Genomic DNA, 54,313 nt, shown 5'->3' on the forward strand with positions numbered 1-54,313 from the left:
TTCTAAATATTTAAAATTATCAAAATTGGGGTCATGACTTTCTTCATAATTTGAGTTACCATTGTAACCAACATCCATGACAGTTGTTCGATACAACTTGATGGTGTGCACTTCCGTTATAGGCTCTGGTGGTGGTTGTGATTTTCTGGCTTCAAGGATCATTTTCTTGTGTGACTTGTAAAACCGTTTGCTCTGTGGACTCACTTGATGATTGTGTTGAAGCTCAACTTGCACTATTCTCCATCTCTTCGACTCAACCATTCTAATCACTATCATTGCAGGACAACCAGTTCTTGTTTCTGGTCTTGGATTATTGGCCTCACTTCTTTTCTTAAAGCCAGCACTACTGCAGCTAAGTTTTGCTCTATAGCGCTCTTTTTTCTTTGATCTGAACCATGAATTGCTCACTCTGATACCAAAGCCTTGTTCCTTTGCATAAATGTTGTAGAAGTTGTAAACTTCATCAAAGGAATCAAATTCCAGACCCACAGTTGGAGGTGAAGCGTATTTTGGTTGTGAGTTAAAAGATTCAAGATCATGATCTGCTACAGAAGAGTTCCCCTCAACCTCAATATCAACCTCATCACTTTCATCAAAAAGTGGCTGACTATTCAGACAAACTTCTTCCATCTAAATGAAAAATCAAAAGAATTTGTTAAGGAAATTCTGTTAACAGAGAAAGTGGCTACCATTATACCGAATACAGCCTTTGGAAATAAATGCACAACAAATATTTTGTATTGATAAGGAAAATTTGTTAACAGAGAAAGGGGGTAAAGTACAAATAGTGAGCGACTAAGATATCCAAGAAACTCAACTAAAATAAGATTGCCCGATCTGTCTGCATGTCATATATAATGTTAAGAAACTTAGGCCTAACTCACTCCCAAAAGCTAACTCATAGGAGGAGGACTATGCTAGCCCTTAAAAGAAGTATTCTTACTCTATTCCTAACTAATGTAAGACATCTTAACATATAACAACTCCTTTGAAATGGCAGTGAGCAAAACTCCAGAAGCAAAAACACAATTATATCCCCAAACAAGTTAAAGGGATGCATGAACTAGATCCACAAACATGCATTATCTGCAGAGAACTAAGTGTTAAACCTATAAATATGCAACAAGTCATTTATATTAATCTTGTTAAGTACCACTGTCCAAATAAAATACATGATCTTACGCATTGTTTGGCTCAAATTTTAATAGAGCGGATGGGAGAGATTTTAATGAAGGGGAGAGATACATTGTTTAGTTCACAAGGGGAAGAAAGGGAGAGGAAGAGAAAAAAACAAATTTAATATTATATACATAGGATATCAATTAGTTATTAAATTAAGGATAACTTTGTCTAATTAGTCTAAAAGATTCTCAGATCACTCCTAGTTCCCCTGATTTTGGGGTGGAGATAAAATCGAGTGAAGAGGGATTTTAGCTTTTTTCCCTCCATTTCCCTCCAACCAAGCACTATGTTAGAGAGAACATTGGGACTTCGTAATGGGTTTGTCAAAAAGAGCAAGTGAGATATTTGAATTGACTTATTGCACATATATGCAATAGTAGTCAATCTTAGATAGTGGAGCAGAGCTGCCAACCCAAAAAAACACCTTGAAGGACTGTCCTAACCCTTATAAGGAGTATTCTGACTCTATTTCTAACCAATGTGAGACATCTTAACACACTCTCCTCACGCTCAGGACTAGACATCCAATGCATTAAATTTGCAAGACTGGACATCTACATGGGTGGACCTTATAAGACTGGACATTTGTGGGCTGCCCAACATTCAAATTGAATAGACTCTGATTTCATGTTAAAAAACTTGGGCCTAACTCATTCTCAAAAGCTAGCTCATTAGAGGAGGACTGTCCTATCCCTTTTAAGGAATATTCTAACTCTATCTCTAACCAATGTGAGACATCTTAACAATACCAAATATAAATTATGCTACACACACATACACACACATACACACACACACACACACACACACACACATATATATATATATATATATATATATATGCTGAAAAAGATGTCAGCCACAATAAAGCTTGCTAGACAAAGCAGAAGTTGTCAGATATGGTGAATGGGAGCACCTAGAGTTTGAGAATGCTGAGTTTGAATGATACAATGGTGTGGAGCAAACAGTCCCAATGTAAAAGGGGGAAAAAATCCCAAGATTGCTTGCCTTAAATGCAGAAATGGATCCTCTTTGGAAATGGATGCAATCTTGGCCATTGAATATTTTGAGAATATTAATAATTTTAAAATAAAATTTGTATTAAAATAATTTTGATGGTTTGATGAGAAATTGGACAAGGAAATGGAGGAGTTCTGAACCCTTTAAAATCCTTCTAAGGTTCAGAAAGTGAGGCTAAATTTGACATTTTTGTCTTGCATCAAATAGCAGTCACAACAGCTGCCATTGTGGCAGTGATTTGCACTGTTCCAATTGCTATACAAAACTGCAATGCTATGCACACCGTAGTGATTTGCACTGTTCCAACTGCTATACAAAACTGCAATATGCACACAGTGCTGTGGCAAGGAGCTGCTTTGCTCTGCACTATCATGATAGCACTGTGTATTTCCCAATCAATAGTATTCCCTTATATGCATGTTTTTTGCTACTTTAGGCTTTTTGAGTACAAAGATTTAAGAGCATATGAAGTGTATATCATAACTCCGATTAATAAAAAATAAAATTGTGTCCATTGTCAAGTTGACTCAAATATTGCCTCAAAATTCAAAGACATGGTATCTACAATTTAATCATTTAACGACATAGAATCAGGTAAGCCCATTCCAGTGTATGCATAAAACATGCATAAGGATCGGCAAGATCTCCAAACATGTTTCCAAAAGCAGAAGGGCTAAACGCCTTGCTGGTTTTGGTTCAGTGCAAAGTCTGAACAGTACTCTCATCGATGACATATATGGCCAGTAAAATTTCAATTAGAAGATACATATAGTTAGAAAATAAGGAAAAAGATTCATAGTTCACAATATCATAAATTTAAGGTTCAAGATTTGCAATATCTTGATATATGTCATACACACCAAAATGAAATGAAGTTGGGGAAAGCAAAAAATGTCTTATTCTCTTCAATTATTAAAAATTACTTAAAACTTAAAAGTTTAAAACAGACCCAACTTTTTTTCAAATTTTAAATGATTGTGTCCCACCATGTCTTAGCCATGTACGAGCTTAATTTTTTTTAAGAAAGAATGGATATTTTACTTGCATTACAGACATGTGTCGTCAATGTATTGTGTTCAATATTTCGCCACGGTATCAAAATGGCGTGTCTATGCTTAATAGAATGGAATGAAAAGCCAATAATATTGCTAAGGAGGAAATAAATAATAATAGAGAGATGAAGCCAATGTCATATTGCACGGCTAGGCAACAGGCCAAACATACACGGAGGAAAAGAATAGCTTTGCCTCCGGCAAAAGAAATAAAGAGAATAATACCTCCAGTAAATAAAAAAGAGACTCATTAACTATACAAATGTTTGAGTACATGATGGCAAATAAGGTGAGGTTTAAAAAGCTTACAGCTATAGACATCTAACACTCTCGAGACCACATAATAGTAGCAAACTCATGCACTGCAATGCCTTTTTGACAAATGTAAAAACCAAACATATTTTATTTACAATTCTACACTAGAGAGTCAAATCTGGTTATTTGGTTGCTAATTTGTTATGAACTAGGAAGCACAAACACACCTAAAAGGCCGTTGTACCAGTGGTCAACACGGACACACTAGCAATACACTTCAATACATGTCGTAGGGGGTCCACCAATATTTCCATCATGACATCATTGGATACATTGCGGACACAAAAGGACACATGGATATGTTGTTCATCATGGTACTTTGTGTAATCTGTTCATACAGTTTTTGCTACCTAATTCACTAAAGAGAAAGAAATAAAACCTTAGAGGCAAACACAAAATGACAAGATACTGCTCTCACTTTTTTACGTCAGCAACTTCTGGTTTTAAAAACACAACATCATGTTCAGTATACTTTGGACCTTCATTGTTCAACTTTTGGATTCCAGACTCTTTAAAACAAATTTTGGAAATAAAATAAATCCAAAATTAATTCAAAGCTAGATAAGTTATAATCAAATTTTGATTGTAGGTAAAAAATTTGAGCTTTTATGTTTAACTTTATCACGTCCTTTTTCTTAAAATTTGCCATGTCACAGTGTCCATGCTTATGAACACTAATCGCCTGTCTATTTAATGAGGGGAAAAAAACTTGATGGACAAAATAGACTGTAATTTAGGATATTAGGCGGAGAAACCTTGGGATTTAGACCTTCTAAGGTCAAAAGTTCAAGTGGTTAGTTTATTATGCCTATGCTTGTATTTTATCAAATCCAAACTGTTTGTAACCTTGCATTTTGCTAAAAAAGTGCACCTCCATCCTAATTTTCCCTGTGTTCAGTACAGCTACAGCCATCAGAAATTCAAAAAAGGGAAAAAAAAGAAATCTACTGGTGAATGAGAAACAACCTTGTAAGACAAGAACAACAGCTTCCCCTATAAAAGCAAGGGCAGGTACAACACACCATAGTAGGGGAAATGCTAAATGTTTTTGCAGTAAAGGTCCGAAACGCACATACACGCATTACATAATGAAGATTAATTGATTCTATATGAACAATTTACAAGGTTGAAGCTAAAATCACGAGCATTAACTTTAAATTAAAGTTGAAAAACATGAAGAAAATTACCGAAAGTTATGAGTGAGTCAGCAGCAAACTTTGAAAGCAGTTGAAATGGTTTCTGGGTTCACAGATACCTGTTTTGCTGAATATTGGTTCCACGCGCATCACACTGTTGTGGGTTTAGTAGTACTTACCTCTTACTCCCCTCGACGGTGGCAAAATAAATACATATCACTTCCAGTTCACTTCAATTTATTAATTCAATATATTCTTAAATCAGAATTTTCAGACATGTTTCAAGTAAACAATGGTATTTAGTTGTTTGTGCAATGTATTTTTGTCGTAAATAGTTATAGATTGATTTTTTTTTACAAGAAATTACATATTTATATATAAAAAATTAATGTAAATATTATTTTTATTACAACTTTTAAGAATTTATAATCTACTCATGATATAGCATTTTAGACTTTATATTAATGAATTTTTGGTGCACTATACATGTACCATTAAATTAAAATAATTTTTTAAATAGAAAATAAAATTACATGACTTTGATAAATTTTAAAATAGTAAATACTTTTATTTAATAACTAACATTTTATTGTATCAAATAAAATTAAATTAAAGAGATAATTTTTTTAAAATAAAGAATGAAAATTATAAAAAATAAAAATTTAATCAAGATTGAATAAATAATTTTAAAATAAGAGAAATCATTTTTTAAATAAGTGATTTTATAATATTTTAAATTTATTATTTCATATCAATCATTTGACATGACAAGACAGAAAACCATTTTCTAAAACTATTTTTGTATGAGAAAGATTTTAAAATTATTTTTTTAAAAAGTTGAATTCAAAAATTATATATAGAGGTTGATAAGTACTCTATTATATTAAATAAAAAGATAAATTATAAAACTAAAAATTTTAATTAATATTAAATTAAAAAATGATTAATGAAAAGAAGAAAAAAAACTTGTCATGACGAAGCTACAAAATGCAACAGATGAAGAGCATGTTCAATGGATTCTTAACCACTTCTTTAAAATAACCGTTGCTCATTAAGGATTGTGCATAGGAGATTAGCTGACGTAGATAGCATAATAGGTACACTTGCTTAATTAAACAATGTTGCTTAATAAAAAATTGTGAAACTCAGCATTAAAATTAAAAATTAAAATAAATGCTAATAGTGTATAAAAACATGAAATAAATTACGGAACCCATTTAACACAGTTTTTAAGAGTTGTGTGGTTAGAGTTAAGAATTGTTTAAATAGTGAAAAATAAAAAGTGACGTGATATTGTTAAATCACATAAAAATTAATAAAATAAACTTTAAACATCTTGAAAGAGTTTGTACTATTACAAAATAAAGAATTACATGTAAAAATAGTTCTTGGCATTATAATCAACATGTACGCACAAACTAATCATCCAGGGGTGATAATTTCCAATGTACTGTATATTTTAAGGTAATAGATTTTATTCTATTCTTGGAGATTTTCAAGAATTTTTTTAGGAAGATGATCTAAAATTGTAAAAAGCTAATGAAATGTGTGATATACTTATTGTATGTATATGTTTGGTTGACACTTTCTGAAAACATGTTATGGAATATTAGAACTCTATATAATTTTACCCGAAAGAAATTAAATTTCTGACCAGCAAGGAAAAACATGTTTGGTGTACAAGATCAAACCATCCGAAATGTTTTTGACCGAAGAAGGTAGCTTTGATATATAAACATGAATTCTTCTTTGATTCGTTATATTAAATTTTAAAAAAGTATTTAATAACTAAAAAGGATGACAATATAAAAGAAACCAAGTAACATATACACGATAATTGAAAAGTTAAAATAAATAAAGTAATAGATTTTAATTAATAAAACTTAAAAAAACTTATTTGATCATTTTGATAAGACTTTTTTATTATTTATGATACATAGATAAATATAAATATTTTACAATTACAAAAATATAATTCCTACTTTATGTCACAAAATATATATACTAATTCAAAATAAACAAAAAATATTTCTAATAATCTAAAAAAATATTAATAACACACTTTTAATTATTAGCTAAAATTTATTAAAAATTACAAAAATATAAAAAGAGAAATATTAATTTAAAATTTTTAATAAATTTTAATTAATAATTAAAAATGTGTTAAAAAGAGTATATTACTAACATTCATGTTAACTCTCCAGAGAAAAGGCCATGCAAACAAAATATGCAAATTCTGCGTATCATCGGTATGGTAGAAGAGTAATGAAGACTGTTGAAACCATTTCTCCATCTAAAATTCAATAACAACGTGCACTTATTCTAACAAAAATTTTGGCTTAAGAAGTTCTGACTATCTAGTATTTTGCAGAGTATAAAGATCCACCCTTGGGGAATGGAATGAACAATTTCAAGGAGAGCCACGGGGACCATGTAATTGTGTGTTCAATAAAAGAAAGAAGTGCAAGGGGATTAGTCATATTAGAATGTTGCCTCTCCAGGCAGCCAGAATAAGGATTACCAACCCCAAGTCAAACCCGCTCCTAGCCCCTCCCTAACCCCAACTAATATAAATTTGGGTAAGCACTTTGCATACAAAACTTAAGGCCCCAGTTCTTCAGTTTGCTCGATGATCATCATACTACCTGTTCAAAATAAAATTTGATCAACTCAAGACTGAAGTCTCAAAAGAAAAGGAATCACATAGCCTAGTAAACTTACATGGTTCACAACTCATCATGTTTTTCTGGTTGTTGCGAATTCAATAATTCTAGTTTGTGTTGTAACTCCTGTTAGGTTCCACAATTACCATTAATACCATATTGAGGTAAGGACGGCATTGTTATCATGGAAATAAAAAGTACCTTCAGCTTTTCCTCTTGACAAAGTGCTGGGGTAGATAATAAGGCCACATATCTGCCATGATGCCAATGAAAGAACAATGAGAAAAAGGGAAAGCATCACACAGAAAAATTTGACACAAATGAAGAGAAGTGGGGTAGGAGCAGAGAAAAAGAAAACAAAAATCCTTACTCGCAACGGCTTGGTTCGTCTACGTCAGTAATCTCGTTTTTCAGCCCACATTTTAGTTTGACCTGTTAAAAACACAAAGCCATTAAAATAGAGGGTCCCACATATTGAAATCTTTTAAGTTCCTATTTCCCTGTGCAACTATAATGACTAGTTATTATTATTATGGGAATGTATGGAACCATGGAACCTGAAATTGAAAATTTGCCCACCCATCGTTGCAAAATGTTCACCATCCAGAACTCCCTAAAGGGATCCCAATCCTTTGCAGAGGATCTCCAACAATGGATTAATCACCTTGGTTTTATTCTTTTTTTTAAAATTTTGTATAGTTAATTTGAAAATTTTGCAGCCATTAGGTTTGGACTGCTTTCATTTTCTCATGTGTGTCCCAAACCCAGAATATTTTATCTATTAACATACTCTTACAGAAAAACTTAAATTTTATATATACTTCTACATCCAACCTAAGTGGATTTAATTATTATATAATGAATACAAAATAATCTTGTCATAACTGTGAGCAACAACTGCACAACATTTTCAAAATTTAAAAACATATAACCTTCAAACTCCTATCAGGACCATTCCAGCATTTATCACCATTAGAAAATACCATTACTTTGTAAGAATCCTCAAATTTGTCCCAGCGCCTGTAAATAGAAGGAAACTGAATTATTTGGCTTTGTTTTTTGGGAAGGGGGTGAGATTTTTTTTACCCACCAATACTAGTTACCAAATTCTTACCCCAAACGGGTGGTGGAATAGCCCTCCTCCTGAGAAGCCTGTTTATAGGGGCAGACTTTGTAAGTGTACCTGAACCAAAGTTTCCATCACCAGAAAGTGAGACAAACAAGACTATCTAACTTGGAGATTCAAAAACATGCCAAATAGAACAGAAAGTAAACTGGTAGAGGAGAAATAATGTAACTTGTTCTGCTTGCTCTCAAAGCAATGATCATAGAATGAATAAAACTCCTTCGCTGGACCTGTAATATTTGAATTCTACTTCAGTTTATATTCAAGCCAATTCCATAACTCAAACCTCTATTACTCATGCCATGATAGTGACAAATGTTACCAACATCATACTAACCAAAATCATGTTTTAGCTTTTGTTTCAGACTTGATATTCTAGACTGTATTTTAGACAACTTGGTACTTGATTCATCATATTCCTTGCGTACGCGAGCAGCATCTAAAGAATCCAAAGAGAAAGACTTAAATTATATCTACATGGATATAAAATACCGGTAATAAAGTATTAAATGTTTACCTGATTGGTTCACTGGAGCCTGGAATAAATTAACAGCTTGAAAAATATTCCGTACAGTTTTCTGTATTTTCTCTAACCAAGAAGGATTTTCTGTTGTGGTACCATTCAAGCTCAGTTAAGTTATCTCATCACAACTCCCGTCTATATACCAAACTTAGATACAGATTATGTAATATCAATAACAAACCTGACAAGTCTGGTTCAGTATCCAAATCAGATTTGTACGAGGAACTAAGGTCTTCATGCTCATCCTCTCGATATTCTTCATCAATTTCATCTTCATCATCATATTTATCATCGTATTTATGGCTGTCATCATCATATTTGTGACTTTCATCATCAGTTTCAGAAGCATAGCCTTCATATTCCTCATTATCTGTACCCTTAGGAAGATCTTCATGATCTTCATTGTCTAATGTAGTATCAGCTTCAGCACTTTGCTTATCAACATTTTCTCCTGTCCAACGAGAAGCAACAAGCCGGCCCAACTCTTCCCTTGATAATCCCTCAGTATTTTCAGATACGTCATTCCCCTACAGATATACCAAGAACGAGAATAAGAAGCAGAAAAGACAAGCGGAAGAAAATTGCACAGCTTTAAGATATTTCTGAATTAAAATTTCACCCATAACTAAGCAATATACCAGAGCAGGAAATACAGTAAAAACTGAAGACTATAGGGCAAAAAATATGCAGAAGATTGTTGGGAAATAGCGATTGTATTTGATGCTAATGACTACAAATAAGTGCAATGACACTAAAAGCTAGGATTGTTAAATGCAAGAGAAGCCATGAACTCTAGCCATCACAGTTGTCTTGATGCAAAATCACTTGTAGAACATGGTTCATAAGCTCAAATAGTGAATGAGGTGGTTTAAGATGTTCAAAGACAACAAAAATGGGATTCAGTTATTAAGTTTGATTTTGAGACAGCCCATGATTGGATGAGTCATGGTAGCTCAGATAAAGTTATCAATATAAAACTAGAGAGGTCTTTACGTGCAACATAGAGGTGGCTTGCTGACTATCTCTAACCTTCAAGTTTTTATGTGATGGTATATGAAAAGCTAAACTAGTTACCTAAGAAGTGGGAAGTTAGGCAAAAGTACCCTTTATTCCCATTATTGCTTTACTTTAGTGGTTGATGTTATATGCCAAACAATTTCACGTGCCATTGATAGGGATCTCAACAAAGGTAGTAAGTTCCAAATATACTACCAAATGACATTATGACTTCCACCTCTAATTTATTGATACTGTTAAAACTTAAAACAATAGGATTTGACTAAAGAGAAGGAAGAAAGAGAGAGAATGTTAACAATCAATGTTGTCAAAATATCATTTGATAGCTGAAGCATTCTATGCACCCTTCTGAACTCCAATTGGCAAGATTGGGTGGGATCATGCTAACTTGTGGCATTGAAAGGAGGAGACAACATAGCAGAGTAAGAGAATAGAAACCAGAGATGTCACAGCAGAGGAGACAAATAAATAAATAAACAATTGAATAAAAAAAAACACTAACAAAGAAAAAACTTGGGAGAGAGAGAATGGCCAGACTTTGTGTTTCAGAATGCTGGAAAACAGGGTGAGGAAACAGCAGTAGAGAGAACTTAAAGAATTAACCAGCCACTTCTCCAGTAAAGTGTGTACTGTGTAGTACATAGGTTTTGCATATCATCCACATCAAGTCTTTTAATAGACTTTATGAAGAGTCTGAAGACTATTTCCTAGGCTAATCTTAATTTAGTGCAACTTCTAGTCACTACCACCCCCATGAATACTAAATGAATTTTATCATGTGATAAAATGAATATATTATTTCAGAAGTGCATTATACCTAAAATCCTATAATTTCAACAATATCCATGTGTGAAATCAGGATTAGAATCATCTCAAGAGGAGTGTTGTTTCAAATCTCAAATTTTCATTTTCATCTTTAATTTACAATATGTTTAGATCTGAAACAAAATTCCTAGTGTTCCCTTGCATTCGAATCTATGAACTGAAAACAAAGGCAGTGTGTAAGGAAACCCCCATTAAAAGGGTCTATCCTAGGCATAGAGGGGCGATAAGGGATCAGACCCCCGAGGTCTTGTAACTGTACAACAGAAATATTCTGTTATAACAAGTTGGCATAATAAATGTATAAAGAGAAAAGAGTTGGGGGAAGAGGAGGAAAATTAGTCAGATCATTGTGTGCGGAGAGACCAGGACTCTCAAATTCCCTGGGCAAATATCAATTCATATTTTCTTTTCTTCAATAAAGCTCCTTTCTATTTTTTTTCTTCTGGTCCAGTTTGTATCACAGTGAAAGAACTTGCCACCAGAAATATTCTGCAATCTTGATATTTTAATTATCAGTAAAAAATTACGACCCAAATAAGTAAGTGCAACTGTTTTGGCAGTAAAATAACTTTGTTCTAGACAATTCACTGTGTCTCACTTTAATTCTTTTTCATGAGATGTAGCAGTTGCTATAAACTGTCATAGAACAATGACTTTTTAGGCAAAGTTACAAGACAATAACCAACAAGAATGGAAGAATCTAGCAATACATGTTTATGAGCTAATCATATCAAGAAAGTGAATGATGCAGTACGCATCCATTGAAATATTAAATATGAGAGGAATAAAAAATAAGAGTTAACTCCATCATCTATGAGAGATTGAGAGTATGGACTGCAGAAATACTGTATTGATGATTTCATCATTAGACTCTTTGTTTCCAACCTTAGAATCAGTTTCAGAATTAACATTGGGTTCTCCCTCAGCTTCTTTTGCATTCTACATTGGGGAGTAGTGGGGGTGGGGGTGGGGGTGGGGGGCATCAGCAAGTTTTAAATCTAATTTGTATGGCAGGAATTGCCATTTCAATAAATAAAAACTCAGAAGAAAAACAAATTTGCAAAATTTTTATTCACCTCTTCCACTTTTTTAATCAAAGATCCTTCACTGTCAGAACTGTCTCTGGCTCCATCATCTTTATCAAGTACATCTGCTAATTTGTCCCCTGCTTCATCCTGTGAAAAAGCTTTAAATGTTTAAGTTGAAGAATTAAACCATTTAGTTGTTGCCAGTTTAGGCAGGAATTTCCATTTCAACAAATAAAAATTCAGAAGAAAAACAAAATTGCAAATTTTTTATTCACCTCTTCCACTTTATTAAGCAAAGACCCTTCACTTTCAGAACTGTCACTGGCTCCATCATCATTATCAAGTACATCTGCTAATTTGTCCCCTGCTTCATCCTGTAAAAAAGCTTTGAATGTTTAAGTGGAAGAATTAAACCACTTAGGTGTTGCATGTAGAGGTAAACAGATAAATAGTAACAAAATTACATGTTCTACTAATAACAAAATATTTGCAAGCTATTTAAAGGGTACCATAGGTACTGTTGGTGTTGTTCTCCAATTAGAATTGGAGTTTCACCTTGATAATCTACATAAAAGAGGTCAGCATTAAAAGTTAGCACAGAAACATTAAAATTTGAGACACATTACCGAGGTGAAACTCCAAATTCTGATTGGAGAACAACACCAATAGTACCTATGATACTGCACCTTAGTTTTATCCTTTAGAGATAGGGCAATTCATTGCATCAAGAAACATGAAAAAGTATTACCTTTTTTGGTCATAGCATAACTAACCTAAGGATGTTTTAGGGTTAATGAATGATCAGGAAAATCATATATACTTAGTGTCACCTCACATTGACAATTAAATACCAGATTAATGCATTCAAAAGTTTGAATAAGATTATTCAGTATGGCACACTCTGATTGTACAGTCAAGTTCTGCAACCTAAATGGAAAATACAATCAAACCTGATCTGCAGGAGAACCCTCTACATTTTCTATTTTATCATAGTTACTTGCCATAGGATCGTCTTCAACAGCTGAATGCTGTCCAGCTTCATTTATATGTCCTATTTCTTCTTCATTGTCTTTATTTTTTTCTTCATTAGCCTTCTCAGATTCCTTTTTCTGCTTCTCTTCTTTTTCTTTCTGTAAACGTTCCTTCTCCTCAACCTTCTCTATTTGTTCTTTATGTTCTGCAATGGAGGCAAAAGGAATGTGTCAAAGCAAGTATTCCATTAATAGGAAAGAAATTTGCTATATAAATGAAAATTTTTCAAAATTAAAAAGTGCACACTCATTTTTTCCCTGATCAAAATTCCATATCCTATACAATCTAGCACGAAATCTGTAAACTTAACAGTAAAACATGTTTCATCACATTTACTTCCTCAAAACATTTAAAATGCTGTCCCCTCCTCAATTATACAGCTTGGAAATTGCCAAAACCAGAATCTTCAACTTCCTACAAGTCGCTTGTCAATCGAAAGCAGCTGGATGTGGTCATATGCATAATTAAACTAACAGTTGGCTCAGAATTTCTAACACACTTGCTCAGTCATACTCAATTTATACATTAAAAAGGTTTTTCTGCTAAACCAATAGGCCTCTAACACTTCAAACTGAATATAACAATAAATGCATTCCTGTATCCCTAACCAGATTTCTCCATACATTCATTTGATCCTCCTACAAATGGAAAATAAACTAGTACAGTATATATAGTATGTTTACATTAGTAGCAAGTACATTTGGTGCATTATCTTTCCATTTTGTCTTTGCATAGAAGATCTTTATTTTTATGGTTGACATCCTTTAACCAAAGGTGCATGTAGTTTACATATATTGAATAAAGTGTTCACAAGAATGGGAAATAAACAAAAGGTGATACCCTTTAGCTGTTTCACAATCCCTTTAAGTACACTTTCTTCCCTTGCTAATTTTGAAAGTTCTGCTTCATCCTTCTCCAAAGCTAATTTAGCTAGTTCAATTTCTTGCTTTCGCAATTTGACGCCCTCTTGATAAGTGGCAATCTTATTTTTCAGCTTATCTCGAGCTACTTTCCCAGCCTCCCAGCAGGTATTTGAACACTTTACTTGACCATCATATTCATCAGTTCCATCACAGCAATCTACAAATTATGACAGGAAAGTAAAACAAATTACTTCAGAGCTAATGAATCAAGAATGTACAGATAAACTAAACAACAGACTAGTAATGTATTAGAAAACAATACTTTTAACTTTATAAAAGAAAAAGGACAACACTTTTAGAAGTGATGTGTAAATGCACAATGTTAGTGATGGATCAAAACATAAGATGCATTCTCCATACTCATCAAACTTGTTACACAGTAACAGAACCCGAAAGTTATGGAAATTCTAAATGTGGTTAAAATTATATTGAGTATATAAATATATATAACAACAACTGTAATGATAATATCCAAATAATTTGCTTCTAGATCAAGCGCCAGCTTTACTCCCCCAGCATCTCCAATCATCATGCCATATATCTATATTATAAAAGAATCGAATAATACCAGCAAGAATAACAAGATAAAATGAAAGTATTCCCAAGTTCAAAACACATGCACCAGATCCAAAAGTATTAAGTGTAAATATCAAAAGGAACCTGTGTAGTAATCAACAAATGAATAATCAGTGTCGGAGTTAGGACATCCTTCTAAATCTGTACAAATAGGATCACATTCATACATATGTATCTCAATTTCTTATCCTCCTTCCTCATTTCAATTATTCGGCCTAAGCACCAAGTCTAAACATATAATAGGAACTACACCATACAATTACTAAAATTAAAATATATATATATATATATACACACATCCGCTCACCACAAATTCCATCATTCACTCTAGATGAAAACAGGTGAACAGCAACATGTCCTGCGTTCCTGCAAAAAAATTTTCCACCCGGACATGCCGATGTACCTGCACCCAAAAATAAAGGAAGAAAAAAGAATAAACCAACGAGTTTTAGGAATAGCAAATTATACAATATGAAACAAATAAAATAAATCAATTAAAATAAAAACAAATAAATAAAAACCAGGCTCATCGGTGCCATCAGAGCAATCGCAAAAATCATCATTGAGCTGGGCCTTGTTGAATTTTCCTGATCCATCTTTACATTTTATTACATCGGAAGACTTGTAATACTTCTCATCTGATAGAACGCGTAACACACATTTCTTTAATCGAAAAATAAAGAACCATAAGAATGTCAAAATATAAATAAAAAAATTAAAAATTACAATGATAAAAGTGTTGTGTGAAGCAAAGTGAACGAACCTTGGGGAGCGATTCCGAGGAACGGGTCTTTGGGTTTTGAAGAAGAGGAAAATGGAGCGAATAACAGCAGTAGCAGAGCAATGAGGGTCATTGGTACTCCAGGCTTCATGTTCTGACAATTGAAAATTGAAAATAATAATTAGATCAAGGTGAGTTTGTTTCAAGTGTTACATGGCAGTGCTATGTAATTGAAAGTTGCACATGTGTAATCGGAATGAGTGCACCAAAGGAGAGAGCGACCTTGCCGTTCCGACTAGCGGCTGCTACTGTCTCGTGACAAGTGAAATGAGATTCCAGAACCACTGTTTTCTCAAGACGCTCCTACGAATCCGAACTACTTTTTCAGGAAAATTTTAATGTCATAAAATTGACTCTGGCAAATCAGTGTGTTAATATTCATGTTAAATAATTAATAATAATTTAAAGTAATGATTAAAATGTGTGAAAATTGAAATAAATACGTTTCTTACTCTCTTTTTTTTATAAGTTGTTTAATCAGTATTTCAGGAATAATTATTAATATTTTTTAAAACTTGTTATCAGGTAAGAACACTTGTGAAATTGTAAGAACCTGTTATAACATACATTTTTTATTTTTTTTGGTGTATAAAAAATATAATATATGCCTTTTAATATATTTTTCTTATAAAATAATTTTTAAAATCATAAAATTATATAAATTTTACTCTTTATTTAATAAGTTTTATTCATAATTTTTTATTTTAAAAAAATTCAATAACAATTAAAAATATGTTAACAAAGTATTCTTTTAGAGTTGCTTTAAAAAAAATCATAACAATGAAAGTTAATAGATTAGAAAAATTATAAAAAAATTTATTTTAATTAATCTAGTGTATTGATAAGCAATTAATACAATATTTTTTATTTATAAACTATATTTTATTTTATTTTATTGTTTGAGAATTAATTAGATCAAATTAAAATGTTTAATAGACTAAAAAAATAATTTATAAAATAATTAATAAATTAATTTTAAATAGCATAAAATATCTTATTTTTAAAATATAAAAATAAAATTTATATTATTTCATAATATCATAAACTATTCATTATTATAAAATTTAAAAAAAATTATAACAATAAATTATTAAATATAACAATTTTTTAATATAAATTATAATATCTGAATAAAAGACTTTATAGTTTTTTACTTATGCATTTATTTATATTTGTTGAACTAAATATATATGATAAATTATTTATTTATAATTATAATTTAAAATTATTAATAAAATTTTACTATATAATTATTAAAGGATGATATTATATTTTTTAAAAATAACTCATCAAACTAATATATACAAAAATAAAATTATATTTATTAACTAATATATGAAGTTTTAAAAATCTGATTTCAAAATTAATATATATAAAACTATATGTTAATATCTAAAAATAAAAATATATTAAATTATTTATATATAAATAAAATTATTAAACAAAATTTTTGTAAATAAAACTTAATAATAATGTAATATATATTCTGAATTTAGAAGTCTACTTGTTGATAAAAATTAAAAAAATTAAAAATATATAAAATTGAGTTTTTTAAAATATTAAATTATTTTATATTGCTTGATAACTTAATAAAATTAATATTGATTAACATTATTAATTAATTGATTTTATTTAATAAAAAATTAAGTATAAGAAAATTATACTTAATTAATAGGAAAAACTCTAAATGACAACAAAAAAAAAAGAAGTAAGATTTCATAATTGACAAGCTTTATTATATCTCTTCAAGAATAAAAGAGTTGTACTAATTGTATTTATTGTTAACAATGCAACATAATTGTTCTGATTAGAAGAGAATAAGAACTATTATATGAAGTTACATTTAACAATTTTGAAGAAGCATGCTACTCATTGAAACTTATATATAATGATAAAGAATTTGTTAATAGAATAAAGGAAGCAAATAAAATTTGTTCAAGACATCAACTATGAGAACTATTTGTGATATTACACATGTTTAATAGTATGAGCAAACTATATTATATGTGAAAGCAAACATATGATGACATTCATTTTCAGTGTAGGAAGAAAAATAAGAATCTAAGTAAATAGATTTAGTTGGATATTTAAGTCATATGCAATTTGTTAATATACACAAATTTTTCTTTAAATGACTAAGATTTGAAGAATCTTTATTTGATAGAGCTTAAAAAATTAATTTAAATCAATAAAATATCTCTCAAAAAATATACTTGTACGTCAATTCCATAAGATTTGATTTTTAGTTTCTTTAAAAATAAATTTATAGTAATTAAGTTTAATTATAATACAACTGAAGAGGATGAAAAACATAGCAAATTTATAGCTTCTTTAACATTTAAGTAGTAAATTGTTTACCATAAAATTTTGACCTTAGTATTAAATCAATTTGGTAGTTTATATATATATATATATATGGATAACAAGAAAAAAAAAATACATTTAGAATATTTTATTAGTAACTCTTCAATATAAAAGAAAGATTATTTTAAATATGACTTTAAGTGATATTTCTTCTTTACTCTTTCTTAGAGAAAGAACAACTTATGCAAGATTTTAAATTTCATTTGTAAATGATGATACTTCCACATATAACATCAAGCAATGTAGTTTAAAAGTTGATATACTAATCAACATAAGTTTAATCATACGCTTAATAATTTTTGTTTTCGAAATTCTAGATCATATATTAAGAGATTTAATAAGAGTAAAAAATTTAAATAGTAAAAATGAACCTTTTGGTGGAAGAGTTGTCGTATTGGGAAGAAATTTCAAACAAATTCTTCTGGTCATTTCAAAAGGTAGTCTTAAATATGTCTTTTTAGCAATTGTGAACTCTTCTTACCTATAGTTTGATTGCAAAATACTAAAGTTGACAAAAACACATCTAATATAAATGAGACTGATGGATTCTTTAAATTAGAAATGGAAAAATTAGAGTTAATGACGATGATATTTGTATACTTAAAATTCTAGATGAATTTCTCATTCTTGAAACAAATAATAGTAGTATGCATTTAGTTGATTTTGTATATCCAAATTCAGGGATGACAATGGGTAAAGTACCCGATAGGCACCCGTAAATTTTACCTATAATGAGTAAGGTATTTACCCGTTATATGGGTACAGGTATGAGTGTGTGTAAAAACTCGCAAAATTTAATGGGATGAGTGTGTATTTACCTATATATATATGCTTGAACTTTATTCTACACTTATGCATTGAATTTTTGTATTATTATATTACTTATGTGAAGTTATATAAGATTAATATAAAAATATATTTAATAATAAAGTAAACCAAAAAAATTATTTTAGTTTATATTTTTAATAGAAAAATTTATTTACTATTTTATATCATTTAATTAGGCTAATATAATTTAATTATTACATAGTTAATATGAAATTGACTTTTTTTAAAATATTATTTATATATGACACACATAAAATATTTTTCACACAAATATTTTTGTTAATAAAATCATATTGATGTTTAAATCACAAAGTGAACGATAAATAATAAATATATTGTAAATATTATATAAATTTTATAATCACCTACTATTACCGTAAACTTATTATTTATTAATAATATTTAAATTTTATTTTTTATATTTTAATTTAAAATAATATTTTTATATGTAACATATGTATTACAAGTACAACTATAATCTATTGAATCTAAATAATATTATTTTTACTATTTATTCATGTTTAAAGAATTTTTTGAAAAGATATAAATATAAAATTATTGTTAATTTTTATTTGTTAATTTTTTCAGATAAAATAGTATTTTTTTTTAATATACACGTATATTTCTTTATTATAAAATTTTATTGTAATCATTTATCTTTTATTCAAATTCTTTCTTTTAAAATTTATATACATTATAAATATTTAATTCATTAAAATAATTTTTCAAAAATTTGTATTTTGGATAAAATACTTTCGTATAATATATGAGTTAAAAATATTAGTATTAATATATATATATATATATATATTAATTATATTATATTATTTTAATTAAATATATTATTTTTCTTACAATTTCAAATTCAAAAGTTAAAAAATATATTTTATATATCTACTTTCTGTTGTTAGTATTGAACTTTTCTACTTTAACTTTATTCTCATTCTCAATGTTTATCTCATTAAAATCTAACAACTATAAAACGTTATTCATTAGAATTAGTTATCAATGTCGTAACAAGATGTCACTAAGTGATCCCACACAAAGAGACAACCATTGTGCAAATCTATTTCGTTGTCGCTCTGACATTGTCAATCGATCAAATCTCACACAAGATAAGGTTATTACTGACAAATAACTTGTGTGTTTAGTTTCACTTATTCTTTCTAAAAATTTTAGTTTAGAAAATTATTATATTAAGATACATTTAACATTTATGATATTTGAATATTTATTTTTTATCTATGTTTGTACCTTGTTTGACAACTACATATTGAATTTTTGTATTATTATGCTACTTATGTGAAGTTATATAAATATATTTTTCTTTATAAATATTTTTTCCTCAAACAAGCGTGAGTAATTGGTACAAGATGGATATGCGGGTACCCAGAGAATACAGGTACGAGAATTAATGTTCATACCCACGTGAGTATGAGATTGAGTATGAGTATTTTTTTAAAACGCGGGTATGAGGATGGGTATTATAGTACCCTACTCATACCCTACCCATTACCATCCCTACCAAATTTAGTAGAAAATTGTGTTGATTTTAATTTCTTTGATCAAAGGGTAATATTTAATGCCTACTTTAATGTTAAAAAAGTAAATAAATTCATTCTATATTTGATGTTTAGAGAAGAAAGACAACACGTAAGCTATAATTCAACTTGCTATTCTAATGAAAATGTTGAAGAAAATGTTGAATTGTAAGGTGATTGGTTTACAACTAAATTTTTTTAATAAAATTGTATTTAGAAATTTTAAACTATAGATTAATTTAGAAGATATGTGTTCTATTCATGCTTTTGAGAAATATATATTATGTAATGGAACTAGACCAATTATTAATCAATTGAAAAAAAATGTAATTGCATCTACAATTGTTATAAGAAAAAGATTGGTGAAAACATATTTATTCCAAAAATAAATATAGTTCTTTCATATTCAAGATTATCTTTTAAATTTTTAAAGAAGATAATTTTTTTTAACTCTTTATTTTGCAATGATTATCAATAAGAGTTAAAGAACAGACCCTTTTTAATGTTGGTCTTTACTTATCAAGGCTAATGTTCTCTCATAGTCAATTATATATTGTTCTAAAAAAAAAAAAAAAAGAATTAAAAATATTAATTTTAAATGTAAAAAAAATTTCAATTTACAATCAAATGTAGTTTTAAAAAAAAGTTTTAAGAAGATATAAGAAAGGGTTTAAAAATTACTTCACTTTATTTAAATTTTATTTACTAAGTTTATTATATATTTATTTGACAAAGAATCTTATTTATATAAATATATATTTTATGTAAAATTAATGATATTTCATTGATTATTGGCTTAATTATCAAATGTACAGGATTTGTAATATATATTGAATTCTCCTTATTTAAATATCGTCCTCATTATACTTAATTCAGTGCTAACAATAAGGATTTGCATAAAATAACATTAATAATCATAATAATTTTTATTATTTTTAATTATCATAAGTTTATAATAAAAGTTCATATTAAAAAAATTTATATTTGTGTCCACTGTTATTACATAAATATAATACTTAATAATTGTAAATGCTTACTATAAAAAATTATCAAAATTAATTTAATAAAACAACTTAATTAATTATATATTATTATTTTAAAAGTAAAAAACAACAATTAAAAATCTTGAGTTTAGATTAAAATGATAATTTATCACAATATGCATTGAATGTAATGTTTAAATTTTTTTAAGACATAACAAAATGTTTAAATATTACTTAATCATATTTAAATTTTATTTACTAAATCGGTTATATATTTATTTGATAAATATTTACTATAAGAATATATATTGTATAAATGAATTAACAAGAATTCATTGATTATTGGATCTTATATTAAATTTATCTGATTTATGATATTAAAAAATCATAATTAATTTGAATGTCGTCTAAATTATCGCTATTTGATCAATAAGAAATAATTTATATATTTACTTTATCAACATAATTTCTATTTTAGACAGTAAGAAAATAGTAAGGTTGACATTAATAATCATAATAACTATGCATTAGATAATGGTTACTTCTTTTACAAAATTTTATGTTAAATAATATTTATAATTGTATATACTATTATAAAATAAATGCAACAGATACTTATTGTAAAAACTTATTATAAACAAAAACATTATTGAAATTGATTTAATAAAAAATCCTATCTAATATTTAAAAAGTTAACATGAAATTCTTCTTAATTTTAGTCATATTTAATAAATTTTTCAAAATTTAATATCCATAAACAAATTTATTAATTGAAACTTAAGCAACTCAATTTTTTAATATTTTTCTATAAATAATATATTTTAAAAAATTTATATAAAATATTATTTGGATAATACAGGGGTCACACACACACACACATATATATATATATATTCTTGAAAAATATTGGTAGTGTATTTTTTATATTTTTATTTAATTATAAATTATCACATCATAAAAATATTAATTTTGATAATAAGTTATTTAAATTCATATTTATGATAAATTTTAATTAATTAATAATATAAATTTGTTTGTAGTTGTAATGTATCAAAATTAAACTATTTTTATTACATCTGTCAGTATTTTTAATATTATATTTGTGAAAAATCTATAAAATTTGATGTATTAATAACATTAAATATTATAATGCTAATCAAATTATTATTTATTATAATTTTATTGAGTGAATTTAGTAATGTAAGCTTATAATTTGTAGTTTGTTTTTTTTTAAAAAGCTTATACGATTGTTTGATAAATAAAAATTAACAAGAGTTTCATAGCTCTTAAATTTTAATTTATAAAAAATTACTCAAATAATGTTCAATTTATTGAAATATATTTTTTAATATATTTTTAGACATTTGGTATGTCAATTTTCTAACGTTTTGATATATCATAATAAATTATTAATACTTTGTTTGTTTTGGTAAAAATAAATTATGTGACGACGAAAAAGCGTGAGAAAAGAAAGTCTTTATTATTTGAATGTTTTGTATGAACAAAAAATGGTATTTTTATGGAGGTCACTGTAAATTTTTCTTACATTAAATAGTGAAATTTTGCATGAGAAAGGTTGTGAGATTTTTAATTATTTTATATTTTATTGAAGGTATATTTTTAAAACAATTAAAAAATTACATAATTAAGAAAATATAGTATATTATACTTTTTAAATTTTTATTAAAATAAATTATCATAATAAAAATATTTGTCATATAAACTAATTTTTATTCTCTTTTTCATTCACCTATACAAGTAAAACATTTTTTTTATTTTCTTTATTATTTATACCAATCTAAATAACACATTTTTTTTTATCTCATTATCGATATATTCATTTTGTTTCTTATCATATATTTTTTTTTTTACTTATTTCCTTTTATACATATTATATTTCATTCAAAGGCAGCATAAAAATAATTTTTTAATAAAAAATAACATAAACATTATTAATATACTAATTTTTATAATACAATGTGATACTTCATAAAAAAAAAATATATTTTCTTATTATATACGTACATTAAACGAACGATTAATATATTTCAATTCAATTTTACAAAATAATTTTAATTCAATCAATTAATTTTATACATTTTCAGGCAACTGAAATATAAGTAGAACATTAAAAAAATGGTATTTACACAAGCTAAGAGTGTGGCAGATATTTGCAATGCAATTATTATCTTCTGCTGCAATGGAGGGAGCTAGGCTTCCTCTGTGTTCCCCTTCATCTTGTGCAATTCCTTCTAAACCCAAAATCACAGTTCCCCAACGCTCTTCTTTCCCTTCTTCACTACTAAACATTCGTTCCTTCCCCCAAAACGCAGCGTTCTCCCCTCGTAACTCTCTCCGCAGTTCCACCTTCGCACTCGCCCAACACGAAACTCCCGTTTTAGGAAAAACCGATAACTCTTTACCCTCTTTTCCTAAAATCGATAAAACCGGACGCTTTTGCAGTCCCAGAGCCGCCAGAGAACTTGCACTGTAACCTCTTCATTCCACTCTTTACACATTACGTTACGTAGCTCGAATGTGAAGCTAGTTATTACAATAAACTAAGAATTGTTTTATGCAGGTCCATAATTTATGCCGCGTGTTTAGAAGGGTTGGACCCTGTACGGCTTTTTGAGAAACGGATGAATGAGCGGCGAGGTAGTGGTTCGCCTATGCTTTGAATTGTGGTTACTTAAAGCGTATGTTATGTTGTGTTGAATTGGAATATTGGATGCGGTTGTTTCTGTTTCAGAAGATGGGTATGAATTTGACAAGGAAAAATTGTTGGAGTATAATCATATGAGTTTTGGAGGGCCGCCTGTTACTGTTGAATCGGATGAAGAAGCGAATGAACTTCTAAAGAGCATTGAAAAAGAGTCTGCCATTGGTAACATATAATAATAGATCGAGAGAACCCTTGCTGTTTTTTTTTATAAAATGAATTGTTGAAGATGCTTGAAGTGTGGTAGAAAGTTCACAATGTGTCTTTGCTTTTCTTATATTTAAGCTTTTTCCCCATTTAGAAAAGAGGAAAATATAATCACGATAGTTAAACTGGATTTATTCATGTTTGGTTTAGCTTTTTTTTTTTTTTTTTCTTTTTTTCTATCGCTTATTACAAATGTAAAGAATTAGTTGTCCAAAATTAGCTGAACCAAACGCACACTTAATGTTACTATGATAGGTCAATTTTATTTGCTGGTCAAATTGCAATTTAATCAGTCTTCGAAAATGAAAGCCAATCAGTTATTTATTTGGTGTTTCTCTAGGATTGAAAGTAAACATCAGTGAAAAACATTGTTGGCTTTCCATGATAATTTAAGCTTATATTTTGTAGCATGATGCCATGCTCATATCTGTAAAACATAGGAACACAACATCAAACACTTTACTTTAGTGGTTATGAGAATGTAAATGTATGAGTTTTACCTTGATTGTCTCTGCAGCTAGGTCAAGTATTCTGATACTGTAAGTTGGCCTTACTCCTTTATGTTAGGGATATGTTAGACAAGAGTTTATGTTGTGATTAAATTGTAAAACCCCGTGCAAGTCATAATATGGACACTTAAGCTCTGTGAATTTTTTTTTGGGGTTAGATTGCTTCATATTTATGACATGTATTTTACTAACTTTTAGTTCAGGCAGCAGACATTATTGGTGAGAACTTTTACAGTTACAGTATTACATCTTAGGTATTGTACATTTGGCACAGCCTACTGCAGAAGTCTGTATGTTGTCCATCTATGCCAAGAGAAATCTTTAACTTGGTTGTGAAGTATTTGTTATCTGTTCAGTTTTCAAGTGCCTGTTGTTGCTTCCATCTCTACACTGTTATAATATGTTATCTTCTGCATGCCAGAAGCTGAAGTCCTTACCGCCCCTCCGAAGATGGTATATAACAAACTGATTTTGAGGTAAATATAATAATATAACCTGTATATCTAACTTATGCTGGTAGCTAAAGTTTGTTATTTTGTGCACCTTTCCTCCTCCTCCTTTTCTACTTCCCCGGACACTGCAAGATCGAGTGCTCTTTTGTGTGTGTGTGTGTCACTGTGTGAAAGTTTGTGTGAGAAGATAATGATCTAGTATCATGCTTTATCTGCAGATTCACTAGAAAACTATTGGTTGCAGTCAGAGATAGATGGGATAGTCATGTCCAAGTTATTAACAAAGTTGTCCCACCAAATTGGAAGGTATTGTAATTGATATACATAGTAGCTTTTGTACTCATTTGTTATGTAGATAAAGTCAAAGCTTAATCTTATTTGTCCCATGCTATCTCTGATTATCTTTATCTGTCATTGTCATGTTTGTTGTTAGCATGGATTGCATATAGAAGATATATTCTTCTGTTTAAGACTTTAAGTCATATATAATTCCAAGTTATCTTCTTCTAATATCTATCCATTTTCTGGCTTTTAACTATTTGTTTCTTCTGTAGTATTCCATGCATATATATATATATATACACTAATTTTTAGCCTAAGTTTGCTATTGCTCATAGTAATTTGCATCTTGTCTATTGATACATTTCAGAATGAACCAGCAGGGAAGATTTTAGAGCTTTCTATTCTTCACTTGGCAATGTCTGAAATGGCAGTGTTGGAAACAAGGCACCAAATCGTTATTAATGAGGTACATCTTAATTTTCTGTAATGGTTGCCTTTTTTACCCCTTTTTTAGGGTATGGGGGACCACCATTTTATTTAAATATTAAAAATTTATTTATTACCCTCTATATGTGCCTTGTTCATCATTGAGGTCTATTGGTTTTTAAACAAGATAATTGAGGGAAGTATTGAATCATACTTTTAATGAAAATAGCGAATGCCTATAATCTATAAAACATACTTTTCGAAGTTGTATTTGTTTTAGATTTTCCACCCCAACCCCACGTTCAAACATGTCATGAAAATGTCTATTGCAAGCAAATAGACTTCATTCTATTCAATGATATTGAGAAGAATTCAAACAAACTGTCACAACTCAAACATGAGCCATCATTAACATAAAAGCTAAGTTAACCAAACACTTTTTAATCTAGCTTATCTATCACCAAAATATATTTTAAGAAACCTATTTCAAAATGTACGTTTGGGTTGATCAAATATCAGCAATGTTTTCTCCGTATTTTCAACATCCCCAAAACTAATAATCACTGGCCAAAACATAAACAATCCACCAGCAGCAACCTGACACAACATATGTTGTTACAATATTAAAATATTTAATGCAACCCAAAACAAATTCAACACCAGATTTGTGTAACTAGAGTACTCAACTAGTTATTTAGGGACTGAATAAATGATATTTGCACAAACATTTGCAACCTTCTCACAGTCTCTTGCAAGCCATTGGATGATGTCCCGTTGGTGCTTTAACCTTTTTTTTTTAATGGTTTTGAATGGTTAAATTTGTGCAACAAAGACGTTCTCTGTACCACTCACTAGTTGGGGATAACTTTAGGTGTCTCCTTTGTAAATTGTGATTGGGGTGTATAAAGGTGTCCCCTTTGTAATTGGAGTGTATCTTTTGGAATGTGTATTTATAAAGAAGATAAAAAGTAAGAAAGAGATAAAAATTAATGATATATGATGTCACATATGATATCAATTTTTAGTGGTTTATATAACAAAATTCTTTGTTTAAATATCTTTGTCCTCAAACATGATTACAAATGTACGAACCTACTTGTCTGTCCATTTAAACTGTACCCTCTCTAATTTAGAGGGTTTGATATTCTCTATTACATGTGGAACAATCATTAATTTAATTTTATATTAATAAATTGTAGGGTAAATGGTTTAGTTAAAAAGGATGTTAATACCCTCTAGTTTTTAAGATAGAGAAAAAAGGGCATAAAATACTCTTTTAAGTTTTAGGATATGGTAGCAAGCACTTTTGTTTTTTTTGTTATATTTTAGCGGGGAAAGGGTAAGAAATTATTATTAGTATTAGTATCATGGTTTAGCTAGCATACTGCATTACCCCGTAAATTACTTGTGGGGTATCTTTCACACTCATTCACACAAGAAAAAACTTGCTAACTTATAATGCATATATTTGTTTTGAAGGCTGTAGATCTTGCTAAACGGTTTTGTGATGGTGCGGCCCCTCGAATCATAAACGGCTGTCTCCGCACATTTTTCCGAGAACTGGAGCTCCAGCCATCAAATAATGGGTCCACTTGATCTCTCTGTATATTGTCTGCTCGTTGCCTTCGGATCGTGGAATTCAGGAACATGACCCATGGTAGTTTGATAACTTGTGTTTTTGCTTGTCGAACCATTTTAGTTATAGATTAGAACGGCAGCAAGGTTTGATGTAGGAACCATGTTTGAAACTGTTAGTTACTGAATGACATGGAAATATTGTCATCATGTGTGTTATTTTTGAAATATGTTAACGTAGAATTTGTAAGAAGTTTTATTTAATTATGATAAAATACTTTTGAAATTCCATTGTTCACATTGACTCATTGAGGCTTATATTCATAAATTCAAATAAATTCTTTGTTATGGTATAGGATTCTGAAAATAATTCTCATTGGATATGTAGAAAACTAGGGAAAAGGGAGAGAAGAAAAATCAATAGAAATTTGTTTTTTAAGTTATTTGCATTTAAAGAAATTATATATTAAATAGTGTCGTGCCATTCCATGGTGAAGAAAAGTAAAATTTTTGGATATAAACTAATATTTCTACGTAGTTAAGTACTTTATGCAAAATTTGCTGCTATAAAAAAATTGTATCAACGATTGACTGCTTTATCATATAAAGCTAAATTTAATTAAAAAATAAAATTATATATATATATATATATGTATATGATAAATAATTTTTTTAACATAACTATTTAAAAATTATATTTTTAATTTAACTTTATAATTATGAAATATAAGGTAATACTTTTTTATAAATAAAAAAATTAATATTTATGGTAAATTTTAGAAATTTATACAAAATATATATTTATTAATATATTTTATTTTCAAAAAGTAAAAATTAAACTATTTGCCATAAGAAAAATATAGGTTACATATTACTCTCACTTAATTTTAATTTTAAAGAATAATTATGAAAGAAAGCAACTTTATTAATCTCTCACATTTTAAACAAAGTACTTTTATTTATAATATAAAAATAATCATTTCTAACAGTAATTTTAAATAAAAAATATAGCGTTTCTATGTTTTCTTCTTGATTTTAAAATTTTTAAATAATTTACTATGTAAAAACTAAAGACACACCACTTTTATCTTATTTTTATATTTTTTTCTCACTCTTATTTCACTAAATCAAACAAAACATAAATATAAATTGATTCGTGTTTAAAGAAAACATATTCACAGGGAAAAATATATTTTTTTTAATGGTTGAAAGTTAAATATTTTGAATAATTATAATTTTTTCCCTCTAATTATAACTTATCAAACATATTAATTCTATTTATATTATGTGACTATTTAAAAAATTTTATACGATCACATAATATTTATTATGTCGCAAAATATGTAACATAAAAAAATAATATTATGATTAATTAATTTTTTTGCTTTTTAACATTTTTCATTTTAAAACTATATGGATACCATTTAACTAATTATTTGAATTTTGGCAAAAGCTTAATTCATGTTGAATAAAAGGCATATTTTGTAAATTTTCAAAACACACTACTAAAGCTAACGAACCCTGTACGAGGATCATCAACAAGAAAGGGTGCAATCGGGAATCAACCCATTGAGACAGGACATCCACCTCAGTGGGTGTTAGCTGCAAAGAGCCAAAGCAAAGCAAACCCTAACCCCAAATCGAAGAGCACTGAGTCTCACATATTGAATCCCTTCACTCTCATAGTGGATTGGTTCCAAATTGCCAATGTTGGGTGGACTATACGGTGACCTACCTCCTCCTTCTTCAGCAGAAGAAGAAAAACCAACCCCCAATGTGTGGTCCTCAAGCACAAAGATGGCACCCGCAACCCTCCGAAAACCCGCTTCACTCTTCGCCCCACCCCAAACCCTTCTCAGATCGCAACCCAAACCAAAACCCACAATTAACCCTTCTTCGCTCCCCAAAACCGTTCTCTCTGTCTCATCAACACCCGCACCAGACGACGTCGTTCAACCCGCTCTCGTCGGGGTCCAATCCACGGTCTTAGAAGAGTACGACCCGGCCCGGCCCAATGATTACGAAGAGTACCGGAGAGAGAGGAAGCGCAAGGCCCGTGAGGCCGAGATGATGAGGGAATTGGAGCGGCGGCGACAGGAGGAGGAGGAGGAGGAGCGAGAGAGGGAGAGGGAGAGGGAGAGAGAGAGGGAAAGAGATTACGCTGGCGGTGATTCGAGGTTGAATATTTCCGGCGAGGAGGCGTGGAGGAGGCGTGCTGCGATGAGCGGGGGTGGGGGTGGGGGTGGCGGTGGGGCCGGGGCCGGGGCCGGGGCCGTGCCGAGGTCGCCATCACCGCCGGGGAATTCGGATGGTTTTAGCATTGGGAAGTCGGAGACAGGAGGGTTGGGGGTTGGGGCAGGTGGACAGATGACTGCGGCGCAGAGAATGATGGCGAAGATGGGGTGGAAGGAAGGGCAAGGGCTTGGGAAGCAGGAGCAAGGGATTACTACGCCGCTGATGGCAAAGAAAACGGATAGAAGAGCTGGGGTTATTGTGAATGCTAGTGATAATAATAAGAAAGTGAAGAGTGTTAACTTCAATGGTGTGCCTACTAAGGTTTTGTTGCTTAGGAACATGGTATGTGTGTGTGTGTGTGTGTGTGTGTTTATTGATGTGTTTTTGATTTGTTTGCAGTAAATGGTGGTTTTGTTCAAGTGGTATTGATGGTTGATTAGTAGAGTTGAAATTTCCTGAATCTTATTATGAATGTATATGCAATGTGTGGATAAATTTCTCTCAATGGTTGGATTTGTGTGCATTGCTTTGGAGATGGGCTTAAGGATTTTTTATGAACTTGTCTTGTATTAACTTTAGGTTTGATAAAAGTTTCACGTTTATTGTTGCTTGTCACGTTGTTGGTTTTGTTCTGCGTGTTGTGGAGGTTTGATTTTAAAATAGCGCTGATTAATTTGTTCCTATGTTATGATACAATGAGCTATGAACTGCTTATTTTACTTGAGTGGTCAAAATGAAATGTCAGACTTTTTAGTTTGATTAGGTTAGGTTTTTTGTTTTTTGCCAATCAGTCTGCTTTGTCAGTTAGAAACTGTGTTTTACTTTTAATAGTGAACGAATGCACTTTCAGTTTGATTGTGAAGATTCATATTAAATATTCTACCATTGTTTATTGGTGATGTCTCTGAGATTTGACTTGAAAATGCAACACCAACAACAGTTGGTACACTTGATAGTAAAGATAATATGATAAAATTGTGTATCTTGATTGTTCATCCATCATTCTATGTCGCACTCAGCACAGATTACTATAAATATCATCCAAACATAACAAGGAAAAAATTGCCTCAATTAAAGGGCTAACCGACACTAATAACTCCTAATTGACTCTACAATATTTATGTGATATGCTAAAGATGTCTAGGATATGCTAACATTCTCCCTTAAGTTGTGCATATATATATATATCATCATATCTGCCAAACTTGATATATCTTGTTGATCCAGTGATCTCCATGAGAATTAGTGAATATAAGAGCTGGTTATTAGAATTTACTAATTTTGTAACTATTTGTATACTAGACTATATTCTTTTCCTTATGTATTGTGACAACTGACAATATGTTTCAATATGCTTGATCTGTTTCATGGAGGACGATAGTTGAGGCTACATGTAAATTTGCTAAATTGTCAATGTGAGCTTCATTATCCATGATTCACAGATCTTCTATTCTTTGAGCAACTTTCTTGAGTTCACAAGTTGCAGTTTCCATGGCTCAATATTTTTGGCTTCTGCACTTGATCTACCGATCAAAGTTTGCTTCAATTCTAAGATAGCTTAATTTTCCCGCTAAGAGAGCACCACAAACTCACATAAAACTTCTTTTTGAGCGAGAGCCTGCCCAATCAGCAGTAACGATGTATCCCTGTTGTCCCTTTTCTTTATAGTCTAAGCCTTTTAACTGGTGTTCCTTTACTGTATAGAAGTATTTAAACAACTACATCCTAGTAAGAGTTACATGAAAAATCAGGGAACCACTTACCAGTTACCACACTTACAGCAAAAGATATCCAATTTATCACAAGATAATTAAATATTTTGACCAATCTCTGTCAATGTCTAGACTCTAGATCAGGTATTCCTCCCCCCCCCGGCGGTCCAAAATGAAGATTGACATTAGGATCCATAATGTATTGATGGTCTTGTACTGATACATGCCAATTTCATCAAATGGCTAAAGCATATTTCCTGTGGGACATAAAAATGCCATGTCTAGACTGTGCCACCTCAATACCTATAGATATCAAAGCTTGCCTGGGTGCTTGGTCTGAACATTGAAAAGGCTAGAATTATTGTCATTATAGTTGTTCAATACCAACTTGGTCATCTCTGAAAATATCAAAGCAAAACATTTCTCTAGTTCCTTTCCTTATGTTGGCTGGGCCTTGTGACTTGTATTTACTCTTGTGACTCTGTATACATTTTAATAGGGGATTAGCATATTGACATGTTAGGCACATCCAAGAGCTAGTGCCTCAATGCACTCTTCTTGTGCATGATATATCATATACGTCTAATTGATAAGAATTCTAAACTTGAGTAATGGAGTAAAGCTTAACAGTGTTTGGTTAAGTATGAGAGAGATAGAGTATATGGAGGGAAAGTTCATTAAGCTTAGCAGTGCTTAATATATCAAGAGACAGATTGTTTTTGAGATGGGACCTGGTAGGGGAGGTTCCTGTCATAATATTCTGAAGTAATTGAAGGTTGCCGTTGTATAGTTGCAAAGTTCTGTTTCATTCTTTAGGAAAGTTTATGGTAATAACCTTGATATATACCCGAGTCACTTTTGATTTTGTGCATGCATTGGAATGGTTGACAAAATATTTTCTGACTCACTTTATAGTTTGTGTCTTTTGTAAACAGTTTGGGCACTGGGCGGTGAAACATATTGGTTGCATCATTTGTTTACTCTTTTTCACATTACAAGTGCCAAGGTTTTATCACAAAGCAAAAATTCAGATTGAAGTATTCATTTGAACATGTTTTTGTTTGACATTTTGATCAGAAGAAAAAAATATCTTTGAAAGAAGAGTGGAGAACTACACAGTTCTTCCCACCCAAAAATCAAAACCAAAAACTTGTTATGCAACCATCTGTGCCAAAGAGCTCTCGGATCTCAAAATTTGGAAAGCTGCACATTAATTTTTTTTTCTTTTCTAGCCAATGATGGCAGCTTTTTACATTAATTTCCATTGTACGTCTCAGTATCTAGAACAGACCCTAAAGAGTTGGTGCTTATTTATGTACAGTGTATATGTTCCTCTAAATGAAGCTAATTTTGGGTACACACCGGTTCATATCTGCATAATTTGATGCCTTGTCTGTTCATTTATGCCATGAAGAGCTCAACAGTGATTGCCTTAGTTCATCTTAAAATGCATTTAGTGTCATAGTTTAATTGATTAATTTACACGTGACTCTCACTGTGTGTGCTTTCTTGTTGAAGGTGGGTCCTGGCGAAGTAGATGATGAGCTGGAAGATGAGGTAGGTTCAGAATGTGCTAAGTATGGGACAGTAACTAGAGTTTTGATATTTGAGATAACAGAGCCAAATTTCCCAGTTGATGAAGCAGTAAGAATCTTTGTGCAGTTTGAGAGATCCGAAGAAACAACTAAAGCGCTTATTGACCTTGATGGTCGGTACTTTGGGGGTAGAGTTGTACGTGCCTCATTTTATGATGAGGAGAAATTTAGCAAGAATGAATTGGCTCCAATGCCAGGAGAAATTCCTGGCTACGCTTGAAAGAAGAGAGCGTGTATGATTTTTGTAAGTTGTCCCTAGTGATTACACTGAAGACTAAAAACTGGAGTTCAATTAGTCTTGGTTCAGACGTGTTTGTAAAAGTGACAAAAGATTGTTGCTGAAAGAATTATTATGATCACAAGGACATTGAAAGTTCCTTACTAGCGCTAATGTTATCACTGTACATTGAAAGTCCCTTGATATGATGATCACTTAGACTGAAGTAGCATGTAATGAGTTTTTGCCGCTTTGGTGTATAATCATTTTCTTTTAAAGTGTTTGCAAACCTGATTTTGGATAATCTTTATTTTATAAAATTAATTTTGGTGAAGAGTGAGTTTGAAGTAATTTATATTTTAAAAAATTTTAAGCTTTTAATAAAATGTAGTAGGCAATCCATAGTCTAACATGCAATCTATGGCTTTTCGGCTTCTAGTCTAACTTGTTTTGAGAAACAAGCTATTTTCGTTTGAGACCAGTATAATAATTTATAAGATTTTATCTGACTAATAATTTTTCTATTATTTTTATAAAATATTAAATAAAAAATATATGTACTTATTATCTTCAAAACGTAAAGAAAACATTTTGTAATAGTTTTTTTATTTAGTAGTTAAAAATTTGTAAGCATAAAAAGTAAGATTTAGAATTTTTTTTTTTATTTACAAAAAAAGTTAACTTCAACTTTTTAAATTGAATTTAAACAATTGATAATGGTAAATTTATTAAAAATATTTATATATTTTTGTATCTGTTGTGAAAAATAATTTTGAATAAAAGATTACTATTTTTAAATGTTTAAAATTAACCTCAAAAACTGAGGTTAAAATAACCATTTATTTATTATTATTTTAGTAACTTAGTCCTTAAAATTAAGTTTAAGAAATTTATCTCCTTTAAAATAAAGATATATAAATTTAAAAGTGAAGACCTATTCATATTTAATTTTTAAATTTTATAAATATAATTAAATTTAATTTAACAATGGATAAGTCTATATTTTCTTACTTTCAACATCTTCAAAAAATTCAAAATTTTATTACATTTTATATATTTAATATAATAAAAAAATTTATTACTTTTACTCTATGTTTAAACTTAATTTTAAAGTTTGAGTTAATAAATATGTATAGTGTACATTTAATTTACGAATCTAGATTTTTTTAGTTTACACAGAAACTGAACTCTCAGTTTTTCATATAAACTAGAATAAATCATCTTTTAATTTACTATCACTTAATCATTATAGTGATTTTAGATTTTCTTTTTGATGTAACTTATTGACTACATTGAATGACATTGATAATTATACAACGAGAAATTGATTTTGAATGCTTCACAAAGAAAAAAAAATTAAAACTTTAAAAAAATATCAACTACTATCTTTTTAATTACATCCTTATCTCTACTTAACTAAATACTTTACATACTTATTATAAATCTATGATAGTAAATAAGAGTTAATAAGTTAACATTTTTAATATAAGAAAAAATATCAATAAATTTTATTACATAAGATGAGTTTAAATGTTTAAAAGTAAAATAAAAAATAACAATTTATTACACTTTTATATTTTTACAATAATAAATATTTTTCAATAAAAATTAATATTTTTAAACGCTTAGACTTAGATTTAAAAATTACTATAACATCTCACTTTTCTTTCCTCATGGGTTTTATTTTTATTTTAGACTAATGCTTTAGTGAGAGTAAGAACTTTTCCATTAATTGAAATATGTTTGAAGGCGATTAGTGGTTCAATGAATCACTTAACCACGACGAAAATGTCAACTTAAAATTTGTTTGGTGCCAATCAATACTCCCTTGGCATTTTAACTCCCAAAAATTTCTCCACTCTGGGAAGAGGGCCTAAAGCGCGTGGACCTCAATCCATGCACATGAATGAACTCACGGGACCATCATCAAAAACCATCAATCTCTTATTCTCAAACATCTTCTAGTGTAAGAACAATGAGTTGCTTGGACATCCAGCCAACACAAATCTACACCTCGCCTTCCAAATGTATACCCCAATCTCGATTCAACCCAGTAAAGGTAAAGGACAAGAAAATCCCACTCATTTACACTTCTCCAAAACCACTATATTGTTTCTGGTGTAACCATTATTATCACTTCAAGAACTCCAAGGCTTTTCTCTCAATTGACATGAGTGTTGGTAATATGCCTTCCCCTACATAAGCCAAGACTAAGGTTCATGTGGGGTATGAGATCAGAATTGCAGTCCTTTTCCTCAGGGCAATGCAAGGAGAACAAAGGTTATGAATAGACATCTATGCATGAGAGACAAAAACTTCCCTCCTCTCGGTTCAAGACAAATATGAGTGGGATAGTACTCAAGTACCATGATGATCGAATTGAGAACTAGCTGCAACTTACTCATTATTTTCTCAACAAAAGACAAGGGAGATATTCAGATTTCTGCTCAGACCGAGAACCACCAAAACTGAAGAGGTGAACTTGCTGCCTCACATTTCCAAGTTTCATTTGGCATAAGCTTAAGACCATTCTCTTTCTTGTCTTCGTGCATTTAAAACTTCTTTCCCTCACGACATGACGTCCTGAACCTAAGAATCCTTATGCACACCTTATCTGCAACATCAAGTCAAGACCGAGGACCATGTGGCATCAAACATACTCGCCTTCACTCTCCACTAAACCAAGGGATCTATCCTTTTCTTTCATTTCCTCCCCATCAAGCTAAGAACAACACCTCATTCTCTCTTCTCCCCACGTCACCAAAACCCCCCTCTACATGACATTTCAAACCGGCACCAAAGCTTCCATCCAAACTCCCATCTAGTATCCTTAGCAACCAACAAAACAAAGAGCAAGCAACACTCAATCTCCACCAAGAATCACTACCTTCTCCAAGAACTGCGAGCTTTCTGCACTCTTAAGTATAACAAAAGGATATCACACCAAGTTTTGAACGCTCAGAATTCAAGGATCAAACTCCCGTAGTTCACAATTTTTGCCAAACAATCTGCATCAAGGTAACTCTCTTCAAGAACCTACTAAACCTTTGCGAAGTATGGATTTTTCTCACATACATGCAAACTATTCTGCATGATTCAACCCCAAGCCTCTTATTTGTAACTTGGCCTTATCCCTTCAAGTAGTATACTTCATTAGTTGTCCATAGCTACTTTGGGAGTAAGATTTGGACTGAAAATCACCAATATATCCAATTTTTGGTGCTGCTATTCACAACTAAAGCCCTCTTTTTTTACCACCTCTGTTTGATTTCATTGACATGCACTTCAATTTTTGTATTCCTTGTAGAATCACTTTTTCGTAAAGCTATCTCATGCCTGATTTGGAATTCATTTGATCCTTCAAAAATGTTCATGAAGTAGTCGTGCACCCTGTGACATCAGCAAAATAACTCCTGCAACATTATTTTTCTGCACCTTATGCATGCACGAAATTTGAATTTAAAGACATTTCCATGATCCTTGTAATGTTAGCTTTCAAACCCAATTTGCAAAATTTGATTTGACTTTAAAGACATTTCCATGATCCTTATAATGTTAGCTTTCAAATCCAATTTGCGGAATTTGCTTTAACTTTAAAAACATTTCCATGATCCTTATAATGTTAACTTCAAACCCAATTTCCGGAATTTGATTTGGACATTATTTTCCCTACTTTCAATATAAAACTCGTAAACTAATCAATGTAGAATTCTGCATGAAATATTTTTCAAAAATTGCATGTGACAATGACCTTTCCCTTATGTTTAGCAAAATTTTCAAGTGGAAAATTTTCCCTAACCAAATTTCTGTGTTCTTTATAGTACCATTTTTCTAACAAGTTATCACAAGCTTATTTTGGACCCTAAAGGCACCCCCAAAGAACAGGATCAAGTAAGCATCTCTCTTTCTCTGAATCCTGAGGATAGTTATGCGTAATTGGTTGCAAGGACTAATCCACGCATGGAAAAAATTGTGCAGGCACATTTCTAAAATCCTTATGACACTAGCTTCCAAACAAAACTGACAAGACTCAATTCGAATGTCATTTCACCCACTTACACTTCAATCATTGTAAGTGTTTCAGTTTTGGACTTTGCTGCAAAACAACCTTATTCATGTTTACTGTAAAAATCCATGCCAAATCACTGTAGGGTAACTAGTTAACATTAATCGTTGCAGTAATAGCTTTGCAAAGAGCTATCTTAAACTCAATTTAGACCACAAATCACCTAGTTACACTTATTGGTAATTGTATATAAAATATGTGAATTCTGAATTTTGAAGTTAAGTACTTAGCCATGCATTTTGTCCTTTGGGTAATTGAATGACCTAACCTCATTAAATTACATTCCTAATTATTCACACGTGTTTCCCCTTGAACAGGGAACACTTTGACTCTTTTCGTGCATCGGTTAGGCCTGATACTTGCTTACAACAAAAACCATTTTTAGACAAGAGAAAAAGATGTTTTCAAGTAACCAATAAAGAAGTAGGATTAAATGGGATATGGTGCCTTTAACTCTAAATTATTTGGATAAATTAAATGATACCTTACATGAAATATTTGTGTTGTGTACTATCAAATATATGAGAATGTATATCTGAAATACCCTTTGATTTGTGATAGTGAATTTTTGGAAAATGTTTCAAGATAAATGGTTTGGCGTATGCATACATGTTTACATGTGGATTTTGAAATGTCATGAGTGCATTTGCTAGGCGGATTGAGACTCCCCATTCATAAATGAGAGAATCTTTACAAGGATAAAGGCGTTGGTGAGAATGCTTGGAGGTTTAACACCTAACTGCATATGCCTACATGTTTACATGTGGATTTTGAAATGTTATGAGTGCATTTGATAGGAGGATGGAGACTCTCCATTCATAAAAGAGAATCTTTACAAGAATAAAGGCGTTGGTGAGAATGCTTGGAGTAATAATAAATGAATCTTTTGAGTGATGTGTCAAACCTTTTTGAGAAAAATGTAACTAAAGTCCATAGGAAGTAAACTCACGAGCCTTAAGGAAAGAGATAAGGTCAGTGAACTAAAAATTGTTGATAATTATGTTTGATTGTGAAAAAAAAAAGAGTCAAAAATTGGTATCCAAAAGGGTCAAGATTAGAGTTTAAATGACACTTAACGGGATAACTAAGCCATGAAGGAGTGATGCCTTCTGGTGGCTCATTACAATTAAGATTAACAAAACTAAAATATTAATTTTATTCTTTAACATGTGTATTATCCTCTTAATTGGACAAATAAAAAAAATGAGTATTTAAATAAGGGTGTCCCTTTGCTGCTCAAAGCCAATTGCTCCCCAAACTGAGGACCCAGAAATTTCCTAAATTCCACTCCCTCCCATTCATTAAACTCATTAAACAAACAAACAATAGCATAAAACATGGAATAAATCACATTACTATTCCTAACAAGTTGCAGCAGGGACAAAATCCATCCACCAACCTACTCACCCAAAAAGATATCAAATAACACATAATCATCTCAGAAAGATAAGGAAAACGAAATACACTAGAATATTAGTCGATGACAATTGCCATTTCTGCAGTCTGACCCATGGTGTCATTTTCAAGAAATTTGGATGGGATGTCTCCTCTAAGAATTTGAACATTGAAGATGATTTTCTTGTTTCTGCTTTCCATGAGCTCTAAAATGCATGCATCTCCAATCTTCAAACAATTATCAACCGCAAACTTTTTCCAGCCTTTGGCAGCAAACAATTTCCATCCTTTTCTATGTCCATTATACACCATGTCCCAGCTCTTGCCCTTATATGTGAGAACAGTACGGACCATAGTAGAAGGAAGTTTTAACTTTATGCTGGTGGACGGCCCCTATACAACAATACAGGATTTAAAATGATTCTCCCATGTGCTGGGAAAAAATTAACTATTCCCCAACCTTTCAAACAACTACATCTATTGACAATGTATGAAAGAGTAAAAATTTTGATGTCCTTTAATGTGCCCAAGATTTCTCAAGGAATAGTAAAGAAATGAATTTTCTTTATGATACAGAACAAATGGACCATTTTAAAACAACAAATAAGTTAGCTCCAATAGGTTTCCAACCATAAAACCACATGTGCTAAACATGATATCTAGTAAGAGGTTAGAAGATCACATGGACATGTGTCTGACTACTCTAAAATTATTCTGTTCTCCATTTAGCAACTCCCATCTTAAATATCACTCTCTAATTTCAACATGATCCAAATGAGGAGAAAATCACATTAGAGAGGTGATAAGTTAGACATAATGACGCATAGACAAAAACATTATAACCACATTGGTACCATGAAAGACATTGAATATAGTCAAGCTTATCCTTTCATTTCTTTATTCTGTTTTGCCTTTATAGTTGATGTACACAAACATGGGTGAGCTGGACCCTCATTCATGATCTTAAATTTAACCCCTCTTCTAAAATTTGGAAGAGAGCTAATAGACCAAATTGTGGTCATTTTTGGCTACTTTCTCTTATTCTTCTTCTTTTTTTTTTGTTGCTTTTATGATAAAAGAAAATGAAATAGCATGAGAGTTTGTAAAACCAATTATGAAATTACCATTGCATAACGGGGACTGAGATTTGTTTTTGAAAGAATCATAAGACAGTATGGTTTTCCAGAAAGTGGTTTAACTTCATCCCCTTGTAAATTTGTGGTAGGATTGGGCGGTGGTAATGGGGCTCCATTTTCTACTTCAGCTGTAAAACTACCCACTGCATATAAAAAGGGTGAATTTAGTGATAAATGTCTTAGATGAAAGTTCATCTTGACAATAAATTGAGGATGAGGGCAGGGAAGAAAACCAGCTACCTCCAGTTAAAGCATAGAGAAGTTCAAATAAGAATGAAGCATGTAAAATAAATAGTTTCCAGGGATCACTGCACATCCAAGCATGATTATTCTCCAAAAATTTTGTTAACAAAAACAAAAGACTGAGATCAACTCCATTTTTGCAGTTGTGATATGAAACAATTTAGAAAATGAACAATCATAGAAGGGAAAACTATATGAAATGAATCAATCATACATCAAATGGGCAAATAAATTATTCAGCACAGCAAGGGATTCAAAATGGACATGTTTTGCTCAACCAGTTACTTGAAGCACCTGCCAAGGCATTTAATCATTAGTAGTTTATTAGTTTAAATTCTAATAGGATGGTCACTTTGAGGTCATATTTTAAATATACTGCTCTGTTCACCAGATTCAAATTGTGGGCTGGATGGACTATTTTGGAACGATTACTTGTGCATAGTAACTCAGTAAGAAAGAGTTAACTAATTTTAGTTTTTGCACTCAACACTTCCTATACCTAAGGTTTAACTTCTTTCCTTGTGTTAGGGTCAAAGCTTTTAAAATCAGAAAAAAGATGAACAAAAGACTGAATAATTTTGACAATCTTTATTAATGCCTTGAAAAGAATAAGGATTCAAGAATCCTCCAGAGCTAACAGCTCCCTGAACACTGAACAATATTTTCTCTCAGTATTTCTCTACAAACAAAAACATAATTCCCTCCTATTCCTCCTAACTCTATTTAAAAGGTATTAACAAATAACAACTAACTAACTAACCGTTGACTCTTTCCTTCCTTTCCTCCTAACATACACTTTTCATACTTTAGATGTCTTGTTAGTGTCAATCATTTGTTCTTCCTCCCTAGTCCTAACACCTTGCCTACTGATTCTCTATAATTGGAGTTATCTCCTTAATTATCAGTTCTAAGTTCAATTCATCATGTGACTCAATTCAATAGAAGCCTAAAGAGGTGAATAAGGTCCTAAATAATGAGAGATATGTAAAAAGTAGGTCCAATCACACCTATTTCTAATCCTAAATGGAATAGAACAACTGAGGGACTTATATGTAAACACAGTATCTATTTAGATACCCCTTCTCATAATGATAATGTATATAACTCTATTTTGGTCCGGTTCGGTCCGGTATAGAATGAACTTATAACTATGGAATCAATTTGATCATCAGATTATAGATAATAAGTTCATAACCCTAGCCCATTCTCATTTTGGCAGAACAGATCTACTAATTCTGACAACTATAGCTAAAATAGCTTCTACTTAAATTAAAAAATGACACAGGCAAGTGAGTCCCCTTATCCCATGGTTGTGAGACATAAAACTCCCAATCATATTGAAAGGTCTCCCCTCTTATCAGCCTTGTTTCTAGGAGTGGATTTTCCTCTACATCAAGGATAACAAAGACTGGTTTTGCTCACCCTGGCGTGAATTAATCACTCTTTCCAACCTAAGTGTGATTAATTGAACCATATCAGCTGATTGGAAGGCATTGAACCCCACATATATGTTTAGACCTTCTCTCCTCTTATCAACCTGGCATTAAGGGTTCTTTTCTACATCAAAACCTTTCTAGGCATGCACTAATATCAAAAGTGCTGAACAGGTATGGTTATTTTGCATTGAGTGCAAGGATCTGAGATAAAGTCTTTCTTAATGAGGGACTTTAGGTTGGTTACATGATTATCTCCAATTTTGGAAATAACACCAATAAACCAATGTCCCTTCTTGGAGTACAATATCTGTATATTTACATACTAAGAAGCACAGACATGACATGGAATACAGATATAACATGACAGGGATTTGACGGCACAACACAGCAATGATATGTTATGCAAAAAATGAAAAAATAAGATATTTTAATCACAAAATAAAACATCTCAAACACAAAACCTCAACTCTTTAACATAAAGTAAAAAAATCATAATAGACTAAAATTATTAAAGAAGATAATATATTATCTTAATTATTTGCTATAACTACTAATTAATACAACACACATCAGAATGTGTCACTGATGTATTTGTGTGAGAGACGTGTTTGGTACAGCCATGACAACCTTCTAGCCATATCCATGCTTCCTAGTTACATATTGACAGATTGTGTATTCAAAATTCTAACTTGAATGCAATTTGTTTTCAGCATCATAATAAATATTATATGATTTTTCTAACTTGCTTAACATTGTACAAAATAAGAAGTTATATAGTAAACTTTTAATATTATCTAATTCAATGTACTAATACTACTAAGTACCGAAAAATTGAATATTATCAAATTTTTTGGCCAAAGTTGTTTGGCATTACTGGAGTTGAGCCCCAAAGTCCAAAATCTCCCCATTACGGTACACGGGCAATAAAAGCATGGACAAAGTTTCAGCCTTTAATCCTACACACCAATGAATAGAAGCAGATTTCATCAAAGGAAGTGTTACACTCACTAAATAGAAAGTAAAACTCATCATTTAGAAGGATCAATTTATATTTTACCAAGAAATAAAAAGAATGTTAAATATATACCTATTTACTCAAGCAAAATATACAACTTCGAAGTTAAACTGCGCCGAAACGCTTTTGTTAGTGGGCATGCAATTAGTTTTGTTTGAAATATTAAAACAAAAATATGGCAAAAAATAGATTGTAGTACATGAATATAGTTGGTGATCGTGTATAAAAGACCCATAAACGCATTTTGAAGATTACCTCTTCGACTTGATCTGCGAGGCAACATTATGGAACAGCTATTAAGATTTATGACATGCAAATCTCAAAGAAATAAAAGTCTACATGCAAATATAAGAAACATTGTGTGTAAAGGCGAACTCCTGAATCAGGTGAAGTGAGAACTGAGAAACTTATGGGTAACCATCCCCAGTTTATTCTAACATGCGGCGAAATAAAATAATTTAAAATAATATAATATAATTAATTAATTAACATTTTCTTTTGCTGTATGCCAAACGCACATAATATAAATTTATATATGTATAAATATATATTAAAAATTATTTTGAAAATTTTAATTTATTAATAATGTTAAATCTTATAATTTATTATAGTGAATATTAGACACATTAAAAAATTTAATTATTACGTTTATTTTTTAATAAAATAATAACAAAAATTAAACAAAATTAATAAATATATTCATACATTACATTGAATAGATTTGTACAAATATATATATATATATATATATATATATATTATTTAATTTAATCTTAAAATAATTATAACTTCAATATACAAATAATTCTTTTTAATATAATAAAAACATAAATAATATTAAATAAAAATTTGATTATTTTTTTTAAAATAAATTATTTATAAAAAAATAAATATAACATTAAATTAATTTATATGTGACTTTAAATATTACAAATTTTAATAATAATAATTTAATTATAAATCAATGAATATATTTGTGCGTTACACAAATTTATTTATATTATTTATTAAATTATTTTATTTTAAAATAAACAAAAAATTATAATTTAAACATAAAAACTATATAATAATAAAATTTTATTATATTGAATAATATCAAATATAATTATATTAAAAATATGATAAAAATATTTTTATATATAAATTTTTATATATTTAAAATTTAAATATAAATTAAAAGAAAAGAATGACTTTATTAAATAGTTTACTTTAATATTAATTTAGTGTTTATAATTTTAATTATTTTTCATTTTATTGTTATATGATTTTTTAAATATTTATTTTTTAATTTTTATTTATTTATTTCACTGTTCTTCATTAATCAGGTACTAATTATCAGTTTTTAATAATAAAATTTAAAATAAACTATTAATATTGAGTTATTAATTGTACTAAAGTAATATTAATTCTCATTCATTCTATTATTGCATGACTTTTTAAACATATAAAATTACTAATTTTTATTTATTCATTCCATTATTTCTTATTAATTAGATGCTAATTATTAGTTTTTAATAATAAAATTTAAAGTAAACTATTATTATTAAAATTAAAAAATACTTTAAACTATGCAAGAATAAATGCATTAACATGTAATATTAAAGTTAATATATATATATATATATATATATATATATACACAAAATAAAATACAATTTCTTTCTCTTTATTAAATATTTTACATCTGTCCATATAACTCTCATTTGAGTTAACAAAGTGTCATCCGAATATCCTTTTACATTACTGGCATCATTATTCTACTAATATGCAAAATTTAGTGTTTTATTTTGAAAACAAAATTTAACACCTTAATTTTAATCATTAATATTATGTAATGACTTAAATTGATTAATTAGATCAACACTATCAGCAAGTCTCTTAACATTTTTGTATGAAACTTAATTGGCATCTAAATTTGCTTGAGTAATTTTAACTTTGAATAAAAAGAAATTAAATAACATTGCATCAATTTCAAGAGGAAATCCATTACTCACATTTGCTTACAAGAGTAGAAAACTATTTTAAAAATATTATAGATTAAACAAATATAAAGAATTAAATTAAACCAATATCAACACAATCCACCTCAGTCATCTCTATTTTTAATTGTTTTGCAAACTTTTTAATAAACTATAATAGTGAATTTTTAAATATTATAAAAGAAGCAGATCCAATGAAATCCATAACATTAACATGTAGCTTAAACTTAGAAAAAAAAATTGGTGATAAATATAAAAGAATGACAGAAGTGCTTTAGCATAGAATGAAAGCATATTGATGTATTATATATTGTATGTTATGTTGTGTAGTTATAGAAAAGGGATATTTACAACAAGTGAAACAATAGATAGACTAATAGACTCCCAACTGATATTTCATCTTAAAACTCCCTCCTCAAACTTAGGTTCATGTATTGAGTGAACACTAAGTTTGGATCCAAAATAAGAGAATTTGGTGCTAAAGATAGCCTTTGTAAGACCATCTGCAATCTAATAAATGTCAGGAAGATGATAAATTGAAAATTTCTTGCTAATAACTGATAAGTTCATATTTTGATATATTTTATAACTTATATTTATACACTTAAACTCTATTTTTTATATATTTACACTAATTATATTATTAATTATTGCAGTTTAGTTGAAAGTTGTTATTAGTGCATTATGAAAATATTCTGGATAAAAATTAGATATTTTCAGTATTTGGCAGTACTATGTGAATCTGAGTTTGAATTTTGAATTTAAAAGTTAAACTTAAATAAAGATTTGGAGCAATTTCAAGTTAAGATTCTGATTGTGGATAAAACTAATTTGAAAATATAGAGCTCAGCCAATTGGAAACTCAAGGCACAGTCTATATAAAAAGGCCTTATGCTCCACACTTGACGCTTCCACTTCTCTATAAACTTTCTTTTTCTTCTTAGTTCTACCCAAACTCATCTTTGAGAGTCATTAGAGACTATTGGCAAGGACGACGAGTTTCTCCTTGGAGTCTAAGCAAGTGATTTAGCACACCTTCGGAGAACGAGAACTTTCTTTACCTTCTACCTTTCTGAGTTTCTTTTGTTTGAATTTTTCTTTGTGATTATGAGTTTATTTATCACGTTCTTCGTAGTTTATTTTATTATAAGTAATTAAACTTATAGCTAAGGCTATGGCGGATCCTACTACAAACTTCATATGATTTTTACTTTAATGTTGGTATTGATTTTTCTTTAATATTTGGTTTTATTCTATTGAATTATATTGTATATGTTAAGATTTGGTTAACCTTAGCATCCCATAGTTAGTTGCATTGTAGGCGATTATACCACGTGTAATTGACAGAACTATAGGATAAAACGAGATAAGGGGTTAGGTTAATCATACTTAATTCCTTTCTTTCAACAGTAATTGAATTAACAAACTCATAGGATCTTTATGCTTTCTTGATCAATTACCTTGTATGATTATTAGAGGTATTTGCTCAGGGAAAAGAATATTGATATTGCATAATCATTGGGTGTTAATAGAACTAATTTTGAGTGGTTGACAAATATTTGAATACCAATATAAGGATTAAATTAATCAGAATATAAAGAAGTGTAGTAGGTGAACCTATAAGTCCTAGGCTCATCTCATATGATTTCTCTCTACATTCTATTACTGTTCTTTTAATTTATTGTTAAAATTAAGTTCTGTTCTTGATCCGTTACAATCCCACTACGTTTAAACAATCAAATTAAGTTATTCTTGGTACTTGAAAATAATCTCTATAGAACAATAATTTGGAAACTCTTAATTCAAAAACTCTTTATTACTTTTTTATAGGTACACTTATCTACGAATAAGAACCTTTTCTCAAACAAAATGTAAATCCAATTCAAAATATTTTGTTCTGTTATGGAGTATTGAGTTGGCTGAGAGCTAGATAGTACCTAAGTTATCACAGTAAATGGTGGGACACATTTGTACTTGAACATTGAGTTCTGTTAGCAAAGATTAAACACCTAAAATATCTATAATGGTTGTGTTACGAAAATGCTTTAAGATTGAAATATGTCCACGTTCTGATTTTGTTATTTTTATTTATTGTTGCTTTCCTAGTTTTAAGGAGTCAGTTGGTACTTTGTTATCTCTGTTTGTGTTCATAGCTTACTCCTAGGACCATGTTGTTAGTGGGGAGTTATTCTTTAAGCCTTATAAATTGTTAGGTTTTTGGTTTCAAGAACGCAAGCTTTTTTCTTTCTCCTTCAATATATGTTCTTGTTCTCTGTTAAGCAAATTCTGCTTTTCTTTTCTCTTAAAAATTTCTAGCAATTGGTACAGAGCCCTTTTCTTACGAAACCTTTAAAATGAATTTTGAAACAAGTTTTTCCCAAGTAGCTCTTCTAGTTTTCAATGGAAAAAACTATGATCTTTGGGCTGTCAAAATGGAGGCTTACGTGAAGGCTTTAGATCTTTGGAAAGCTATAGAAGAGAATTATGAAGTCCTTTTGCTGTCGAACAATCACACCATGGCCCAAATCAAGAATCATAAGGAGAAAAAAACTTAAAAAGTAAAGGCAAAGTCATACCATTTTTTGTAGTGCCTCTACAACCATCTTTACTAGGATCATGACTCTCAAATCAACAAAAGCAATTTGGAATTATCTAAAGGCAGAATATGCTAGAGATGAAAGAGTTCAAAGCATGCAGGTGCTTAACTTAATGAGGGAATTTGAACTTTAGAGGATGAAAGAGTCTAACACAATCAAGGAATAATAAAATAAATTGTTGGGTATTGCCAATAAGATAAAGTTGTCGGGTAGTGATTTTGCATATGCTAGAATTGTTGAGAAAATTCTAGAAACGGTATCAGAGAGGTATGAAGCATCTATTGCTTCGTTGGAGAATACATAGGATCTGTCTAAAATCACTTTTGCAGAGGTGATACATGTCTTTCAAGCCCAAGAGCAACGAAGATTGATGAGGGAAGATCATGCCATTGAAGGTGCTCTTGTAGCCAACAGCCAACAAACAAAAAACTACAAGAAGAATCATCCAGTCGGCAGTCAAGCAGTGAAAATAATTACAACAAAGGAAATGGTGAAAAGAAAAGTTATCCACCTTGCCAGCATTGTGACAAAATGGGTCACCCTCCATTCAGATGTTGGAAGAGACCTGATGCTAAATGCATCAAGTGCAATCAAATGGGAAATGAAGCAGTCATATGCAAGAGCAAAAATTAGCAGCAAGAGGAAGAAGCTAAGGTTGTTGATCAGGAGGAGAAGGAGGATCAACTATTTGTAGCCACATGTTTTACAAGCAGCGAAGAGAGTGAGAGTTGGCTGATTGATAGTGGTTACGCAAATTATATAACCAATGACAAGGAACTTTTCAAAGATTTAAAGCCAACCCACATCACCAAAGTCAGAATAGGCAATGGTGATTATATTTCAGTCAAAGGAAAAGGGACCATTGCAATAGCAAGCTGCTCAAGTACAAAGTTTATTCTCGATGTCCTTTTCGTACGTGAAATTCAACAAAATATATTGAGTGTTGGCCAATTGATTGAAAGAGACTTCAAAGTTGCTTTTGAAGACAATTTTTGCTTGATTAGAGATGCAGCTAGTCAGGATATTTTTAAAGTAAAAATGAAAGAAAAGTTTTGCTCTAAATCCATTGGAGGAAGAGCAAGCTGCTTTTCTAATAAAGAAAAACATCACAGAAGTTTGGCATAAAAAGCTCAGACATTATCACCACCAAGGGCTGCTGGAAATGAAGTCCAAGAAAATGGCAGCTAATCTTTCAAAACTTGATGATCACATGCCAACATGCAAGACTTGTTTATTTGGAAAGCAAAAAAAGAAGCCATTTCTGAAGTTAGCAAAAAGAGCCACTTGTAAGCTTGAGTTAGTCCACACAGATATATTTGGACCTCAAAAAACTCCTTCAATAGCAGGTAGTCGATATTATGTTGCATTTATTGATGATTTCACAAGAATGTGTTGGATTTTTTTTTCTTAAAATTCAAGTCAAAAGTGACTGGAGCTTTTTGGAAGTTTAAAAAATTAGTAGAAAATCAAAGTTGTAAGCAAATTCAAATTCTAAGATCTGATAACGGTAAGGAGTAAACCTTAGAAATTTTCAAAAAAATTTGTGAGGAAGTTGGCATTGAGCATCAATTAACCATACCCTATACTCCACAACAGAATGGGGCGAGTGAAAGAAGAAACAAATACATCTTAGAGATGACTAAATGCATGTTGCATGAGAAGAATCTACCCAAGAAGTTTAGGGCAGAAGCAGCTCATACTGTTATTTTCTTGCAAAATAGACTCCTCACAAAAGTAGTCAAGGATTAGACACCATATGAGGCTTGGTATGGCTATAAACCATCTCTAAATTTTCTCAAAATATTTGGATATTTGTGTTTCACTCATGTTCCACAAAGCAAGCACGACAAGCTTGATAAAAAAGCATCACCAGGCATCTTTATAGACTATTGCACTATTAGCAAAGCCTATAAAAATTTTCAGCTACAAATCAAAAGCATTGTTGTTAGCAGAGATGTCTACTTCATAGAAGATGAAGAGTGGAACTAGGATGAGGTAAAGAAGAAGGATAAACCTGTGGCAATCCTACAGTGTAAGTCTTCTACTTCAAGAACCGAAGAAGAAGAAGAGGATTGACAGAATGAATTGGTAGATGATGTTACTGTAAAGGGTACTAGATCACTCTCTGATCTTTATAAAAGATGCAACATTGTTGTTTGTGAACTTGCAGATTTTGGAGCAGCAGAGAAAGATCAAAATTAGATGGCTGCAATGAAGGTGAAAATGTCTATGATTGAGAAAAATAGAACATGGGAGTTGGTTGTTCAACCCTAAAATAGGAAGGTGATTGGAGTCAAATGGGTGTATAGAACCAAGCTAAACTATGATGGTTCTATGAACAAACACAAGGCAAGACTTGTTGTGAAAGACTATGTTCAATCTCTGGAATGGATTACTCAGACGCCTTCGCACCAGTTGCTCGTTTGGACACCATAAGGATTTTGCTTGTTGTAGCTGCTCAAATGAATTGGTTTTCCAGTGTATCAACTTTATGTAAAATCAGCATTTTTAAATGGTGTTCTACATAAAGAAATATACGTTGAACAACCTGAAGGTTTTGTGAAGAATGAAGAAAATGACAAGGTGTATCTTCTCAAAAAAAACTCTTTACGGGTTGAAACAAGCTCCACGAGCTTGGTACGGCAGGATAGATGACTATTTGTTGAGCATTGGTTTTAAAAAAGACTTGGCTGAAGCCACTCTTTATGTTAAACATCAGACCAATGATTTTTTGATGGTTTCACTTTATGTTGATGACTTTTTGGTGATAGAAAATAATTCAAGGATGGTTCATGAATTCAAACAAGAAATGATGAAGGTTTTTGAGATGACAGATCTCGGGTTAATGACCTTTTTTCTTGGAATGAAAATTAAGCAAGCTAAGTATGAAATCTTCATCTGCCAAAAGAAGTATGCCAAGGAAATTTTGAAGAAGTTTAGGTTTGAAGAATGCAAGGAAGCAAGCACTCCTATGAATCAAAAGGCGAAGCTAAGTAAGGAAGATGGAGCTAATAAAGTTAATGAGGGATACTTCAGAAGTTTGATTGGTTGGTTGATGTATCTTATCGCAACATGTCCTGATATTATAAATGATGTAAGCATTTTGTCTAGGTTTATGCACTGTGTAAGCGAAGTACATCTTAGAACTGCCAAGAAAATAATTTAATATGTCAAAGGCACAAGTGATTTTGGTGTTAAGTTCACATAGAGCAAAGAATTTAATCTTGTGTTTCATGAAAAAATTAAGCATTTCAATGTCAAGTTGTTTTTTCTAAGAGAAGTGCAGAAAAAAGAATTTATGTCTTTGGTTTATTGCAAGTCTGAAAATCAGTTTGCAGATTTGTTTACAATTCTAAGGCAAAAAATTAGTGTTTGCAGTTCCTAAAGCAATGAGGAGTGTTAGGAAAATGCTTTAGGATTGAAACATGTCTATGCTCTGATTTTGTTATTTTTATTTATTGTTACTTTCCTAGTTTTAAGGAGTCAGTTGGTACTTTGTTATTCCTGCTTGTGTTCATGGCTTACTCTTAGGACCATGTTGTTAGTGGAGAGTTATTCTTTAAGCCTTATAAATTGTAATGTTTCTGGTTTCAAAAATGCAAGCTTTTATCTTTCTTCTTCAATATATGTTCTTGTTCTTTGTTCAGCAAATTCTACTTTTCTTTTCTCTTGAAAATTTCCAGCAGGTTGAAGCAAGCACCTATATTCAGTCTCGGTGCTTGATCAGATCACAATATGCTACTTCTTTGAAGACTAATTTACAAGGTTGCCTCCAAAGTAAAGACATAAGTCACAGGTTGATCTTCTGTTATCAGGATCACTTCCCTAATCTGAATCACAATAAGCAGTGAGGTAAAAGTTTAAGCATGCATTAAGTTACAAACCAAACCATTGGGTCACATAAAGATATCTGAGTATGCGTTTTACTACCTTCCAATGAGTGTCCAAAGGGTTATACATAAATTGATAAACCTTGTTGACAAAAAATGTTATGTTTAGTCGTGTTATAGTGATGTACTATAGTACTCTTACTATTGACCTGTACAAATGAGGATTATGAAAGCTAGTTCCTTGATGTGCGGAGAGTTTGAGACTGGAAATCATGGGTGTAGGCATTGGTTTACACGATACCATGTTAGCTTTCTTCAAGAGATCAATAATATATTTTGTTTGAAAGAGATGAAGAGTTCTTTCTAGACTTCTAACTGTCTGAATCCCCAGAAAATATCGAAGCTAACCAAGATCATTCTAAGCAAAATTAAAATGGAGTGCTGCAATGATTGTTTAGATTTCTAATAAAGAACTTCTTGTTATCAAAATGTCATCAACATAGACAAGTATATATATGGATGACGTTTGAGATGATTTGATGAGAATTGAATTGTCATATTTAGCAGCATGGAATCCTAGGTGAATAAGAGTGTTATTGAGTTTCTCAAACCAAGCGTTGGTGCTTATTTGTGACCATAAATTACTTTTGTCAGTCTGTATACCAGCTTCTAATTTTCGATGATGAAACCAAGAGGTTGACTCATGAGTACCTCTTCTTGCAACTCTCCATTCAAGAATGCATTATTTACATCCAGCTAGTGAATTGGCCATTGTTTAGAAAGAGTAAGTGAGAAAATAATGAAGATAGTAATGGGTTTGACAACAGGACTGAATGTTTCAATGTAATCAAATCTTTCTTTTTTGTGAAAGCCATTGGCCACAAGTTTGGCCTTTTACTTTTGTATTGAACCATCTGCATTGTACTTGGTTTGAAAAACCCATTTGCAACTAATGGATTGTCTATTAGGAGGTAGAGGGACTAGCATCCAGGTCTTGTTCTTCATTAAAGCACTGTATTCATCCAGCATTGCTTGATGCCAATGTGGTTAGTCTAGTGCTTCAACAACTGTAGCAGGTTCCACCAAAGCATGAAAGGCGTTAGGTTTGAATATACCTGTCTTTCCCCTTGTAATCATTGGATGACCGTTTTCTATGTGTGACACATAGTAGTAGAGTGTAAATTTGTATCTTGAATACAACTATTAGAGGAAGAATCAAAAGATCTTTGAGAGATTATGGGTATACTTGACACTATAGGAGCATCAATACTTACAGGGTGTGAATTAACCTTAAAAGGAAATATTGATTCATCAAAGATTACATGTTGAGCAATATAAAGTCTATTCAAAGGTGACAAGCAAAGGTATCCTCTATGTTGTGTGTTGCATCCCAGAAATATACATTGGGTTGATTTAAAATTCAATTTGTTTGCATTATAGGGAGTAAGAAGTGGATAACAAGCACAACCAAATACTTTAAGAAAATTGTAATCTGGTTTATTTTCAAAAAGTAATTCAAATGGAGATTTACCAGCAAGAATTGGAGTAAGTAATCGGTTAATAATAAAAGCAATAGTAGTAAATGTCTCCCCCTAGTATTTTAAAGGCAAACCTGATTCAGCTAATAATGTTAAACCTGTTTCAACCAAATGCCTATATTTCTTTTTGCTATCCCATTCTGTTCATGAGGGTGAAGACAAGATTTTCTATGTTGGATGTCATGTTCTGCTAAGAATGTAGAAAGAGAAATATATTCTATACCATTGTCAGATTGTATAGCTTTAATTTTCATCTGAAATTGGTTTTCAATCAATGACTTGAAATATTGAAAACATTGTTAGTTTATGATTTAGTCTTTAGCAAAAAGGTCCATGTGTAACGACTAAAGACATCTATGAAACTTATATAATATCTTGCTCCATTAGTAATGAGAGTTGTTGTTGGATCCCAAAGATTAGTATAAACAAGTTCAAAGGGTTTAGAATATATATAGTTAGAGTTTTTATAAAGGTAATTGATGCATTTTACCTAAACAACAAGACTTACAAACAAACTCAGATTCATTATTATTATAGTGTATGTTACAGGAGTTCAATACTTTCTTTCCATGGAGAATGAACCATGACCTAATCTTAAATGCCATCGAACTATGGGTAACATGGAATTGGAGGATTTGGAAACTGAATTAGAGTAGTAAGTAGAGTTAGTATTCAATTCTCTGGTCTTGAGGTTTTGACTTAGTGACTACAGACAATTCATCAAAGACATATAGACCTTTCTTAATTTTGCGTGGACAAGAATCTTGGTAGCATAAGATTTTTCAAAACACTTGTTAGGATGAAATTCAAAGAAAACCTTATTTTCCTTAGTAAATTGTGACACACTGAGCATATTTTTGGTCAAGCCAGGCACATGTAATATTTGATTCAATATGAATGAAGATTGATGTGAATTCTATTGCAATATTGATTTTTTAATTTGTTTAATTTTCATACCTAATCCATTACCTATATGTACCATATCACTGCCTTGATAAGCATATGTTCTTGAAATGATTAATGTCACAAATGGGTCATATTCCTCTCCTAAGCCATCAAGAATGGCTTTAATGCGTTCCTCAATAGAAACAGAGTGACTCACTGCCTCAAGTGAATCAACAATCTTTTGAATTTCTAACATATATGCATTGGCTAGTAACAAATCTTTCTTTATAGCTTTGAATTGAATCTTTAATTGCTTGATCCTTACTCTTGTTCTTGACACAAAGAGTGTTTCAAGCTTCTTCCAAAGATGATAGGATGTTGGGCAGTTTACCATTCGATTATAAAGTTGCTCAGTTATTGATGCAAGAAGCCAAGCAAGAATCAATTGATCTTGTTGTTCCCATTGTGAAAAATTTTCAGATTCTAAACCTTATGCTTTCTTTTTCTCATTTGAATCAACTTTTTCATCTTATTCTTCCTTTTCTTTCCATTTTGTGTTGCACTGTAGTTCTTCACTAGTAATATATTGATATAGATTGTATCCTTTGATTGTAGCTAATGCTTGGTGTTTCCAAGGGAGGTAGTTGTCTTCATTGAGTTTGAAAGAAATTGGGTTGGAGAAGATATGAAGTTGCGCAACAGATTGGGAAATTGGATTTGTAGCCATGGATCGATTAGCTTTTGATACCATGAAAGAATGATAGAAGTGCTTTAGTATAGAACGAAAGCATACATATGTATTGTATATTATGTTGTATAGTTACAGAAAAATGATATTTATAACAAGTGAAATAACAGACAGACTAATATACCCCCAATTAATATTTCATTTTAACAAAATCCACTAAATTTTTTACAAAATCAGTTTTAAATTGAATAATTTATAAGTAATAATGTTTATACCTCTATCAATTTTCACTAAAAAACTTATGTCAATTTTCTTTCAACTTCTTGAAACACTTGTTACATGAGTCATATTGTTATCCCTTCTCATATTCAATTCAATAACTTAGGAAAGAACAACATCAAATCCAATCTTTTTAAAGCGAAACTTCAAATTATGACTTTTATATATTTTAAAAAGAATTATTTGCATTTCACTTTATTATTTCAATACAAACATACAAAATAATAAGAGAAAAGAAATTAAATGAAATAATGAGAGAAGATGAAGGAATTAAATTAAATAATAAGAAATTTTGATACACTTGGACTAAAGAAATCTAACAGTTTCACCTTTTAATTAACTGAAATCATGTTTATGCTGTTGACGTGACTTTTATTTC

General features: G+C 30.5%; 5 protein-coding genes across 11 annotated transcripts in view; 2 read left to right on the forward strand and 3 right to left on the reverse strand.

Moving 5' to 3' along the window:
• LOC113859801 (protein FAR1-RELATED SEQUENCE 6-like) overlaps positions 1–630 on the reverse strand; it is a 2,013-nt gene extending 1,383 nt beyond the window's left edge. The window contains exon 1 of the mRNA XM_027492486.1: positions 1–630. This exon is cut by the window's left edge and continues 1,383 nt beyond it. Within this exon, the coding sequence (XP_027348287.1) occupies positions 1–630 (630 nt within the window).
• A 6,349-nt stretch (positions 631–6,979) lies between these two features.
• LOC113857827 (glucosidase 2 subunit beta) lies at positions 6,980–15,556 on the reverse strand. Of its 7 annotated transcripts, none has more exons than XM_027490056.1 (18): positions 15,422–15,556; positions 15,182–15,293; positions 14,940–15,056; positions 14,726–14,821; positions 13,760–13,999; positions 12,889–13,064; positions 12,163–12,261; positions 11,936–12,034; positions 9,199–9,544; positions 9,012–9,101; positions 8,832–8,933; positions 8,667–8,724; positions 8,483–8,551; positions 8,301–8,388; positions 7,739–7,800; positions 7,570–7,621; positions 7,427–7,494; positions 6,980–7,350 (listed from the first exon to the last, which is right to left on the reverse strand). In XM_027490056.1, the coding sequence occupies exons 2-17, from the start codon at positions 15,288–15,290 to the stop codon at positions 7,432–7,434; spliced, it is 1,866 nt and encodes a 621-aa protein (XP_027345857.1). In that variant the 5' UTR covers positions 15,291–15,293; positions 15,422–15,556; the 3' UTR covers positions 6,980–7,350; positions 7,427–7,431. The 7 variants fall into 7 exon arrangements, 4 of the variants coding, with proteins under 4 accessions (XP_027345857.1, XP_027345858.1, XP_027345856.1 ...); XM_027490057.1 differs by lacking the exon at positions 11,936–12,034 and adding an exon at positions 11,706–11,798 and having other exon boundaries at positions 6,999–7,374; positions 7,423–7,494; positions 15,422–15,493; XM_027490055.1 differs by lacking the exon at positions 11,936–12,034 and adding an exon at positions 11,706–11,798 and having other exon boundaries at positions 6,999–7,374; positions 7,423–7,494; positions 12,862–13,064; positions 15,422–15,493.
• A 7,510-nt stretch (positions 15,557–23,066) lies between these two features.
• LOC113858277 lies at positions 23,067–27,437 on the forward strand. The gene is made up of 7 exons (XM_027490835.1): positions 23,067–23,405; positions 23,497–23,573; positions 23,668–23,802; positions 24,775–24,829; positions 25,024–25,111; positions 25,455–25,553; positions 26,993–27,437. The coding sequence occupies exons 1-7, from the start codon at positions 23,092–23,094 to the stop codon at positions 27,107–27,109; spliced, it is 885 nt and encodes a 294-aa protein (XP_027346636.1). The 5' UTR covers positions 23,067–23,091; the 3' UTR covers positions 27,110–27,437.
• Positions 27,438–28,676: 1,239 nt separating this feature from the next.
• On the forward strand, positions 28,677–33,070 carry LOC113858763 (DNA-damage-repair/toleration protein DRT111, chloroplastic). Its single transcript, XM_027491511.1, has 2 exons — positions 28,677–29,665; positions 32,554–33,070. The coding sequence occupies exons 1-2, from the start codon at positions 28,796–28,798 to the stop codon at positions 32,848–32,850; spliced, it is 1,167 nt and encodes a 388-aa protein (XP_027347312.1). The 5' UTR covers positions 28,677–28,795; the 3' UTR covers positions 32,851–33,070.
• Positions 33,071–38,386: 5,316 nt separating this feature from the next.
• Positions 38,387–42,524, reverse strand: LOC113859802 (B3 domain-containing protein Os04g0386900-like). The gene is made up of 3 exons (XM_027492487.1): positions 42,394–42,524; positions 39,433–39,587; positions 38,387–38,701 (listed from the first exon to the last, which is right to left on the reverse strand). The coding sequence occupies exons 1-3, from the start codon at positions 42,419–42,421 to the stop codon at positions 38,387–38,389; spliced, it is 498 nt and encodes a 165-aa protein (XP_027348288.1). The 5' UTR covers positions 42,422–42,524.
• Between the last annotated feature and the right edge of the window lie 11,789 nt (positions 42,525–54,313).

This window comes from Abrus precatorius, unplaced genomic scaffold (genome assembly GCF_003935025.1).
Source record: "Abrus precatorius isolate BTA unplaced genomic scaffold, Abrus_2018 Scaffold2, whole genome shotgun sequence".
In the NCBI taxonomy this organism is placed as follows: domain Eukaryota; kingdom Viridiplantae; phylum Streptophyta; class Magnoliopsida; order Fabales; family Fabaceae; genus Abrus; species Abrus precatorius.

What these genes read in the sequence shown, in the direction of transcription:
- LOC113858763 (XM_027491511.1), top strand. Translation starts at nt 28,796, where the DNA reads ATGTTGGGTGGACTATACGGTGACCTACCTCCTCCTTCTTCAGCAGAA. An exon ending in TTTTGTTGCTTAGGAACATG is followed by an intron (nt 29,666 to 32,553) that starts GTATGTGTGTGT and finishes TTCTTGTTGAAG; the next exon opens with GTGGGTCCTGGCGAAGTAGA.
- LOC113859802 (XM_027492487.1), bottom strand. Translation starts at nt 42,421, where the DNA reads ATGTTGCCTCGCAGATCAAGTCGAAGAG. An exon ending in TCGCAGATCAAGTCGAAGAG is followed by an intron (nt 39,588 to 42,393) that starts GTAATCTTCAAA and finishes TTTTATATGCAG; the next exon opens with TGGGTAGTTTTACAGCTGAA. An exon ending in TCAGTCCCCGTTATGCAATG is followed by an intron (nt 38,702 to 39,432) that starts GTAATTTCATAA and finishes ATTGTTGTATAG; the next exon opens with GGGCCGTCCACCAGCATAAA.
- LOC113858277 (XM_027490835.1), top strand. Translation starts at nt 23,092, where the DNA reads ATGCAATTATTATCTTCTGCTGCAATGGAGGGAGCTAGGCTTCCTCTG. An exon ending in GCCGCCAGAGAACTTGCACT is followed by an intron (nt 23,406 to 23,496) that starts GTAACCTCTTCA and finishes TGTTTTATGCAG; the next exon opens with GTCCATAATTTATGCCGCGT. An exon ending in TGAAAAAGAGTCTGCCATTG is followed by an intron (nt 23,803 to 24,774) that starts GTAACATATAAT and finishes TCTGCATGCCAG; the next exon opens with AAGCTGAAGTCCTTACCGCC.
- LOC113857827 (XM_027490053.1), bottom strand. Translation starts at nt 15,290, where the DNA reads ATGAAGCCTGGAGTACCAATGACCCTCATTGCTCTGCTACTGCTGTTA. An exon ending in GGCTCCAGTGAACCAATCAG is followed by an intron (nt 8,934 to 9,011) that starts GTAAACATTTAA and finishes TGGATTCTTTAG; the next exon opens with ATGCTGCTCGCGTACGCAAG. An exon ending in GTCCTGATAGGAGTTTGAAG is followed by an intron (nt 7,801 to 8,300) that starts GTTATATGTTTT and finishes TGTTTTTAACAG; the next exon opens with GTCAAACTAAAATGTGGGCT.